Genomic DNA, 72,089 nt, shown 5'->3' on the forward strand with positions numbered 1-72,089 from the left:
TTTTCCCCATTCTAAGAAGGAGCGAAGTATCCACACTTTGGTCTTCCTTATTCTTGAGTTTCATGTGTTTTACAAATTGTATCTTGGGTATTCTAAGTTTCTGGGCTAATATCTGCTTATCAGTGAGTGCATATCCTGTGTGTTCTTCTGTGATTGGGTTACCTCACTCAGGATGATATCCTCCAGATCTATCCAATTGCCTAAAGATTTCGTGAATTCATTGTTTTTAATTGCTGATCATCACTTAAATTTTTTTCACTATGGTGCTATGATTTGGAAAATATTTTAGAGCAATAAGTGGACATTAAGCTCCCCTTTGCACCCGCTTTACAAGAGCATTTTTGTTGTTCTTGTTTTTAAAATATAAACATAACAGCTATTCTTGGTTGGCAACCAGACTACATCTGTAATTAACTAAAACCCAAGCAGCTGAGCACACCTGTGAGGGTTTTTTCTTTCTTTCTTTCTTTCTTTCTTTCTTTCTTTCTTTCTTTCTTTCTTTCTTTCTTTCTTTCTTTTCTTTCCTTCCTCCTTCCTTCCTTCCTTCCTTCCTTCCTTCCTTCCTTCCTTCCTTCCTTCCTTCCTTCCTTCCTTTCTTTCTTTCTTAAAACAAACTTTTCTTGCAGTGGGAAGATAGATCTTTAATCCAGATTTTTTTAAGGTGGGAAGTCACCTTTACTCTGGGCCCCCATCTTCTGCTGGCAGCCTACATAAAGGACATAGAAAAAGGAAGGTGGCTCTCTCTCTCGGCCTGCTTGCTTCTGCTTTTGCTGGCATGTCCATTCCTTCATTCCCATTACAGATTCCAGTGGATCCTGGAGACCAGATGAGAACCCGGCCTTGTGGACTGAACAGCTACTAGATTCTTCCATGTTCTGTTAGTAGACAACCACTGTTGGACAATCTGGACCACAGCTTGTAAGCTAGTCTGACAAATCCCTAAATATATAGAAAACATTATATTGTAAAGGTATATATATATTTTTTTCTCTAAGTTATATTTCTCCAGAGTCCTGCCTATAAAATATGGCATTAAAAAAAATAGTCCAAAAGAAATTTGAAGAACCAATGTAAAGGGTGATTTTTCAGTATTTCCCAGGACAGGTATAAAGATAGAACTAATTTACATAGCAGATGTTCAATTGCTCATAAATTTCTGAACCACTATAAAATGGTAGCAGATAAATTATAGTAGATATCCTGGGGAAAATGACACCCATTAAGCATAGGGTCCAAGAAGGCCTATTATCCTGGACATCAGCAATCACACCTTCATGATCCAGAGACAATTCTGAAGGTCCCACACACCCATGAAAGGAGTCTGCTCTGCCTTCAAGATGGTCACATGAATGTTAGCCATGCCTTCCTCTCTAAACCACTAGCAGCCAGCCACAGTTAGGGCCACACAAGTACAACAGAAGACTGTCCACATGAAAAATTTAATTCAAGGAAAAAATATTTTCCACAAATAATGAGAACAATAAATTTCACAAGAGAATTAGTAATATTAGATGCCTTTGACTACTTTCTCTAATCTAGAGGGAAAGCAAGAATAAGCCTTTTTAAAAGTATGTACTAAGAAGGTAATATGAAAGTTTTTCAAACTAATTTCCAATTCCTCCAAACAACTATGAGAATGAAGGCTTAAATAATTTCTCTAATAACAGTCCATTTTAAGTTTGTATCTAAATGCAAGAACAGAAAGCAAAACCATCATTATGACTTGTACTAATCAAAGGGTGTTTGACTGGGCCAGTGTGTAACAGAACGAAGAAACATAAAAATAACCTAGCACCAGTCACACCTTGTGCCTCTGAATTCTTTCAGCACAGGTAACACATTGTTGAATATCCTTTAAGAATGGATGGACCTGGAGGATATCATCCTTAATGAGGTAACCCAATAACAAAAGAAGTCATTAGATATGCACTCACTGATAAGTGGATATTAGCCTAGAAACATAGAACACCCAAGATACAATTTGCAAAACACAAGAAAATCAAGAAGAGGGAAGACCAACGTGTGGATACTTCATTCCTCCTTAGAATAGGGAACAAAATACCCATGAAAGGAGTTACAGAGACAAAGTTTGGAGCTAAGACGAAAGGATGGACTATCCAGAGACTACCCCACCCGGGATCCATCCCATAATCAGCCACCAAACCCAGACACTATTGCACAATGCCAGAAAGATTTTGCTGAAGGGACCCTGTTATAGCTGTCTCATATGAGGCTATGCCAGTGCCTGGCAAATACAGAAGTGGATGCTCATAGTCATTTATAAGATGGAACACGGGGCTCCCAATGGAGAAGCTAGATAAAGTACCCAAGGAGCTGAAGGGGTCTGCAACCCTATAGGTGGAACAACAATATGAACTAACCAGTACTCCCAGAGCTCGTATCTCTAGCTGCATATGTAGCAGAAGATGGCCTAGTTGGCCATCACAGGGAAGAGAGGCCCCTTGGTATTGCAAACTTTATATGCCCCAATACAGGGGAATGCTAGGGCCAAGAAGCAGGAGTGTGTGGGTAGGGGAGCAGGGCGGAGGGAGGGTATAGGGAACTTTCGGGATAGCATTTAAAATATATATAAAGAAAATATCTAATAAAAATAAATAAATAAATAAATAAATAAATAAATAAATAAATAAATAAATAAATGAAAGAATGGGTGCTTAGGGTTCCTCTTGGCAAGAGTTTACAATGGGATAGTAATGAGAACTTCTGAATGAAAACCATTTACATTCATTAAGGCACATCTGAAACCTCTAGGCATTCATGTTATAACTGCAATGTTAATTTCAATAATGAGATTCCTACATGCAGACTGTCCTGGAGTACAATCTGTTGGGTTGTGTTGGCTCCTCAGAACAGTGGGCGAGGTACTATTCACTGTCAGCCTAGAGATATCCCACACAAACCTGTTCCTGCAATAAAGTCAATGCTTAAAGAGGTACGTAAACAGGCATTGCTAGGCAACACTCACTCAACCATCTTCCTTTAATACTACTCCTGCCTTGAGTGATTCTAGCATGTCACATTTCATCCTAGCACATACTCATATGCACACGCGTGCCCACAGTGAAAGGAAAAGGAAAATATTCTATAAACAACTACTCCCCAAACCTCCTCTAACAAGGAATCTTACTCTAAATAGTCACTAAAGACCTGTGCATGTAAATATAATTAAGATGTTTTAAATGCTCTTCTTGTGTTACAAAACACAGATTTTAGAGGAGCCTGGAGAATAGTTTCACATTTTCTTGATTAAATGTATTACAAACTTTGACCTTAAAACAACTCTCCAAATATTCTTTGCTCATTTAACCACTTAAAATTTGGCATGTAGGTTTATTTATCAAAATGATTTTTCTAAGGAGTACCTCGGTGTATGTTTTTTCCTTCTCACCCCAACCTACCTTCATTCCTAGTAAATTATGAAAATCAGGAGGGCGTGGTACAATGCACCATGGCTATGACAGGTTTTTATTACACATTCATTTATTTATATATGTAACATCAAAAAACAAGTCTTAAAACTTTCTTAGTAACTCCTGAGTTGTAGGTCTTCATTCCTTAAAACTAAAAATTATAATTTCAAAACCTAAACAAAATAAAACTCTACAATTTAATTTTAGAACTGACAATAAGCCTCGATTTAGAGAAAGCAGATATTATTTTTTTCAAGTCATGATCATTTAAAATTTCCTATGAGAATGATCTGGAAAACACAGAACAATACAATAATCTTAATGTCAGAAACATCTCCACCATACAGAAATATAGAACTATTTATCACTTTATAGTATTTCAAAATATCTTCACATATATTTTCTCCTCTGAAATATGAAAGCAAAAAAAAAATATTAGAACTGCACCAAGCTAATCAAGCAATATAGCATCTATTTGTTGTGAAATGCAATTTTATCGACAGTTGATACTTTGTATCCTTGCCGCTTTGGGTACAACAAAGACCACATGAAAACACCTGTGGATGCTCAGCAATGCATCTAACTACTTGGCCATGCTGCACAGCATCTCCTGGAACAGCTTCTCAGTCAATTACTGTAAGCATATGATGGTTGGAGAAACACAAAACAGCTAAGTCAAATTTGGACCACTGCTTGATAGCGAACACACACATAAACACATCGTCTATAGATCTGATGTTAAAAAACTATTAAATGTACAAAGTGCTCTTAATAGAAAAAATTCGAGATGCTCAATTTTTATCAGCATGAGGAATGACTTACTTCAACTTGTTCTTCACTATTTTCTCTGCTATTTACAGATTAAATGTAGGAAACGTTGTCATGTTACGAGGACGCAGTTTAAATAACTGCTGCAAGAAAAAGGCCACTATTTTGGATGAAAGCCAGGGTGTACTCCTCTAGAGACTAAGTATTCTCAAATTAAATAGCATAACCTAACAACACCACTAATAAGGAATAATACTCTAGAATCTAAATTGTTAAGTGTTTTTATTTCTAAGGGTTCTGGCATACTGTAACTTCTAAGTAATTTGTATTGTATTAACTTTAGTATCTGGTAGCTTGGTTTTTAAGAAAAAATATTTTTAGTATCTGACTCCATGTCTATTTTAAAAAGTTATTTCTGTGTATGTATGCGCTTGAGTGTGTATGTATGTGCACCACATGCATGCAGGTCCCACTGCCCCCAGAAGCCAGAGCAGGGAGCCAGATCTCCTGGTAGTAGAGGCTATTGTGATCTCTCCATATAGGCACAGAGAGTTGAACCCTGGTCCTCTGGAAGAGCAACAAGAGCTCTTTATCACCGAGTCATCTCTCTAGTCTCCTAGTCCCATGTTTTTATACTAAATACCTTTAACATGGTCTGAATGTTTCATTGTGTGTTCAAAAGTAATATATTATTTAATTGCTCATATCCCTACAACTCATCCTGAGTTGGCAATCCTCTCTCATTCCTGAACCCTGTATAAATGTCTACTAAGATCTTTAGACTGTTGCTACAAATACCACATAAGAGAGCCCATGAACTCCTTGCATTAAACCGAATTTAAACCAAGATTACTACCTCAAAATCTTAACACCTCACAAATCGGTACAAGCTAAAGCTGGTGTATTATGTACCTAGAATGAGGAAGTGTTTCTTGTCTTACTTACAGGGATATGATTCACAAATAAGTATGTATCATATTTGTGCCACTATGGTGCACAAATAAAGTAGGGATAAATAACTGGGCTGTGTATATCGAACAATAAACAATAAAATCTTATTTCTAAAAACCTAACCTAAGAATAGTGGGAGTGTTTTGTAGGAATCACCACTGAAAGTTGTGGGCTGAAGAAGCCAAGAAGACGATTATATGTACTACGAAAAGGAAATAGGAAACGTTCCCTGGGGTGTGCGGGTGGGGTGGGGGAAAACATATGGGGCTTTTCTGAAAAGCTGAAGAGAGATTTTTTAAGTCAGTTCTTTGCTCAGTTAAAAAAAAAAGTAAAAATATTTTCTGTTCATCATTTTGTCTGTATGAATGTTCTGAAGTTGCTATCACAGTGTTTCTGATTGTCTTCTGATTTGTACTAATAATTAACAATAACACTGTAGAAAATAAAACTTTCAACCAATGCTATGCAAATCTAATATTTACTTAAAGTCGGTATATATAACTTCAAACTGTTCTCAATTTCAAATGGCAAATGGAAGATGAATGTACAATACTTGAAGATAAACATATACACACAATACATGAAGATAAATATACACATATAATACATGAAGATAAACATACACACACAATACTGGAAGATGAACATAGACACAGTGCATGAAGATGAGATGAACATACACATGATACATGAAGATGCATAGACATGTATAGACACCGTGGACTGGTGACATCAGCATAGGCCTCAGGGCATCACTACACTAATGGGTCAAAGGACAATTTGCTTGTTGACAATATAAAGAGTCATCTTTTCAAAATGACTAATTTTTTGTGATTTTTATAATATTCCTCAGTGATGTGCATCCATGATCAACTATCAATTTTGTATAGAACAGCCACCAAAAAACAAGTCTATTTTTGTTCCTTTTTTCACATACACACAAAAAAATCCTTTCTAAACAATACTGAGAATATTTTTATTATTATGAACATAAAAAAAATCCCGAAATCAGACTAGTAAAAATCCTGTCTGTTACACCTGGACACTGGTACAGGAGAGGATCCTAACATGTACTAGAACACTCGTGTGGAGGCTGAGAGAGATGGTGATGCCCAGGCAAGCAGAGTGGGGAAGACGAGGACAGCAGACCAATGGGAAGGAAGGACCAGCCAGAGCAGCCACCAAAGCTAAGAGCACAGAGGCGCTGTAATCAGGGAATCCAGACTAGTTTCTGGAAACATTTGGGCACACCTCACGCAGCATCCTTCACTAGTCTAAAAACCAGGTGCTGCCGCATCACCAGAGGTCTTGATGTCTGCAGGAATCTCTCACGAGAACGTGTTGAATACCAAATGCTATGGAACTGCATCTAGATAACTTGAAACTATTTTTAAAGTGACTGTTATATACAGAATTTGAAAACACATCCTAAATGTATTCTTTTATTGGATCTGGTCTTAAAACTTCTTATTTAATGTCCAATTCATTGTGATCCAAAATAAAAAGGCTTACAGCAAAAGTCACAGGTGGCCAACATTTTAAATGTGACCTCATTTCTGTTCTTCAGGACACATTAGAAAGCAGTTTTTTTTTTTTTTTTTTTTTTTTTTTTTTTTTTTTTTTTTTTACTTCTTTAACCAGAACTGGTTTGTGGGTTTGTGGCATTTTGCTGTGCCACTACCTCAGCATGACAACCGGCATTTTCAGGATTTTCAGAGTCTTTGCTCTGGTCTTCCCCTTCTCCATCTTTTTCAGAAGAAGTTGGACATTCCCCTTTTCCTGCGGTATCAGGAACTGTTTTCTCGGGTGGAGAATCAGATTGGTCAGCAGCACTGTCTTTCTCTGTGTTTCTTGGCTTGGGATCTCCACTGCCAGGCTCTGGGCTCGGCTTGTCCGCCTCCTCCCCAGGCTCTCTTGATGCCCCCTTTTTTTCTTCCACTGATTTGCTATTTACGTGACTAGCTCCTGGGGAAATTTTGGAGTCCTTGGATTTCTTGTGTGTAGAAGTTTGACCATTGGAGCCCGACGCGGGCAGAGTCGGGGTTTTCTGGGCTTTGCTTCGCTCTGGCAGTTCTTTCTTAGGTGGCCCCCAGATGAAATTCTCTGATGGTGTGTAATGTTTCTGGGCAAATCGCAGGAGCTTTCTCCTCTCTCTCCTGTCTCTAATTGTATAAACAAAGTACTCCAGAGCACTCTGCTTAATATTGGGAATAGTATTCTCCACTAGAGCCTCGTGAAGAATGAATTTTACCAGAGGAGATTTAAAACTCTCGTATCCAAGCTCGCCAAGGCTTTTAAGAATTCGCGTAATTCTTAAATAGTTGTGCTGAGACCTGAAAGAGAGCATTGAATAAAATGAGAGAAAAGAATCAGGAGAAGAAAAGTAGAAAAACCCTAACTATTGAGAAGGTGTTTACAGAAATGCAAAGTAAGAAAGTAAGTCTTATAGTGACTCTAACGAAATAAAAAATATAATGCATTTTGTTTAACGTATGTGAATCGAACAAGTGTGAAACTCAAATGTAAATACAAGCTCTCCTCTTTAAGAGACACATCAACATAAAGAACCACTGAGGTTGACTTTGTCCTTGCTGGTGCCAATTAATTGTCACTGAAGATTAGTGTTCTAATAGAGCAGCTTCGCACATACAGCCAAGCATCAGGCGATGCTGCCATAAGAAAAGTAGCGACCATGGTAGAAGATGAGAGAGTGAAGGAGCCATGAACGAAGCCTTTATTATGGTAATGTTATTAAAGCTCTGCTTTGTTATTAGTTATTGTTGTCTCTTACTACGCCTAACTTAAAAATCTCATCATGGAACAAAACAGAGGATGTGGAGGACTCTGTACATATGACTTCTGCCATCTACAGGGAACTTCAGAACTTGAGATATCAAAGAAGTATGCTTCTGATCACAGGTAACCAGGGCTAAACAGAGACGCACTAGCTAACAGAGATGCACTAGCTAAAAGCTGAACGGTATCATTAACAGCACCAAATGACCAGCAAAATCCAGAAAGCAGTGCTTGGTCCTGCCTACCTAGAAGAATTCTGACAAAGAAAACAAAACTACTTGACAGAGCCTGCCTTACCCTAGCGTTATTACTGTGGGGCTTTGAATAGGAGTGGTCCCCATAGATTCAAGTGTTTGAATGTCTGGCCATAGGGAGTGGCACTGTTAGGAAGTGTGGCCTTCTTGGAGGAAGTGTGTCACCTTGGGGGTTGGCTCTGGGGCTTTAAAGCTGGGCTCAATGTTGCTCTCTTTCTGCTGCCTGCTGATCCCGAGGTAGAACTCTCAGTGATCATTCTAGCACCGTGTCTGCCTAAATGCAGCCATGCTTCCCTCCATGATGATTGATAATGGACTAAACCTCTGGACCTAAGACAGACCTCCTTAAGTGCAATGAAAAAGTATGATGCCCATCTAAGCCTCAGTGTCTGCACCTGTAAAATGGGGGAACAAAGAGCTCTCACTGCCCCCGTTGCAAAACTCCAACAAAGGGAAACAAATGGAGGGTGTGAACAAACTCAGTAAATAGGGACGTTATTCAGAACTCTTCTGTGGGTGCCTGTGTTCACGTATGCAGTGGTGAGTGTGTGGCTGCAAGCGTATCCCCTGGGATTATAAGCACGTGTCAGCTATCACCCTCAGGTGTTAGCACCCCAGTTGTTACTCCTACTATCATCTACAACAACAGGATTTAGGACTGAGTAACAGCACCCCTGAATTCAGTTTAACCTAGTCTCTCCATCTTTGCCAGCCTTGCCTTATTAAAAGGCTTCCAATCTTACTTAGAACAACCTTGAGTCTAAACACACACTTCCCCCACATGGCACTTATACCTTTCTCTTTCAAAACCGAGGCCATGCTTGGACTAGCATTTTCCAAACTTAGTTACAATTCATAACTCATCTCCCTAGCCTTGTTCAGCTGAACACACACACACATCTGTCTGAACCCTTAGGGCCCTCTCCTCCATTACAGAACCATGCCTGAGGTCAGCAGGTCGGACATGTACTTACCCAGGATTGCTACACAACAGAGCTAGCACTTGCCTCTAACTTGCTAAATTCTGTTTTAGAGCAGACATTGAATTTTCTTGAAAGCACTGTATATATCTGCCTCGGCTTCCAAAAGTGCTTGAGTTTTTTATTAGAAGTAATTACTAAATCACCTGGGAATGTTGGAAAAATATGTCAAATTACTAGAGATATATAAGTACATAGTTTCTGGTCTTATATTTTAATAAACAAATACAGACAAAATAAAAAATTGGTGTTATTTGAGCTAAGCAACTACTGGAATAAAAGAAAAATTGTTATCTACATCCTTTTGGATATCTGTCCCAAAAGTATTATTTTAAAATCTATTTGTAATCCAAAGGGTAAAACCCAGCACATATGTCTCAGTTTTATGATTCTGTAATATTTGAATTTTTAAAAACTTATTTATGTGTGTACCTGTTTAGTTTATATGTGTCATGCGTGTACAAGAGCCAAAGAGGGTCAGAAGAGGGTGCCTGATCCACAGGAACTGGCCCTCCGGGGAAGCAGTAACTGCTCCTGACTGTTTGAAGACCACCTGACTCAGGTAATGTGAAGCCAGTATCCCACTAACAACCGTGATTTAGCCGTCACATGCATGTAGGGCTCTCATATTGAAAGAACGTCGTATCACAACTGACTTCATAAGAACAAGGAGTGGAGAAGACAGGGAGACTACTTAAAAGAAAAGGCGCACTACCGGATGCAGCAGATACCAGATCTGCAGCCAGAACCCCTCTAAGAGGAACAGGAAACTTAGCATTTGCATATACATTCATTGGTATTTACATATTCACAAGTTAAAGCATTTATGCAACCGAGGAAAAAAAGAAGTTAAAAAACCTGAGCAGCTGAGAAAAATAATGATTAGGATTCTAGGACAAAATTATCTATAAAACAAAGGAATTGGTTGTTTCAGGACAGCTTGAGATAAATGTCGAAATGAAAGGCAAAATGGCGGCTAGAGGAGTTAAATATGGCTGGAGCTGTACACAGCCCTGGCTTCCACACCAAGGAATGGAGGAAGGGGCTGCTATGGAAACAAAGAGGCGGTGCTAATTTTATCAGAAGACCAGATAGGTCAAAAGAAGGCACAGCAGGGACATAAAACTCAAAACTAGACTCAGTGAGGCTCAGGAGTCCTACCTCATCACAAATGTGACCTGGCCAGCATCTTAGCAGATTTGTGCATTTGTACTTTAATAGCTGAACACATTTCACCACTTTTATCCAGGTCACTTACTCATTCAATTTCACTTCAGTTTACTCTGATTAAACAGTTTTCCTCCACTGAGCTATAAACACAACCAAGTCCTGGCCAGCCTATTGCAAAAAGCTCAAGATGTCTCCCAGCTTTAATCACAGATGAGCAATGACATTAAGAATGGATCACAAAAGAATCCAAATGAAAATAGAGGAGATACGTCCATATCACGCCTTATCCTCTGCTCAAACCTAATCAATAAAAACTTGTGGTGATGAAAAAATCATACTATGTGTCTGCAATCCCAGAATTTGGAAGATGGTGCCAAAAAATGGTGGCAAATTTGGAGTCAACCTAGACTCAGAGATCTGGTCTCAAAGATAAATAAACAGGAAAGTCTTACAGAGGAGCCAGGTTTGGCTCCTAGTGCCCACACTAGGCAGTTCACAACTGCCTGAGGACACCAGTTCCAGGGGATCTGACACCCTCTTCTGACTTCTAGAGGCACACCTGTACATACGTGTGGCACACCCACAGACAAGCAGGCATCTACATGTAAAAAAAATTTTTTTTTAATTTTTAATTTTTTCCCCCTAGGAGAGTTCACCCAGAGCTGGGAAAGCAGAAAGCTATTGGATGAGAGGGAGAGAGCTTGCTAGTTTGGGACAGAGTGGGAAGGCTGTGAGTGCAGGCCATTCTTCATCAGAGGCTAAGAGACAACCTAATTAAATAAAGCCTCCAGAAAGGGCTCTGGTTTGGGCTATAAACAAAAAGACCTAACAATGATACCCCAGGGAGGCTTTAAGCCTTTGCTCACATTCTCTTCATGACTTACTACTTCAACAACAACGTACCAAACAAGCATGTCATTCCAAGCAAAAATAACAAAAGGATAGAGGTGGGCACCCAAAGGGTGAGGTGTGACCACTGTTTGCCAAAGCCTTACTTGCAGATAGCCTTCTTCAACAGTATGACAGAGAAACCATCCAGATATGGTTATCTGCATTAGATAGGCAGAGGCCTGTCTTGTGCTGACATTAGCTTACGTAGCAAACTTTCACCTGAGGTATAAGCCAGTGAGTCTCCAGTCAGGACCTAACGCTTTATGTCCATAGTTTCAAAGCTTCGGGTGAACCTCCTAATTTAACAGTGTTACTTACAACCAAGGAAATGGAGGCCTCAACACTAATATTTTACTCCTTTTACCAAAGTGAGGAGAATTCTGGAAAAAAATTTAAAGAGCTGATGCCAAAATTCTGATTGTTTTTGCCAAAGAGAAAGTGCTTGCGTTAGTTTTTTTTTTTTTTTTCTTAATACTTGCCCAGTTCAGCTAATTATAAGGTACTAAAAAAAGTTTCTTAAAATTGTTAGTTTTATAGTCCAGTATTCATAAGTCACTCTATAATTAAAAAGGAAAAAAAAAATCAGTGTGCATATGGAGAAAATATTTTTAAAACTAAACTTTGGTTATAAGTATTAATCATCATTACAGATATCCAAACAAAAAAGTACAGCCAAACTCATCCAGGAAAGCTGCTAAATTTTCCTTTATAGGTTTTGGAATTAATCAGAAATAGGTACTTGTCCTTTACCTAACTCATGAAGGCAAATGTGCTTTTTCCTCTATTTTAGCTAGAAGTATGGCCACATCAAATGAACCCATTTTTATACATCACAGAATGCATTTATGAATTTAACCGAAGAAGCTTGCACGCATGAAGATATTACAAATGATTTGTACTCCTATAGCCTAGGAGAGGGAACATATGAAAAACTATAAACTCCTTGAAATGTGGTATATATAAGGAGAGAAGCCACGTTGGGCCGGAGGCAGAGGATTCAAGAAGAGACCACTCTGGAGTAGAGCAGCCAGCTCTCTGTAGAATTTGTTCATTCTCATTCCTATGCTTTGTTTTAGAATGCACGAGATGGAATAAACACATTTCTGACTAGATTTTGATTCCTATTCCTAATGACTAGCCAGTCCTATGGCAAAAAAAGAAAAAGAAAAAGAAAAGCTAATCCTATGCCCAACAGCTGGCCAGTCCTATGTCCAATATCTGGTAATGTCAATTCATTATTTACAATTGGACAATGTCAAGTTGCTAGGCCCAATACCTAGAGCTTGTCCTGTGCCCTATGACTAGCTATTTCAATGCCCAACAGCTATGTATTCCTGTGTTCAAATGCTAGTTGTTCCTATGTCCAGTCCTATGCCCAATAGCTAGCCTATCCAGCACCCAACGACTAGCTATTTCCATGCCCAACAGCTAGACAGACCTATGCCAATGGCGAGCTATTGCTACTTTCCAGAGAATGGAGCTACAGGAAGAGGCCAATGGCTTACCACTCAGGCTTCACTTACTCATTAAGATGTTGAAATCTTTCTTGCCAGTTTCCGGCCCGAGCAACATTTCCAGTCTTATCAATCAGCTTTATTCCAAAAAACTCTAGCATCATTTTATAAGCCAAGAGGAATCTTCTGATTGCTTCCTTTGTTTTTTTGAATTCCTAATATAAAAGGGGGGCGAGAAGTCAATTGAAATGACTCGGTTGCTATCAGGACAATAAAATGATGATATTATTTGGCTGCCTTATGGAAAGTGAATTGAGATTGCATTACCTCGATTTCATATGTGGTTAATTCTTTAGCATAAAAGTTCAAGCCTTGTTCTCTCAGGGGGAAAAGCCTTGATTGTTAAAAAAAAAAAAAAAAAAAAAAAGAAATAACAATTTTCAGTTAACGTTGTCTTGAAAACCTAAGATTAAACAGGACAGGGCTCATGGCGGCGAGCGTGTTACTGACCATTGGATGTACGTGTGGTTGTGCTCCAGCTTCTCGTAGTCCCCTTTCCACTTATTTAGAACCTCTTCAATGTAAACACCTATGTGGCAAATATATTGAGAAAAATGGAACCATTCATTAAAAACATGGGGATGGCATTAAAACATGTGAGTTAACACGAGTCTTAAAAGTGTTCAGTTTAAAAGCAACACAAGAATGATCCTAAAAGTGGACTATCCTATGCCATACACCCAGTAATGTTAAAAGCCCAATTAAAATAAAGACAGCAGCACCACAGGTTACAGAAGTGCATACTGGGTGATGCACAGAGGGTGGCAAAGGATGGCCTAACGAGCGTTTTGTAAATAACACAAGACAACGTTTTGTGAGAATATACACAAGCACACATTTTTATACTGCTCACACCTGCAGGCTTGAGTGCTTCAATGGACTATTTTCCAAAGCCTAACATATTTGCTGTCTGCCTCTGTGCAGGGAAACTACTTCAAACAACATTACCATCTCCACATGACTAACAGGAAAACACTGCTCTTACATGGAATATTTGTGCAGAGTCTCACATTAGTAAATTAATAACAACGACAATTTGTTCAGTGTCACACACTAGTTACAAAGTCGTGTGGGAGTGGAACACAAGTCTTCGAAGTCTTCGTGCCTGCACAAAGCAGGCCCTTTGGCAATGGCTCACGCTCGCCAGTAAGAACGTAAGGAAATCCTCGTGACCCTCAAGTCTGCCACAGTCCTCATCTGGGGCCAGTTAGCTAATCTTACAGAAAGCAAACAAAATCATCAACAACAAAACAAAGAACAAAACCAAAAACACACCCACAACTCATCTCCTCCTTTCCTCAAAGACCAGCAGCCTGACCCCAAGGCCCCTCCCAGAAATCTGCAACACCATTTTTCCTTCAGTATTATTAACATGCTGGAGTCATTTTCCCGTGGTTATATCGTTTTTTTTTTTTGTTTTTTTTTTAATCAACGGTAAATACACTGTGCATTATACCCTCCAAACTTCTGAATACCAAAAAGTTCAAGTTACCTGCATTTGCCCATTTCAGCAACACTCCTCAGGACAAAATGTCAGGATTCCCCCCTTCTAAACACCACCTCCAAACTTTGAACTCTCTTCCAGCATTCCCACGACTCTCTCCTTCCCATGGTTGTGGCATTCTGAAACGTTTGTGTCTTAGGGGTTCCTACTGCTTTGACAGAGCCATGACCAAAAGCAACACTGGGAGGAAGGGACTTAATTCTCTCACATTTTCATATCACATTCCATCACTTAAAGGAAGGACGGCCAGAAACTCAGCGCAGGGAATGAAGCAAAGGCCATAGAGGAATACTGTTTACTAGCTTGCTCTGTCTACTATTTCATACCATCCAGGCCCACCAGCCCAGGGACAGCACTGCCCGTGGAGAGGTAACCCCCGAGCTCACGCGCGCGCGCACACACACACACACACACACACACACACACACACACACACACACACGTTAGTCATCACTCCAGAGAATGCCCCACAGGCCAATCTGGCAGGCATACTTTCTCAGCTCAGGCTCCCTCTTCCCGACCGACTCCAGCTTGTGTTGGTTGATATAAAGCTAGCCAGCACAGCTCACAATCTAGGACTTTCACCAGCTGACTCATGGCTCTGAATGTCACTCAACTTTCACTGAGAGCGAATGACAACAATCAGGACAATCGGGCCACCCCACACTGAACTCCTCAGGAGTGTATCTGGCTTCTGTTTGCCTACACACAGTTCAGATACCCACTGTGAGGCCCACCGGGCTGCCCCAGTGTTTGGCTTATCTGCCAGTTTGTAATCTGCGAGTTTTCACTATGGGCTTGGGAAGGCTCCTATTCTATGAGGGAGGTCGTACGATTGTGAACGAGGCACATTTATTTGGTCCGGTTTGAACTAGGATTGCTGTAGTTCCCCAACCCTTGATTTTGAAAAGTGACAGAAGAAATTCTAAAGACAAACACTGTATTTGCTCATCTTCTAAGTAATTATTTTTAGGTATGGCACAGCAAAAAGAACCGTGGACCCGAGAACAACTTAGGTCCACTCTAAAATTGATTCTGTGGCCCAGCAAGTCAGCCATTCAGGTTTCAAATCCCAGGAACCACATCTTCAAGATGAAAAAGCTGAATCTGACCCCCTCCAAGGTCTAACCAGTTAAAATTCAATAGCTCTACAAGACTTTCCTCCTTTCTGCTCATAAAAGTTAAAACTCCCTAAATGAAAGAAACTAAACTAAACCAGCAAACAGAAACCCTGCCCCTCCTAACTTGTCAATAACCACCAAGACACACAGATAGTGAGAAGATGCAACTAACCAATATCTATTTCTCCACAGCTCACTAAATGGATGGAAGCAGCCCTACCCGCCAGGGCTCCGGGGACACATCAGCCGGCACGGCAAGCCAAAACCAAGGTAACCATCCAGCAAATGCAGCAAGAAGGCGTGAAGCCCAGAAGAAGGAACGCACGCCCAGGTACATGTTATTGTTTAAAACCTGCATGTTAGCAAGGAGGCTTACTCACCATCCGGCTTAAATGGAATTTTGTTCTTATAAAAGCGAAGGTTGCTCAAGTCATTTTGATATCGGATATCTTTGAAGTTCTGCTAGAGGAAAAGATAAATTAATCTCTGGTGTATAGAAACACACACACACACACACACACACACACACACACACACACACACGGCACAAGGACCCTTCGGACATGTTTGTTTACCGGAAGAGTAAAATCAGAGAAACACATTGAAAAGGCACAGCAGTGTCTTACTGGGTACTGATGTCGGTACTTGTACAGATCCCTCGCGGCATAGAAGCTTCTCTTTGGTTTGGCATTTCCTTCCGTGGACTCGCCGCCCTAGGACACAAAGTGGAACTCCACTTACACAGAGAACCATACCGAGAAACTTCTGGAACAAACTTAAAATAGTCAACCTCCATAAAGATCCCTGAGCATTTCCAACCTGCCAAGATGAAGGAAATGATTCTGTCTCTTCCGTGATGCTTTCGAGCTGTGCTTGCTGGCATCAACCTGCCTTATTTGCACTAAAAACTTCTGTCCTAAGGTATATCACTAAATAAAAAGACTTTATCGTTCAGTGCCTGTGGAGGGCAAATGCTAAGCATCAGTAACGATGCAGAACAGTGCTCAGAACGAATTGAAAACATGTTCCACCAGCTGTTATACAATGGAGCCTGTGACAAAGCGTATTTCCTAGGGTGCCGTGAAAGGGTTAAGTTGGTAAATCAATTCTATGCAGAAGATTCTCATTAAATTTGCATCTCCTGGCTGCGCCTGAAAGTCAAGCAGTATTTATGAAAGAAAAGGAGGGCTTTAAACTAAATTAGCTTTCTAAACTATTTCAAAGCACCATAACAAACATACAAGGCATGAGTAATCATCTGCCCATTCAATGATCAGTGGGCTAGAAATCAGCAAACTTGACATAAGTACACAGAGCAAGACAGAGCTCTCGGGTGAAACAAACACTGAAGTACTTTCTATGTGATAGCTTGCTCATGCTGTTTACAAAGTGCCAGCAATGTGATGTCATTTTAAACGGAGAAGATGCAGGTCTAATAACCTCTAATTATCCAGACCATATGCTGTATGGCAAAATGCACTTGTCCAGTGACACACAGGACTGTACAACGGAACATGATAAAGAAGACCGCGGTGCTGAGATATGAATATTCAAGAAGTCTGCCCCCAACCCTTTGTCTCAACCCTTCCCACCCTGTCTGTGCTGACAGACTGGCATCATCTAAGCAGCTTTCACGCATTTCTGAAGTGGTGTGATTTCTCACTCTTACTACAAGTACAGAGATACTTTAACACCCAGCCCTCCGCTGTTTAACAGTCGTTACACTGTCATGTTACATAAGCAAGGAAAAGCTCCAATTCTGGTTCTTGCCACACTTTTCAAAATAGCTCTGCCTAGCAAGGTTCAGAATCTATTTAGCCTGAGCTACAACCACAAGCACTTGCAGAGAGCACGTTCCCATTTACCAAACACTTCCGTGCAACACGCCTGACTGACAGTTATTAGTGCCAGCATCTTGGGAACAAGGCTGCCGGAACTTAAGAGGAAGTGAACAAGGCTCAGAGCCCAGCAACAGTGTAAGAAGTCGCTGCTTCCCATGTCTGACTAATTGGGTCGGAACCAGTTTTGTCCCTGCTAGAAGTGATGGATATTTGAAAAATCCTGTCATGAAGATCAACGACCCAAGTCTCTGGATCCAGGAGAGTAGTGCGAGGCTTCGTTCTGCTCCTTAATATGTGTGAGGCCTTAAGCAAATCATTTAGCTGAATCTTAGTTTCATCATCTGTGAAACGAAGCTAATGACTCACGGCCTGCCTGTTCCCCAAGACTACCATGTAAATGACGGCATCCCTCAGCCCGCCAGAGTCTGCCCCATTCACTGCTGTACCCTGGCCGCTTTCACCTCCTCAGCAAGGAATCTGCTCCTTAATTCCCCTTCCCTGGATCATCAAAACTTGGCTCTTCCAAACCATTCCATGCAACCACCAAACACACTGTAGTCTCTCCAATCCTAAGCATAACGCCTCCCTTGACCCAGGTCTACCCTACTTGCAGGCTGTGTCTCTGCTTTCTTCTGAAGTGAATCTTCACCAAGGAACTGACACTCTGTCCAGGGCATTGCTTTAAAATGGGACTATTAGGAACTTTCCAAACCAATCCCCCATTTACTCAAATCATGTCTCAGCGGTCATCCCAGGGACTTCCCAGCAGCTGGGACCCTGTAAGGCCCTGAAGCAGTGTTAACACTTAGCTGTCAGAATACCACTCTCTCCTGACTTGCTTCCTGTACCATTGCTCCCCTTTTTCTCGTCTTAATCACAACCCGTATAGACAGCCTTATTCTCACCCCTCATGACTCTTTGATGACCTCTTATCTTGCATTGATTTTTTTTTTTTGAGTACAACTTATCCTAAATGCATGCCTATAGCTCCAGCTTAGACAGTATCTATGTATAGATACTAAATGCAAGCCTATAGCTCCAGCCTAGACGGAGCATCTATTTATAGAGACCATTAACTACTCGCCCATCCACTTGGGTGTCTAATAGGACGCAAAACTTAGCATAAGCCTTGACTTAACCTCTGAAACATCTTTCACCCCAGGTTTCCTCACCTCAGTTAGTGGTACCATCTTTTGTCTAACGTTTACAGAGATGGATGAGAGCAAAGACAGTGAGCGGGTGAAACCAGTCTGCAACCTCCTTTAAAGGGGGAACTGACCGGTCCGCATAGTGGGCAAATAGAGTAAGGAGTCAAAACAGCGTCACAACGATTATTTAAGAAGTCTGGTGGAACTTCCAGGAACAAAAATTAACAATTAAAGGATGCTCTATTCTTACTCAGGTTGCAGAGTATTTGTTGAAATGGTATGTTATTTTACAATTGACCTAGTTAATTGTATTAACAAGTTTTGTTTTTGTTTCTTTAATTCCAAACTTCTCAGTGGCTATTTGCTATTTACTTGGAAGACAAATGGGAGGATAAGACGCTGAAATGTGGCATGCGCTATTGTTTTGGGGTTGAGCACATAACACTAAGTGCAAAATACAAACGGGAACAGAAGACAAGGGCGGCCAAGATCTCATTAGCAGGGCCAAGGCCCTCACTTTGGCCACAGACATACTTTTCTCCTCGTATGCTTTGGGCAAGATTTCCTTTAAGGCTCACAGTTCTCCAAAATGGGGAATTAAAACGGACCGCACACCTGGAAATTGCATTCCATTCAATAACACGCTCAATTAACCTGGATGGGAAGGCTCGGACTTCCTGGAAAGGTGATGCTTCCCCTAAAGTCACATTGGATTTTGGGCTCCATTTTCCTTCAAGTTGTAAGAGGGAGGCCTAATACAGAACCACCAACCTTAAACGGTGCAGACTTCTTTAAAAATATACAGTTCCTCCTTTTAAAAGTTTCTGAAGCCACAAGAGGTTAAGGGACGCCATCTATCTCTCTTCTAACCTATCTACCTAATTGTATTGGTCAACTGACTTAAGCTTGGTTGGATCAACAAGTCTTCTGGGTGAACGTAAATGTTAAAGGAATACTCAAGTCGTTGAAAGGTTTCTCTTGGGGAAATGAACGGTGTTATTTTAAGTTTGCTCAGGAACCTTCTGTGATACTTTTAATGCCCGTTGGACCCTCGCTGGGAGGGGGAGGCTGCGGGCCGCTTCACAACTGCAGTTGTCTTGCTCTGAATAATATTTTAAATCTTTTTTTAAAAAATTAAAATTAAAAAAAAATCAATAACAGGCACTGGCCGGGTCCTCCTCACAATCTTCTATTTTTAGTTTAGTTCCTCCCACCCCACCTTCGCATCACCCAGCTGCGCTGCAGAGGCAAAGAGAACACCGAGTGGGGTCGGGGTCTGCCTTGGGGAGACTTCCCTGCGAGGTTCACAGCAAGGCCCCCTGGGCTAGCAGCTAGCCACCTGGGCACCGCAGGCTCCCTTAGGTCGGGTGCCCGGGCCAAGCACGCCGAGCATCCCGCCCTGCATCCCCGGGGGCAGTCCCCTCCCGGGCGCCGGGAGCACGACCTCGCCGGGCCCACCGTGGGTCCCGGGGCCGCGTACCTGCTCCGCGCCCGCCGCCTCGGCGTGGTCCTCGGGCACGGGGCTGGCGCGGGGCCGCCCTCCGGCTCTCTCGGGAGGTTGCTTGGGCTGCTCCGGCTCGTCGTGCTGCTGGCCCTCGCCACCGCCTGCCGGCCCCGGCTGCTCGGGCTCGGGCTCCGAATCGGTCTGCCAGGTGGAGTCGCAGTCCTCCACGGTGGTGGGCTCGCGGAAGCTGACCCCGCCGAGCAGGTTGCCCATTGAAGAGGCGGCGGCGGGCGCGGGCTGCGGTAGCGCGCTAGGGCCCGGGCATGGCCGCGCTCCGCTCGCTCGGGGCGCAGGCGGCTGCTCGCCCGGCCCGCGCCGCACAGCTCAGCGCGGCCGCCGGCGCTCCGGCGCACAGGCGGGGAGGAGCCGGGCCCCCCGGAGCCGCCGCCGCACGCGTCCCAGCCAGCCCATCCCGCCGCCGCCCCGCCCTGCCCCGCCCCGCCCCAGCGAAGCCAACCCACTCCCGAGCGCGCGGCACCAGCTCCACCGGGACGCGCCCCCCTCCACGGTCCCCGGGAGTGGCCAGGGGTCAGCTGCCCCGCCCCCTGTGGACCGGGATCCGCCCCCTTGGGGCTCCTCCCAGCCAAGCGAGAAGCCTGATCCCGCCCAGGTCAGAGAGTGGAAGGAGGTGTCTCCATCAGCAGACCGGTCCTGCCCACACCCCCGCCCCCACTGGCTGCTCCAAGAGGAAGACAAATTAGCCACAGCAGAAGACAAAAGCTAATCTTGACAGTGCACCCTCTAAACAGGAAATCCAAGCTTCGGGAACAGTACTTAAGGCCACCTAGAATCCCTGCGGTCTATAAAATAAAAGTCAGAGCTCTCTGTCCCCTCATCTTAAAAGCAAACTTCTCTCGAAACAAAGGAGCAAGAAGAATTAGGCCAGCACATTTATTTCATCAGTGAGTAGTCCACATTTGTGCTCTGGGCAGAAAAACGTCGGCATTTATACAATGAACAGGCTGGTTCTAAGTGGAGTGCTGAAGACTATGGTTCTAAGGACCAGAGGCAAACCTGCTGTAAGAATACTTCTAGGCAAAATAACAACCAAAGCATCTGAAAATGGCAGAGCGTGAAACCAACTCCAGGAGCTAGTGGCCCGATGCCTGCACCTGAGTCTTGATGGGATTTTTTCTGCCGTGGGACATTGCCTGGGATCATGGGTTAGTTTTATTAGATGCATCAATTGTACTCAGAACTAGTAATTAAATAGATTGCAAATCCAGGTAGATGGGTATTGCTTAAGGAAGATTTGGCTAGAAGATGCCTCTCCACAGATAAATCAGTGGTTGTTTCTTTCCAAACTTCACAGTAGGGTGTGACTCTACTAGCAGTTTCTGGCTTTGGACAGGTCACGTAACTTCTTGAGACCCCGGTAGTCTCCTCATCTTCAAAATGAAGCCAGGTTTTTCTCTCTGGAATGGCATCTAGCTTCACCTTTAATGACCTTATGACTATCAGGGGCCACACAAAAAGAACGTTCTGGTCAGATATTCATTCATAAAAACTGATGATATTAGGATGAAGTCCTTGTCAGATCCAAACAAAATTAGAACTTGACAGTATTATTGGGGGAGGGGTGTTCATACCTGTCTGAGGTAGGGAGTTTCTTGGTTGATAAGATGTTTGTTTTAATAGGCCAGCTTGCTTTGCGCACCTCTCCCACAACAGGGGGTCGGGAAGGGGATAGGATTATCTGTAACATTAAGACTGCAGCAGTCCATACGAATGCTCACGCAGAGAATTTGCCTAGCAATCCTACAAACTATACAAGGGAACCCACCTCAAGACCTTCTTCCCCCCTCCTCCAAAACCCAAAGTCTTGATATTCAAGACGTTTTTGTAAGTTTATCTCTTTTTAAATTTAGAGTCGAATCCTTCCTCAAACCCTGTTGACTATATCTGTGGTTAATTCTTGTTCGTCTCCTCTCTCCCAGGGCTCTGCTCATCCCAAATAAATGTCACTGCAGAGAACCTCTGATCATGGTTTATGTTGACAATGACTTAGTGAGAAAAAAAAAAAAAAAGTATGGGGCAGCTGTAGAACAAATCAATCTGACACTGTTAAAATTCAGGGATTCCATTTGTCTTCCATCAGAACCGGACTAGAATACACTGCAAAGTGAACATTTAGTCCAAGATCGGAGCTGAAAGCCTAGTGGTAATGTGCCCAGGTGCTCTACCTGTTTCCCACCTGTATTGTAGAATAAGTCCATTGCAATGTCTTTGCTGTCCTGTAATTAGGAGTCTATTTTCCCTGCTCCCAGAATGTCGTAGTTGCATGGAGTTCTTTGTCTAGGGTTGAGGCCCCATGAGACTTCCCCCTTTTCGTGTTAGCATGTCTATCGGTGCCATCCCTGTTCAGCTCATGTTCATGAGTCTTCCTGGGTGTAGCTTCCCTGACAGGTCTAGAAGAGGAAATCGCAAAGCAAACTCCTGTTTCTCTGGCTCTTTCAGGGTTTCCCCTACCTCTTCCACTATATGCAACAATAATTTTTTTAAAAACATAGTTTGTGAACTTGATTTTTAAAAATAAATAGAAGGGAGTAGGGTACATGGGAAGGGTTGGAGGGAGGAAAGGGAAGGATAAAAATAATATAATCATATTTTAATTTCAAAATTTAAAAAAAAGAGAGAAAGAGAAAGATAGAGTTTTAACCCTCACTCTTGAATTGGTTATAATCTACCTTAAAAAATAGAACCTGGAATAAGATATATTTTAAGATTTTCAAAGTTAAGCCAAAGGGAACTTTGCATTTTCAGTATATTAGTTTGGGTTATTCCCTCTGATAGCTCTGGGCTGACATGTAAATTCAACTCCTATGATAGTGCCTCGCCGAAAAGGCCACTGGATGTGGACCCTGGCCAGGTCTGCCGACTAACCCCTGCCTCTCAGTATCTCCTATGAAATGTGAATGGCTTCATGTTGACTTCATCCACCAGATAAATCTCATTCAGTAAGATTCATTGATCCTACTTGGAACAAAATAAACACCCAATAGAGCACTGCTCAAATTTCTGAGTCGTAAAATTTGATAAAATGACTACTGTTTTTAGGTCACTAAATTCTGAAGTGCTCTGTTATACAGTGGGGAGCGTGCATGCAAGCATACATATATTTACATATATAATCATAAGTAACTGCTACAGTTAAGCTCCTACATTTTCTTATACCTTTTGATCTTTTTATTAGTTTTTTAATAGGGTTATAGATCATCTGCCAAGGTGTGAAATGTGTTTATTGGTGAATGTAGTTTTAGGTGAGAAATTATAAAAGCATAGTATAGAAAAACTCTTAGAGTAAGTTTAAAGCAATAATATGCCTACATTGTATTCAACATATGTTTTTAATAGTTAATTCTGAATATCTCTTAGGCCCTGTAATAAAGGAATTACCCTTAATGAAGAATGTTTTAAAAACTTCCTACCTTTGAGAGCATACAACATTCTTGAATTAACAGTTAAGTGTGTTTCTAGAAATGCATCCTTTTGCTGGATATGGTAGCATATAAGGGTTAGTACTATTGTAAGGATGCACTGTGACCAAAAAGGCAACTCAGGGAGGAAAAGGTTCACTTCATCTTTCAAATGTCAGGTCATGATCCTCCTCTTAGGGAAGTCAGAGCAGGAATGGAAACACAGCAGGAATAGAGTCAGGGAGGAATGCTGCTTACTGGCTTGTTCCCTATGGCTTGCTCAGCCTGCTTTCTTATAGTACCAGGGCCATCAGCCCAGGGGTGTCCCCAACTACAATGTGAAAGGCCATCCCACATCAATCACTAATTAAGAAAATGCCCTAGGCTTACCTTCAAGAGGAATTTTCATTGAAGCTCTTTCCTCTCAGATGACTTTCAATTGTATCTAGTCAATATAAAACTAGTCAGCATAGCCCCTGTGGTGCTGGCTACTCAGAAGACTACAGTAGGGGGGTTAATTTAGCCCTGGAGTTCAAAATTAACCCAAGAAACAGGGGGAAATTGACTGAAAACAAAATAAATTTCAATACTTAACCCATAACCAGGAATCACCTTTAGTGTATGTTAGGTCTAGTCATTATTCTTCTAAAACATCTTTCAAGAGTATCAAATTGAACACTGTCCTGGTTCGAGTGGGTTTGGCCGCATAGACTGGTATTTGAATGCTTGGCCCACTATTAGGAAGTGTGTCTTTGTTGGAGTAGGCATGGCCTCGTTGGAGGAACTGTATCACTGTGGGGGTGGCTCCACCAAGGGTGGAAGCCAAACTTCTGGCTGACTTAGGATCAGGATGTAGAACTCTTTCTTCAGCACCATGTCTACCTGGATGCTTCCATGTTTCCCATTGTGCTGATACTGTGTGACTGAACCTCTGGAAACCCAAACTAAGACAAGCACTACTGCAATTTGTATGAGGAATGAAGAGAAAAGTACCCTCCGAATAAATAATAATGAAACATGGTTCCTGCCTCCCTGCATTCAGATTCTTCCCAATTCACACAGGTACTACTGCACCTCCCCAGGGTAATTCTGCTTTCAATTTTGTTTGGGGAGCATTGAAATGTCTTAAAGAGTAATGGACATTTCAGAAACTAAACCTTTCGGGTAGATTCCCAAATACATCAGATATAACTTGATTTTTATGGTGAGTTGTGTTTTAAGAATATTAATGAAGAAGCTCTATTGTTGACTATGTCCTTTGGGAATCTTCCAAATAAAACCAGAGGTCAGCTAAGGCCCAGTTTACCTAACCCCACAGCAGCAGCCCATAGAATCCTAGAGGTGGAAAGAAAAAAGATGCCTCAAAGACACAGTTGAGCGCTGTAGCAGTCCCTTCACAGTAGAAGTCTCTGCTAATGCTTGCAGGGTCACTGTACCCTTGGGAAGAAGATGCTCTTTGCCCCATGGGACCAGAGTCCAAGTCCAGACTCCAGGACAGACCTTCACCAAGGACACACCTTATACAACCTCTCCTGGAGTCTTTGGCCAAACGGGAGCTCCCTGGAGATTTTCATTGATCTCCCCTTTCTAAATAAGGGATTTGTAAATGTGTTTTATTTTATGAAGATAAAATTCGGGGTGGCTTTGTACTAGCACCCAGTACTAGCTCTCCTGCATGGGCCACACCACTATTACCACCACAATACCTCCTTCAGAATCTGCTCTCTACTGAATGCTGCACTTGGAAAGACTTCATCCCGCCTGTTATTATTATCCTTATAAGATTTCATTTCCAGTGTATTTTCTATCCATTAACTCTTTCTTAATATTCTTCTTACCACTGCCCCCAGTCTTCAATTCAAGCAATTTTTCTAGAACAGAGCCAAAGCTCTCAACATTGTTTTAAAATGAGATTTAAAAGAACATATATCTTTTTTCAACTTAAATCGAGTTTTATATAATGAAGAGATTTCTGTATTTTTAATAATTAATAGACGATGCCAAACATTGTGCTATCAAGTCTTGGTAACAAAATGAATTAAATTCTCTCACTGGCAGTCAAACTGCTGCCAAGACTCTAATCCATCCCTGGGGGACTTTAAATATTACCACATCCAATCTATCAAAATGACAAAATATGATAACTGTGTGATTCTAGTTTGTTTTCATTGGTTTGCAACAATTAATTTGTTTAACCAGCTTTCACCAGGGGAGGGATGGCCATTGTGCAAGCCAGGGCTACAGACTTCCAGTTTTAGAGAACATTAGGGAAGATAGCAATTGAATAAACCTGATAATAGCCATGCAAAGTTTAAGTACAATAGAGACAAGACAAGGTGACAGGAGTGTGGTGTTAGGAGGTTTCTCTGAGGGAGGTGACATGCAAGTGCAGAAATGAAGGCTCAGAGGAGTAAAAACAGAACAAGGAGCAATGAGAAGAGACTTTCTGGCCAAGATGCTGGTGTGAATAAAGACAGCAAAAGCAAGACTGGTTCCAGCACAGACCAACTTGAGCTGGCCAGAGCTGGCCAGGGCAGCTGCATTCTGAGCAACCAGCTTAAAGATGTTGTTTTCCTTCCTTCAAAAACTACTAGGTAGCCTCTTTCATCAAGAACAACCCTATTTTGATGACTTCTGTAAGGCTTATGTTGTTTATCACTCTGTGATAAAGTACTGAAGAGTGACCTTCCATCGGCAAGTTGTTTGAGGCACTTGCAGTACAGACAGATGCAGCAGAGCCCAACTTAACTGTTTGGTAGCATCCGAGAAACCCTGATTCTAGCATGCATCGTGTTTCCCTTAAATATGAAAAACCGTATATCTGAAATTTTCCACAATGAGGTAGATGTCTAAGAGGGAAAACTTAACACTGCTAAAATACAGGTTTATTTCCAAGAACTGTTTTTCAATTCAAAGGCTAAGTCTACAGTCACATCAGACCATGAGTATTTTCACAGCACCAAGTCCTTTGTATCTACCAATCACACCAAAGTTCTCAATAAGGCCAATATTAAAGGTGCATAGTGTGTATGTGTTGCATTGGGGCATCGTAAGTTACTGGACATATTGATAGTAAAAGTAAGCGGAAACTAATATAGAGCCAGGTAAGAAATTGTCATTTGCATAACTAAACAAAGGAAGTGAGCCTGTGAACGAAGAGCAGACCAGCCTACAGAGTTAAAAATAGCACTTGTTCAAAACTATAGTTTATATTTCTCCTTTGCATTATTCAGCTGCACATTGTTGTTTTAAAATGAACACCATAAATCTCACGAAACAAGAATGCTTGATTTCAAAGTTGAATTCATGAATTAAAAGGATATGTATCATATCATCTTTTTCAAAAATTATTCCACTATTTTCCCTTACATAATTCTTGGTCCTTTAAATTTTTCTAATCACTTAAAAGCATAGCAGTAACTGAACCATATATATATATATATGTAAACACATCCTGGAATTTTCCCCAGATCCAAGGAACATTTGCTATAAAAATCAGCAGCTGAGTGCAGGAATAATCTTTTGTGCACCGTGTAAAATCATCACGTGTCAATAAAGAGCAAGGCAGGAGAGAATGTGAGACTTCCGGGAGGAGACAGGATCTCTTGGAAAGAGTCGGGTGCTGAAGGATTCTCCACTGACTGGCAGAGGACATCAGGCATGTGAAACTGAGAGGTAACTAGTCATGTGGCAGCCATAGACTAGTATAAACAGGTTAACTGAGTTACTGAGTTGCAAGCTAGACGGGGGAATGAGCCTAGCTTAAAGCCTAGGCATTGATTCATGAATAACCAGCCTCTGTGGCTTTCCTTAGGACCTGGGGCAGACATAGAGAAGCCTAACTGCTTAGAGCCAAGGAGCATGTGTGTTGTGTGAGTGTGCTCCAGGCAGGCTTCCTGGGAGTCCCTGCCCTCCTCCTGGTCTTTTGAAATGATTGTAAAGCAGTGTGTTCCCTCCAGGCAACTCTGAGTACAGATACTGCTCTGAGAACACATCAGAAGCAATAGTTCTGCTGTCTTAGAGCCCTGAGACCCAGCTCAGGGATTCAGTGAGGCCAAAGGACAAGCACGAATTAGTTTATCTGGACTTGCTGGCAGCTTCAGTACACTCACATTTCTGCCTAAGGAACAACCCAACTAGCTTAATGTTAAACTGACCCAAACTCTTGCCTGGCCTTCATTGGGATGGGTGTGGCTGCTTGGGGACCTAAAGAGTAACTCTGCACAGGTGGCCAGCCACTGAATCAAGATGGAACTGAGCTGTGGGAACGTGAAAGGCAAGAAGTAAAACTCACTCTTGGATGACAATGTGTTTGCTTATTTATTTGTTTGTTTGTTTGTTTGGGGGAGTTGAGACTGAATGCTTACCTTCCTAATACTGCATGTCTGAGCTTTGTCCAGGTTCAAAACTGTTTCCCCTAAGGCTAAAGTCTCTGTGCGCTGTTTTCTAGCAAGCTCTAATGTCCTCACTTCCTGACATTCAATATCTTGCCACACTAACTGGGAGCTCTGTATGATCAATAAAGCATGGTGGGACCGTGACATATGACATAGGAGACAAGGTTCTAAAGGCACTGTGGATTCCACCCAGGTGTCCTGAGCTGCTCACTCTAAGGGACATTAGATAGCCTGCTTTGAGAACATTCAGGCAAGCCTGTGGAGAGAGATAGAGGCCCCAGGCCAAAGGGATGTAGTTTCCTTGGAAATCAATTCTCTAACCCAAGGCAAAGCTTGAGATTTCACCACTTCAGCCAACACCTCGCCGCCTTTATCCTCATACAAGGCCCACGTGCACTTCAAGAGAAAAGTGACAGAAAGAACTGGAGTTAGCACAGGGCACACCAAGACCAAGTTCTCAGCACAAAGGGAGAGGGGTAAGGGATATTTGCTCTGGAGGGACGAAGAACCACCTCTGGATAGAGAGGAGGCAGATGTGGCCCATAAGCAAATAGTTTATAAAAAGGTAAAAGGGGAAACCCTATGTTAGGATGAGGTATTTCATTTCGATTGCACATATTAATTAAGTAAGCCAAATGGGGCTTTTGATTGCAGGACTTCAGTACTTTGATAGCTAGAAATTGTTTATCAGCCTGGGGAGGGGGACGTGAGCAAATAAGGGGAAAAACCTTGGTGGCTAGGGCAAGGCCTGTCACCACCATGTTGCCATGCTAGGACCTGCTGGAGCCCCTTCAGTGGCCAGCTTAGCCCTTCCTCAACTCATAAACAGCAGGACAGGGAAAGAGAATATAAGTGATTTTTATCTGAAGCTGCTGTGCTTGGGGAGTGATTCATCACAAAGTCTGCAGAGTAACAGGGACATCATGGAGTCAATGTCACCAAGGTCAATCACTGGTCACACTTCTACTGATCACCTGTGACAGGAGCCACACCCCCTCTTCCCATTTGCCATCCCCACTTTTGTGGGAACATCCACGAGTTAATGCAGACAAAAATAAAGTATGATTCTTTGGAAAAAGATTGTCGAAGCACAAGAACAAGAGAAAGCTTTTCTTTATTAATGAAAAAAGGTTATTGGCTCTCGCAGTAAGACTGTATTTCATATTTCCTAGGAAGTAGTCATTGTGCTGTGCGACAAATGCTGGTCAAAACCACAAAGAACAGGATAGCTTTCCACCTATCCTGAAACGTGAAGGAGATAACACGGTGGAGGGAAGTTAAAACGAGGCCATCAGATCTGGCATACTGTGACCTTAGACCAGTTTCTGCAGAATGGTAAAAATAGATAATAAAGTGGAATAGGAAGAGGGTAGGGAGACTACCGGGGTTAGAACACACACACATATTTTCAAGAATGGTATCGGTCAGGAGAAAAGAGAAGGTCAAGGGCTTGCTTCCTTTCCCTTCTATCTGCCAGTTTCATCTCTGGCAGTCTGCTTCCCATCTCCTCCGGCCTAGATCCAGGCAATACAGCAAAGCCGACTGGCGGCAGAGTCAGGGTTCCAGTGGACCCCAAAGGGTGAACATTTCCTAAAAACCATTGCTCTAGGAAGCTTGTCACTGCTTTTTGACATTAAAGTGAGTTTTATAAAAGAATGGAATGGCTGTCACAAATGCAACAGTGGCGCGGGTCATCAGTGTAGAAAATGAGGGTTGCCAGTAACTGCGACGGTGTTACGGCTTCTTAGGCATCAGTCTATGTAAGCATAGAAGAGTTTCTTGAAAGCCCAGCTGGTTTCTTCTACTGATCACTGTGGCACTCCCCAAAGCAAGCTCACTGACATCAACTGCGCAGGCTCAGAACCGTGAAGGACCAGTGTGTGGAGTTTACCTGGCCTGAGAGTACTCAATCACCTTACCAGTCCAGCAGGGAAGCCCTCAAGAGACCAGCTCGTGAAACCTCATTCCACTTCTTAATTTACACGAGAACCCTGACAAGCCTGCTGCCCCAACTCAGGGTCTACCCCACTCAACTTGGTGAGCATAGAATCAGAAAAGGGAGGAGGGGGGCACTATGGGATTTATGTCTTCAGGGTCTTCAGCTCTCCAAATCTACAACCTTCTTTTGTAAAGATTTGGGAGAACTGCAAAGTACCTTCCCCAACCCCTCCACCCCCCGGGAAATGTTCTGATGTTACATACCACACATACAAACATACTTTGAACTCTAGCTTTTCTGCCCGTCAGTGACTTGACTGCTTGAATGGATTGTCATGGGTTCCAGCCAAGTAGCATAGCAGTAGGAAGATCCACTCCTGGAGACGCCCTGCTCTGCCTCCTGCTGAATTATGGGATGTTTGCTACAGGGTAGTTGGAAGGAAGAGAGAGAACAGGGGTGTTGTTGAAACTGTGTTAGAAACGTTGACTCCAGTCTTTGTTGCAACTTGTGCTTTCAATCTGAATCTATTCAACGCTGAATCAAAACTTGGTATTCATAGAAACCTGGATTCCCAGCTTTTGAATGTGTAATATGGTTGGTCCAAGTACTGCTTCTAATAAACATTAACAAATGACAATGGAATTTGTATTTTCCTCCCCAGAGCTACTTAGCATGGGTGCCCTCACCCGACACACTCTAACCCACTGCTTCTCAATCTTCGTAATGCTGAGACCCTTTAATACAGTCCTTCATGTCGTGGTGACCCCCAACTCTTCTGTCACTACTTCATAACTGTAATTTTGCTACTGTTAGGAATTGTAAATATCTGATATGCAGGATGTTTGATATACCACCCCAGGAGGCCCCTCAAGTCGAAATCAATTGCTTTAACCTATCAGTGCCTGCTCTGAGCAGACTTGTCCCCCTGAAGACTAACTAACTGCATGTTAGGCACAGATCTTTCAGCATGAAACCAGAAGCACAATCCATAAAATTTCTGCAAAGTCATAATATTTCATGAAAACGTAAAACTTTTTTCCATAAGCAACACAACTGAGAAAAAAACGAAAGAGAAGACTACACTTCAGGAGAAAGTATTTTAAAAATCACATATTCAAAGGGGCTTATATCTGGAATATTTGAAAAATTTCTAAAACTCAACAATAAACAGCATCTTAAAATTAAAATGACAAATGATTTTAATAGGGACTCCACTAGAAAAAAATACATTCACAATTAAAAGTCAAGTCAAGTAAGTACAAAAAAAAGATGCTTTAAATCATTAGTTATTTGTGGAAATGAAAATCACACCTATAGTGACATAGCAGTATATACCTGTGAGAATGGGGTCAAAAACCAGGCAGTGTCAGGTGCTCACATTGCTAGGGAGATCTAAAATGGTTAATACATTCTTAAACCTAGGTATAGGCTCATAAAGCCGGCATCTATTACTTCCACCAAACCTTACTGCTGAATAGTGTGACTACAAAGACAGCTCACTGAGTGCTTATCGCTGTCGGCCTTTCAATTCACTGAATAATCCATTTGAGAACAAACTTGTCTCCATTTTTCTTTTATATTGTGTAAAAATAGAGGTTCACAGACCTTAACAACAGCACAATTACCAATTTTACAGCATTGCATCTTTGGCTTTTTTTTTTTCTTTTTTGCAATTGTAAAAATGTGCAAAGGGGTAGTTTTGTTTTGCATTTTAAAAGTGCAACAAAATTTAATACTTCCTTAAGGGACAATGACACAAGCTTTGTGTTGGGCCATTTTCTGAAGAAGGCTAAAAATATAAATAATAAATTAGAAGAGAAAGCAGAGACTGCTGATGTTAAACACACACCCACTTTTAAAGAATATTAGTACGAAGAAAAACAAAAAAGCCAGGAGCTTGCTTTCCTTCCTTGTTTCCTACCAGGTCTCATCGACCTTGGACTAATTCTGCCCTTCCCTTGAGTTGGTATATCAGTAGTGTGATGGTTTGTATATTCTTGGACCAGGGAGTGGCACCATTTGAAGGTGTGGCCTTGTTGGAATAGGTGTGACCTGGTTGGAGTAGGTGTGTCACTGTGGGTGTGGGCATAAGATCCTCACCCTAGTTGCCTGGAAGTCAGTCTTCCACTAGCAGCCTTTGGATGAAGACATAGAACTCTCAGCTCCTCCTGTGCCATGCCTGCTTGGATGCTGCCATGCTCCCACCTTGATGATAATGGACTGAACCTCTCAACCTGTAAGCCAGCCCCAATTAAATGTTGTTTTTATAAGACTTGCCTTGGTCCTGGTGTCTGTTCACAGCAGTAAAACCCTAACTAAAACAGAAGTTGGTACCGGGGACTGGGGTGTTGCTGTGATAGGCCTGACCATGCTTTTATTTGAAAGAATGTGGATTTTGGGACTTTGGATTTGGAAAGCAGTGGAATGCTTTAAGTGGGGCTTAATGGGTCATCCTAGTAGGAATATGGAAGACTTTGTTGCTGGGAGTGATTTGAACTGTGTTGACCTGGCCCAAGAAATTTCAAAGGAGAAGAATTTCAGAATGTGGCATAAAGACTGTTTTTGTGGTATTTTGGTGAAGAATGTGGCTACTTTTTGCCCTTGTCTGTAAAGTCTGCCTGAGGCTAAGGTGAAGAGACTCAGATTAATTGCATTGACAAAGGAAGTTTCAAAAAAAGCTCAGCAGACACTTTGTTCTCTGGTTAAGTCTTATGAAGAGAAGTTTGAACAAGCACAGCAAGCTTAGAAAGGAAAAATATAAAATATATGGTTCGAATATTAAAGTGGTACCAGGAAGTGAAACGGAGCAAAATCCTGTGTTCTAGGAGATAACAGATTAAGGGAGGGGACCTTGGTGCAAGATCCTACCCAGCTAAATTTAGATCCAGGCATGGTGGTACACACCTTTAATCCCAGGGGATAGGCATGCTGATCTCTGTGTTCAAGGTCAATCTACAGAGCAAGATCCAGGATACCCAAGTTTAGGCAGTGAAGGATTTGGAAAATCCAGTTTTTGGATTTGGAAAGCCAGTGACAATGTACAAGCAGGTCATGTTCTAGTTCCTGCAAGCAGCAGAACTCGGCAGCTTCAGCCATGTAGCTCTGACTCTAGAGTTATGAATGGAAGGAACTATTGGGACAATTGATACTGGTTAGCTGGAGCTAAGAAACTAGCAATGACTAAGAAGAGATCAGCATCACTGAGGTGAAATCTTCTGGAAATTTTTTTCTGGGAGCACAAAGAAGCTGTGTTCCAGAGATAGCCAAGGTTGTACCTCATGCTGCAGCTGGACCTGGTAATGTGTAAGAGTCAACCAGGTGGTACTGGTTTTGAAGGCATGAAGGTGTCATGAAGAACACCTGAGGCTTGACACAGTGAGAGGTCATGGAAGGCCATTAGTGAAGGTATAGCCTCAGCTGTAGTTGATGGCCCAGGACTGAAGGGGTCATGCAAAGAATTTGAGGCTTGGAATCCATGAAGAGAGCCTATGAGAGGCTATTGGTGAAGCCTCGTTGGAGTGGAACACCCCAGTGTATTGTAGATGTCAGTACCATGGGATGATCACCAAGAACAGCAGCTGTAGTGGAGTGGATCAACCTGAGCTTAGAGTGCTACAGAGGGCAGAGCTGGAGAAGTGATGCCAGACCTTACGAGGAGCCCAAAATATCAAGTGGAATCCCAAACACTGAAACAAGAAGGTGTAACATTGAAATTGCCTTGGAGACTCAAAGATGTTAAAGATGCCAGAGCCATGGGATACATGCTGAGGAAAGCTGCCAACAGGGAGTGGAATCAGCTCAGGAGAAAGCAGTTTGTTGCCGTCAACAAAGATGAAGAAGGAGTGGAGATCTGAAGACCACTTTGGCATCAGTCATGAAGATGCAGAGTTTCCGGTCTTTCTTTGAGGATTACAGTTAAGTGATTGGATGAATCTCAGAAGAGACTTTTAACATTGTTGAAACTGCTATAGACTATGAGGACTTTGAAAATTGGAGTAAATGCATTTTGCATTATGCTATGTTTAAGTATGCCCTCTCATAGACTCATGTGTTTGAACAAGTCTATGAGGGCAAGGGAGTGGAATGTGATGGTTTGTATATTCTTGGGCCAGGGAGTGGCACCATTTGGAGGTGTGACCTGGTTGGAGTAGGTGTGTCACTGTGGGTGTGGGCATAAGATCCTCACCCTAGTTGCCTGGAAGTCAGTCTTCCACTAGCAGCCTTTGGATAGAAATGTAGAACTCTCAGCTCTGCTTGTGCCATGCCTGCCTGGATACTGCCATGCTCCCACCTTGATGATAATGGACTGAACCTCTGAACCTGTAAGCCAGCCTCAATTAAATGTTGTTTTTATAAGACTTACCTTGGCCATGGTGTCTGTTCACAGCAGTAAAACCCTAACTAAGACAATTAGGAAGCACAAAGTGTGACATGGCTCAATCTGATCATAGATACATCAGCCACACCTGCCAAATAAAGTCAATGTATTGTTTTTATTTGAGAATAAATAAGAAAATACCCTGTCATTTTCTCTTTCTTCCCAGAAATTGCATGAATTCCAAGTTATGGCCAGCCTTTCCATTCACAGAATACTACATTTGTGAATAATTTTTCTCCATATTTTGGTATTTATAAAAAATATAAAAATTTAATTGTAGTAATCTAAATAAAATAATTCTCAATAAAGTGTTTTCAAGGTTCTATTTTAATAAGTAAAAATGTCACTTCCAGCTGTTTAGAGTAGAGACCAATCAGTCTTCAGTGTCTATGTTGCAAATACAGAGGAAAGTTTCACGAGTATTTGCTCATGATTAACATGAAACGTACTCAGGTTGAAAACAAACCCGAATTAATTCATTAGAAAAAGTTGTTCCAAACATATTAACAATACTTGTGAAAACATTTGTATCCCAGACTACTTACCCACATAAATGCTCTGGCTGTTATTCTGGGTTGGACAGAGGCAGAAACAAAAACAACTGGTTTGCAAGGTCCTATATATAGTTCCTTTTCAGGGAAGTCCTCGGGCTCTTGTCTTGGCACCCACCACTCTTTTGCACTGCCAATTTATCCTTTATTATGATCACACCCTTGGATGAGATAGAGACAGAGGAAGACAGTGTGATCCTCAGACCAAGTTTTGAAAGCAGTTCACTTGGCCAGAAGCTCCTATTGCCACTGCACTATTTTTAACTTCCACTTACCCCAAACTACCAACGACAGGTATCTGTGTGCTTCCTCTTCATTACGTGTTTCCTCCAGTGCTGTCTGAATTCCACTTCTCTATCGCCCTCCTGAAACTGCTCCAAGTCATTGAATGAGCTTCAGTGTTTCTATAACATGTCAGTCTTCTTGCTAAATATATCACTTCCATGACTGAATTTGCCTTTGTGCCTGGTGCCCGCCATTTTCAGAAAGTCACACAGCCATTTCCCCATCTCCCCAATCCCCCAACTCCCTTAAGGGGTTCATCTTATTGTGGTATCAATTTGAAAATACCAGATCTCTTCCATGATGGCTGCCATTTGGTACCTTCACCTTCATCCTCTAAGGAGGTTCTACAATTAACAAGAACATCTGGAGATGGATCTTTTTATTTTCATACTTCAGAAGATGTGCTACATTCAGTACTTTCTCTAGCAAATCAAAGACAGGTTTTTCAAGTGAAAATTAGGGCTGTAACTCTTCTGAGAAAATGCCCAGCACTGGTGTGGTATGGTGGTGGTATGGTGGTGTGTGTGTGTGTGTGTGTGTGTGTGTGTGTGTGTATGTGTGCATGTGCCTGTGCATGTGTGCACTTGCACTGTATGTACAGGCTTTGATGGCGACATTTCACTTGCACAGGCTTCGTTAGTGCTTTGCAGTGGATACACACTGCCAATTGAGACAATAGTCACATTGCACATAGTATACATCATCACTGAATGCATTCTAACATGACAACCATAGTCCACTTATTAAGTACATGTGTTTGCATTTCTGACTTTAAGACCACCTTACTTCCTATACCTTTCTCCAATGTCCCTGCCATCTCAGAGTCTCAGTATGACTCTTTTTTTTTTAAATGTATGTTGGCCCTCAGGTGAAGTGCTGAGATCCATGATGCCTGGACCATAATTTGGTCAAACTGGCTATCTTAGGCTACCCATGATCTTTCTCCCTACTGAAGTCATGGACACCCTCAACCCCCTTCTCATTCTCTTAGTTCTTTTCTTTAAAACCTTGTAACTGCCCTAAATGAGTTCTAATTTGTTCCTTATAGAGAAAAATCTTCAGAGTTGGGTTTCATTTAAGGTAGGAGTACTTTTCCTATGTTCTTTATGTGAAATGCCGCACGCTACTTTATAGCTTTGACATACAAAATTCAGCTACTCACTTCCTGGGCTTTCCTAGTAGTACTTCCACGGTCTCTCAGGTTTCCCATATGGTTCAGCCCCCTCTATTTCTTCTTGTCTTCATCAGATAACACAGTCAGCTCCTTCCTTAATACATATCAATGTAAAATATTTTCTTATTTCCTACCCGACGCTTGCATTGTTTCCATTTTAAAATGGGAGATTGGTTTTTCTGACATGCCTTTATCACTCACTCTGACCTTTCAACACCTGGGAATGCCAAGTGCTTGCATTGCTCAGAAAAATCTAAATATAAAGTTCATCCTGGAACCAGGGGTTAGTTTATTAGTAAGCTAGACATGCACTTTACCAATGTGTCCGCAGTTGTATTTAACCTTTTTACGTTGGAGATATGAAATGTCTCCCTCCAAAAGTTGGTGTATTAAAAGCTCGTATCTCTCTTGAGGTGCCAAGGGATCATGAGGGTGCTCATTGCATTAATGGAGACCCCGAAACTTTCCCTCCTTTAAAGTTCTTTCTCTCAAGTGTTTGGTAATGGTGACGAAAAGCTGACAACCAGAAAGGCAGAGAAATAAAATCATAATACATGTCAGTGAACAGGGCAGCTTCCTTTGCACTTTCCAGTCCTCAAAGTCCACCAATAGAAGAGACTAAGAAGGTGAAGACATTCACCCAACCAATACTGCTCAGGAATAAAGGAGAGCATACTACTGACACAGTAATAACAAGGGTGGGACTCAAAAGCAGTGTACTGACTGAAGGAGGTCAGTCTTAAAATGCCTCAGCCTCCACGGCACCTACATCCTCTTCCAGGAAAGGAAAGTGAAAGCAAGAGAGAACAGAGCACATTTGGGGCTTAGGAAAGGTAGGGGAGGGTAACCAGCAAGAAACCATGCTACTAAGGCAGGCCTGGTGAAAATGAAACTCATGTATCCTGGTTATAACAGTGCTTACATGAATCTGTGGATTTTATACAAAAAAGGGTACATTATATTAACTCAAGAAAAATATGGTGTGTGGTTGTTTTTTTTTTTGTTTTTTTGTTTTTGTTTTTTTTTTTGGTCTGCTTGTTTCATTTTTTTTTTTTTTTTTTAAAGACAGGGTCTTTCTATGTAGCCCAGGCAGTCCCTAAACCTGCAGCTATTCTGCCTTGGTGTACCTAGACCTGATATCAGAGGCATGAGCCACCATGCCTAGCTGAAAAAAAAAAATGAATAGAGATAAAAACAATAGAGATCAGACCAGAGACATCTTTATAGTTAGATTGCTTGTACTGTTTTGGTAACCAAAGCAACCATGAAATTAGTATGTGTGAACATATTTAATAAAACGTTATACAAGTTATGGGCAGTGGTGGCACATACCTTTAATCCTAGCCCTTGGGAGGCAGAGGCAAGTGGAGCTGTGAGTTTGAGGCCATACTGGTTAACAGAGTGATTTCCAGGACAACTAGGGCTACACAGAAAAATCCTGTCTTGAAAAAACAAAACAAAACAAAACCAACCAACCAACCAACCTGTTGGTATCAGGAAGTAGACCCTGATGGTGAAAGTCTGCTACACCCCAAAATTGGTGACACCCTAACAGCAGGAAGCAGTTTAAGAGACAAGATACCTCTATTCCCTTTTCACCATCGGCTTCCCCCTCCCCACTTTTTTTCACCTCTTTATGATAAGAAAAAAGGGAGGAATGTTGGTATCAGCAGCATCACTCACAATGGACAGGGACCCAAGCATGTATAGCCAGGGCAATCAATTGCCATACATTCCCAGAATCAACTTGGTTCACCTCCCACCTTCACCTGAGAATGGTTACATCAATAAAAGGCAAACCCTTCTCACCTCTGCTCTCTCTCTGTTTCCCCTTTGTTTTTGTCGCCACCTCTGCCCTCTTCCCCCACAATAAACTTCCCACGTGGTACTGTATTGGCCTGGTGTTGTCTGTCCAGAAATGAGTCACGCTTCTCACACAACATAACCAACTAAATAAGCAAATTAAAGGTGATATTGTCTACTTTAAAAAGAGAATTTTCTTTGCAAAAATAGCATATGACTGGGTGTTTGGTAAGCTATACAAAGCTCAGTATAGTTAGATAAACATTTTTGTGTGTCTACTAATAAACAACAAATTATATTTATAATATGAGTCAAAGAAAACTTTTAGGTAATAAAACAATGCTATTTACCATGGCTGTATTATAATATCTGTAAGTTAATGATTAATAATGACATTTATCACATTAATTGGCTTAAAATACAATGCTAATGATACCTGAGGACATATCATGGCGGAGAAAGGTCAGCAGAGGGTTTCCATGGATCTGCTAGCAAGACTTCACAACACTGATATTTGAATGCATTGCAAATACTCAGGCACTAACTTCTAATTCACCCTTGAGTCTCAAACTATTAGATATTGGGACTTTCCATGAAAAATCAATATGCCTCTTATATTTATATGTCCAAATTGCCTTGTTCTCTATAGGGTTTTTATTTTATTGAATGAATCTACTGCAACAAAACCAAACTTATGCACAATTGCTTGGATCTGTAACTTATCTTGTAGACATCCACAGCAAAGGTTTTGTGGCCAGCTGAATGACTGTTAGAAAGGGATTGGATACTGAGGCCTCTGACCTAATCAATAGATTAATCTTTTCCAGGACTTATAATACCACTAAAACTTAATGTCAATATAGTGGCTAACATGCTTTAAGCCAATGAAACTTCACACAATATTCCTGTACTAAATTAGAAAGAAACCTGTTTCTTCAGGATAGCCCTTAAACCTACAACCAACTCTGTCAGCTATATCTAACTTTGACAGTCAGCTATTAAAAGCGCAAGAGGATGCCAAAATATGGCAGGGGTGAGCTGAATGTGTGTGTGTGTGTGTGTGTGTGTGTGTGTGTGTGTGTGTGTGTGTGTGATTAAATTATTTTATTACTACAAAACAACAAAATTCTAATGAGATTTTGAGAGAATATCGACGTTTGCCAAATCTATAAATTAAGGAGTGAGAGGCACCTACAGCATAAGAAAGATGAACTTAGCCAGACACAGCCCTGATAGAAAGGACTTGGGTAGAAGAGTCAATGGATTACTAGAAGTTGAATGTGAGATGACTGGCAAACACATAGCCCTGGGAAACTTAAGGTGTAGGGAAGTGCACAGGAGTAGGCGTGCACAGAAAGACCTCAGTAACCACCTCTACCGAAGGGAAATCCTGAACCAGGACCTTTCTTCTCCATCTATCATTTGGAACAAAAACCCACATCTATATGGGTGTCTCAGGCTTTCATCACTGTGAACAGACACCATGATCAAGGCAACTCTTATAAAGGGCAACATTTAACTGGGACTGGCTTATAGTTTCATAGGTGTAGTGCATTATCATCATGGCAGAAAGCATGGCAGCATGCAGGAAGATAATAAATAAATAAATAAATAAATAAATAAATAATAAATAAAATTTAAAAAGATTGAATACCAGTCAATGGTAATTAACCAAACTGAAAAACAAAGAGGAGAAAAGATTGAAACCCTTTTAGGTGTTTTTACCCAAAAGATCTCAGACCATGCTGATAGAAAATCCTACACGTGAATGTCTATCCTATCTCTATTCAGCATACAGCCCAGGTGTTTTTCAATTGAGAGCAGATAAAACCCCGGTGTAGTCAACCAATCGAATACTAGTAACCATTAAAAAAATGAGTGAGTGCTACTTGCAACTGCACTAGTGAATTCCAAATATACTTTGCTGAATGATTGCACCCAGACTCAAAGGCAATGGTATTGGTCTATTTATACAAAGTTGAAAAGAAGCAGACAACTGTTTAGACATAGTGGGAGTGGCTCTCTGCAAAAGTGCAAAACACAAAGTACATTGAGATGACAGGACCATTCTGTGCCATGACTGTGATGGTAGGTACAGAACTCTAAGCTTTTGTCAAATCCTGAAGAATGAAAGACTATGAAGGGTTCCGGTTTGTGCCAGCCCCATACCACCTTGGGCACAAACGGACGGTCCCACGGTCCCCAGAGGGCTCTCCACTCAGTAGGCGCCCTAGCACACCCAGGATCTTAGGATCACTGAGGAGAGTCAGCCTCCAGAGAGGCCTCTGACTCCGGGATTCAGGTGAGAGCACCATCTTGTACCCTGGGTCTCTCAGAGACCAATCCACGCAGGAGAGCACGTGGGCCACAGAAGCAACAGAGTTTCATGGTCAGGATCCCTTCGGGCCTTCATCTTCAGACAGGAGGCAGATCTGAGCTCCAGACCTCTGTGCACCTTCCCTGCAACAGGAGAGCTTGCCTGCAGAGAGTGTTCTGATCACTGGGACTCAGGAGAGAGTTGGACTCCCAGGAGTGCTGACAGAGGCTAATAGAATCACAGGAGTAACAAGCTCCAGCCAGAGACAGCTAGAACATCTGACACCAGAGATTACCATATGGCAAAAGGCAAACATAAGAATCTTACTAACAGAAACCAAGACCACTCAGCAGCATCAGAACCCAGTATGCCCACCACAGTGAGTCCTGGATACCCCAACACAGCTGAAAAACAAGATTCGGAATTAAAATCATATCTCATGATGCTGGAAGAGGATTTTAAGAAGGGCATTAATAAATCACTCAAAGAAATACAGGAGAACACTGTTAAAAAGGCAGAAGACATTAAAGAGAAAGCACAAAAATCCCTTAAAGAATTACAGCAAAACTCAACCAAACAGGTGATGGAATTTTAAAAAAACATCCAAGATCTAAAAATGGAAGTAGAAACAATAAAGAAAACCCAAAGGGAGACAACTCTGGAGATAGAAATCCTAGGAAAGAAATCAGGAAACAGATGCAAGCATCAGCAACAGAATACAAGAGATGGAAGAGAGAATCACAGGTTCAGAAGATTCCATAGAAAACATGGACACAACAATCAAAGAAAATGCAAACTGCAAAAAAGATCCTAATTCAAAACATCCCGGAAATCCAGGACACAATGAGAAGACCAAACCTAAGGATAATAGGTATAGATGAAAATGAATATTTTCAACTTAAAGGACCAGTAAATATCTTCAACAAAATTATAGAAGAAAACTTCCCTAACCAAAAGAAAGAGATGCCCATGAACATACAAGAAGCTTACAGAACTCCAAATAAACTGGACCAGAAAAGAAATTCCTCCCGACACATAATAATCAAAACAATTAAGTGCACTAAGTAAAGATAGAATATTAAAAGCATTAAGGGAAAAAGGTCAAGTAACATATAAAGGCAGACCTATTAGAATAACACCAGACTTCTCACCAGAGACTATGAAAGCCAGAAGATTCCGACAGATGTTATACAGACCCTAAGAGAACACAAATGCCATCCAAGGCTACTACACCCAGCAAAATTCTCAATTACCATAGATGGAGAAACCAAAGTATTCCATGACAAAACCAAATTCACACAATATCTTTCCATGAATCTAGCCCTTCAAAGGATAATAAAGAGAAAATTCCAACACAAGAAGGAAAACTAAGCTTGAGGAAAAGCAAGAAAGTAATCCTTCAACAAACCTAAAAGACAGCCACAAGAACAGAATTCCAACTCTAACAACAAAAATAACAGGAAGCAACAATTACTTTTCCTTAATATCTATTAATATCAGTGGATTCAATTCCCCAATAAAAAGACATAGACTAACAGACTAGCTACACAAACAGGACCCAACATTTTGCTGCATATAGGAAACAACCCACCTCAGGGACAAAGACAGACACTACCTCAGATAAAAGCCTGGAAAACAATTTTCCAAGCAAATGGCCTGAAGAAACAAGCTGGAGTAGCCATTCTAATATCTAATAAAATCGACTTCCATCCCAAAGTTATCAAAAAAGTCAAGGAGGGGCACTTCATACTCATCAAAGGTAAAATCCTCCAAGATGAACTCTCAATTCTGAATATCTATGCTCCAAATGCAAGGGCAGCCACATTCATTAAAGAAACTATAGTAAAGCTCAAAGAACACACTGCACCTCACACAATAATAGTGGGAGACTTCAACACACCACTTTCATCAATGGACAGACTGTGGAAACAGAAACTAAACAGAGACACAGTGAAACTAACAGAAGTTATGAACCAAATGGATTTAACAGATATCTACAGAACATTTTATCCTAAAAAAAAAAAAGGATATACCTTCTTCTCCGCACCTCATTGTACCTTCTCCAAAATTGACCATATAATTGGTCACAAAACAGGCCTCAACAGATACAAAAATATTGAAATTATCCTATGCATCCTATCAGATCACCATGAACTAAGGCTGATCTTCAATAACAACATAAATAATGGAAAGCCAACATTCACGTGGAAACTGAACAACACTCTTCTCAATGATAACTTGGTCAAGGAAGAAATGAAGAGATGAAAGACTTTTTAGAGATTAATGAAAATGAAGCTAAGCATTCCTAAGAGGAAAACTCATAGCTCTGAGTGCCTCCAAAAAGAAACTAGAGAGAGCATATACTAGCTGCTTGACAGCACACCTAAAAGCTCTAGAACAAAAGGAAGCAAATTCACCTAAGAGGAGTAGAGGGCAGGAAATAATCAAATTTAGGGCTGAAAACAACCAAGTGGAAATAAAAGTAACTTTACAAAGAATCAACCAAACCAGGAGTTGGTTCTTTGAGAAAATCAAAGAAAAACAAGATAGATAAACCCCTAGCCAGACTAAGTAGAAGGCACATGGACAGTATCCTAATTAACAAAATCAGAAATGAAAAAGGAGACATAACAATAGCACCCGAGAACATCCAAAACATCATCAGATCCTACTACAAAAGCCTATACTCAATAAAATTGAAAAATGTGTTTGAAATGGACAATTTCCTAGACAGATACCAGGTACCAAGGTTACATTAGGATCAGATTAACAATCTAAACAGTCCCATATCCCCTAAAGAAATAGAAGCAGTCATTAATAGTCTCCCAGCCAAAAAAAGCCCAGGACCAGATGAGTTTAGTGCAGAGTTCTATCAGACCTTCAAAGAAGATCTAATTCCAGTTCTTCTCAAACTATTCCACAAAATAGAAACACAAGGTACTCTACCCAATTCATTCTATGAAGCCACAATTACTCTGCTACCTAAACCACAGAAAGACCCAACAAAGATAGAGAACTTCAGACCAATTTCCCTTATGAATATCGATGCAAAAATACTCAATAAAATTCTCACTAACTGAATCTAAGAACACATCAAAATAATCATCCATCCTGATCAAGTACGTTTCATTCCAGGGATGCAGGGATGGTTTAATATACGGAAATCCACCAACATAATCCACTATATAAACAGACTCAAAGGCAAAAACCACATGATCATCATCTTGTTAGATGCTGAAAAAACATTTGACAAAATCCAACACCCATTCATGATAAAAGTCTTGGAATGATTAGGAAATCAAGGCCCATACCTAAACATAATAAAAGCAATATACAGCAAACCAGTAGCCAACATCAAACTAAATGGAGAGAAACTTGAAGTAATCCCACTAAAATCAGGGACTAGACAAGGCTGCGCACTTTCTCCCTACCTATTCAATATAGTACTTGAAGCCCTATCCAGAGCAATTAGACAGCAAAAGGAGACCAACGAGATAACAAATTGGAAAAGAAGTCAAAATATCACTATTTGCAGATGACATGATAGCATATTAAGTGATCCTAAAAATTCCACCAGAGAACTAAACCTGATAAACAGCTTCAATGAAGTAGCTGGATATAAAATTAACTCAAACAAATCAATGGCCTTTCTCTACACAAAGGATAAATATGCTGAGAAAAATTAGGGACACAACACCCTTCACAATAAGCACAAGTAATATAAAATACCTTGGTGTGACTCTAAGTAAGGAAGTGAAAGATCTTTATGATAAGAACTTCAACTCTCTGAAGAAAGAAATTGAAGAAGATCTCAGAAGATGGAAAGATCTCCCATTCTCATGGATTGGCAGGATTAATATAGTAAAAATGGCTATCCTGCCAAAAGCCAATCTACATATTCAAGCAATCCTCATCCAAATTCCAAATCAATTCTTCACTGAGTTAGAAAGGTCAATTTGCAAATTCATCTGGAATAATGAAAAAACCTAGGAGAGCAAAAACTATTCTCAACAATAAAAGAACCTCTGGTGGAATTACCATACCTGACCTCAAGCTGTACTACAGAGCAATTGTGGTAAAAAAAAAAAAAAAAAAACCTGCATGGTACTGGTACAGGGACAGACAGGTAGATCAAAGGAATAGAACTGAAGACCCAGAAATGAATCCACACACCTATGGTCACTTGATCTTTGACAAGGGAGCTAAAACCATCCAGTGGAAAAATGACAGCATTTTCAACAAATGGTGCTGGCGCAACTGGCTGTTATCATGTAGAAGAATGTGAATTGATCCATTCTTATCTTTTTGTACAAAGCTCAAGTCTCAGTGGATCAAAGACCTTCACATAAAACCAGAGACACTGAAATTAATAGAGGAGAGTATGGGGAAAAGCCTTGAGGATTTGGGCACAGGGGTAAAATTCCTAAACAGAACAGCAATGGCTTGTGCTGTAAGATCAAGAATTGACAAATGGGACCTCATAAAATTGCAAAGCTTCTGTAAGGCAAAAGACACTGTCAATAAGAAAAAAGGCCACCAACAGATTGGGAAAGGATTTTTACCAATCCTAAATCTGATAGGGGACTAATATCCAATATATACAAAGAGCTCAAGAAGCTGTACTCCAGAAATTCAAATAACCTTATTAAAAAATGACTGAGAAGCACCTGAAAAAATGTTCAACATCCTTAATCATGAGGGAAATGCAAATCAAAACAACCCTGAGATTCCACCTCACACCAGTCAGAATGGCTAAGATCAAAAATTCAGGTGATAGCAGATGCTAGCTAGGATGTGGTGAAAGAGGAACACTCCTCCATTGCTGGTGGGATTGCAAACTGGTACAACCACTCTGGAAATCAGTCTGGCGGTTCCTCAGAAAATTGGACATAGTACTACCGGAGCATCTAGCAATACCACTCCTGCTCATATACCCAGAAAATGTTCCAAGTTGAAGTAAGGATATATGCTCCACTATGTTTATAGCAGCCTTATTTATAATACCCAGAAGCTGGAAAGAACCCAGATGTCCCTCAACAGAGGATACAGAAAATGTGGTACGTTTACATAATGGAGTACCACTCAGCTATTAAAAACAATAAATTTATGAAAGTCTTAGGCAAATGGATGGATCTGGAGGATATCATCCTGAGTGATGTAACCCAAGCACAAACGAACTCACATAATATGCAGTCACTAGTAAGTGGTCTTTAGCCCAGAAACTTAGAATGCCCAAGATACAGTTCGCAAAACACAAGAAAATGAAGAAGAAGGAAGACCAAAGTGTGGATACTTTATTCCCCCTTAGAATGGGGAACAAAACACAATGGAGGGATTTACAGAGACAAAGTTTAGAGCTGAGATGGAAGGAAGGACCATCCAGAGACTGCCCCAACCAGGGATCTATCCCATAAACAGCCACCAAACCCAGACACTATTGCATACACCAGTAGATTTTGCTAAAAGGACCCTGATATAGCTGTCTCATGTGAGGCTATGCCAGTGCCTGGCAAATACAGAAGTGGATGCTCACAGTCATCTATTGGATGGAACACTGGGCCCCCAATGGAGGAACTAGAGAAAGTACCCAAGGAGCTGAAGGGGTCTACAACCCTATAGGAGGAACAACAATATGAACTAACCAGTACCTTGCAGAGTTCCTGTCTCTAGCTGCATATGTAGCAGAGGATGGCCTAGTCAGCTATTACTGGGAGGAGAGGCCCTTGGTCTTGGGAAGATTATATGCCCCAGTACAGGGGAATGCCAGGGCCAGGAAGAGGCAGCGGGAGGGTTATGGGAGCAGGGCGGGGGGAGGGGGTATAGGGGACTTTTGGGATAGCATTTCAAATGTAAATGAAGAAAATATCTAATAAAAAAATAGAAAGACTATGAGGAGTGGATTTTACTCCTTGTCAGCTAAATGAAAGCACACAAGTGGTGGCACTGCCGGGTAGACTACAAACTAGGACAAATGTTACCTACTATTACAAACAAATTATTTATTATAACTCTTTACTACATATTACTTAATTATACAGATAAATTCTTAGCTGTGTGTTTCCTACAGAAGTGTGAGTTATCAATTCTGAACTATCTTGGGTACAGTAGGATTGTACAAATGAAGAAATATCTTGTAATCCATTAGGGCCAAGTTTTTAGTTGTCAAAGAACAAATCAATCAGTAGTGAAATGGAATTAGATTGGAACTCTGAACTCAAGGAATAATATAGAGACTAATATAGATAGAAAAGCAAATGTATGTGTGTATGGGGCTAATATACATGAATATTTAGATATGGGATTTTTTTAAAAAAATCTATGCACCCCCAATGCCAACTCTTTTGACTTATAATTCTTTCCTAACATCATCAGGTCTGTGTCAGAGACCTTCTGAATAGAAGATCCTTTAAAATATTGTATGCCTTACATCTTTGACAACACCCTTCATGAACTCTTATGTGAATGAGAAACTGAATAATCATACTGAGAAGAATTTAATGTTAAAACACAACACATGAATTGAACACGCAGGAATCAACGTACCTGTGAGGCTGTCAATTCTCTGTATAGCAGGCTCCAGGAGCTCTTACAGGATCTAAGCTAGTCTTTATGACTTAGTCCTGGATCTTCAACATTTTTCCTTCTCTGTCTTATTCAGTGTTGTGTAGTCGCCGTTGCTATGAAAACTTATTAATATGATCTCTACATGTATTGGGTTTTTCTCAGAGAAATCTGGGCATCTTTCTGATTGATTGTTCCATTTCTCCAAATCAGTCTCTCATATATCAGCTAGGCATGGGCCAACTCATTCAGTTCTCCCTACTTAACTTATACCTGCCCATCACTCCTGCACACACCCACACCCACATCCTCTCTGCAAGCTTCTGAATGGTTCTGACAGCATCAACCTGTTTTACACTTCTTATTTCACCATCCAGTAGGTACTCCATGATTGTTCTAAAGATGTATCCGGTGTCAGTTTGAGCTATTTAAAATTCTGCAGTGGATTCCACTTTTTGGGCTGTGACCCAAACTTTTCCTCAAAGTTCTGCACATAACACATAGCTACACTCCCACTCATGAACATACTGGCTGCTCCTCAAACTCAACAGCCTCTCTCTTGGTGGCTTTTGCAATCATGGCTTACTAAGAACCTTTCAAACTATGCGTGCTGAGTGATTATGTTCTTGTGAATCTGTCATGTGTTTACACCTTTGTAAAAGGCAGCACCCCTCCAAAACTATTAAAAAAGAGATTCAAGATATTTAGCTTCATGTTTAACAGATATAAAATGTGGTCTTATGGAGTTGCTTTACAGGTTACTAATGTTTACTCTCGATGGAAGTAATTAAGATCCAGGAACAGTTTGCTGATGGAGTCTGATCCACAGACTGCTGAGGACTCTGGGCATAGTTGATGCCATCTGCTTGGCTAGGAGTCAATCTTCCTCAAAGGGTATGTCCTGACCATTTTTCCTCATTAGGGTGCTCAATTAAACTCTATCACTTTACTCTCTTTAAGTGAACCCACCCAAACACACCTATACACAAACACACACATACACACACAAACACACACACACACATACACACAAACACATACATACAAACACATATAAACACACAAACACACATGCTTATATACATACAAACACATACACACAAACACACAAAAACATATACAAAACACACATACACACACAAACAAAAACACACACACAAACACACACACATACATACAAACACACAAATGTGTACACACACACACAAACACACACACATACATACAAACACACAAATGTGTACACACACACACACACACACACACACACACATACATACACACACATACACACTTTATTCTGTCTCTGCAACCTAAACTCCAGGTCTCAGAAACCACGGCCACTGTGTTCACTACAGCATACAGCTGCAAAGTCAAATACAGTTTGGAATGGATGCATTTTGGGTCTTTACATACTAACCTAAAGTGTGAAATTCCCAGGAGGATGTGTAAAGTGTACAGGTCCCAAAACTTGTTGTTCCTTGGACTTGATTTTCAGATGTGTGCTATGGGAAATAGAATAGGAAATCCTGATTTAAAGAAGGATCCAGAAAATTCAAAGCTGGAAAACTATCTTTGCCAGGTTATAAGTGATATAGGACACTGATGTCTGACTTTAACAGTCATTTCCAGGATAGGGGAAAAGATGGAGAATTGGCATTGAGTCAGAGCTTTAGCTGACTGTGCATATGTGACACTCACTTGTCTCCACTCTTCTCCCCACCCCGCCCCCACACACACTCCCCACCTCCAGCTCAGCTTTCTTTCTGTCCTTTCATGCTCTAGGGTGGAAACACAGAATACTGAAGTCCCCATATTTCCCAGCCAAATGACTTCTGAGTAAGGAATCTTCCACAAAGAGGCAACCATGGGATACTGGAAAGATAGAAATCGAGAGACCTTGTCCTTTTTTGCTTTTTAAAATTCTAAGTCTGACAGCAGTGAGTAGCCCCAGGATTAAGGCACTACCTGTGTTTGTGACACAGTTGAGAGTCCCATCAATAGGTCAGTCACCCGCACCCTCCCGGCCTTCACTGTCTTCCTCGGGTAGGCAATGTTTTGCAATGCTGGGGACAAAGCCCAGGGCTTTGTCCATCCTAGGCTAGTGTTCAATCACTAGTGTATACTTCCAACCCTCAAGGCCTTCACTGTTGCAACAACTCTGCCAACAAAATTGGCAGTGGTGCAGTTTCTGCCTATAGTGTCCCTGGATGAGTGACTTCCTAGGTCTCTACTGTGTGCATCCAGCCACGGCCTAGGAGGGACTTCCTGTAGTTGGTTCTACTTTCCATGCCTTGTGCTCCTTTAGGCTTTCCAACACTTCCATGTTTATTGATTGGATGATTGTGTGTGCACATCTACCATGACATGCTTGTGACCATCTGAGGTGCAATAGCCAGAGATGATTCTCTTTTCCCACCACATGGGTTCCAAGATGGAACTCAGGATGTCAGACCTATGTCCATTGATTAATCTTGTTGGTTTTATAACACTTTTAAAAAGTCAATACTTTGTGTGCAAATCCCTCAGTGTGAGGTTCCTGGTGTGGTTTCTATTTTCTGATTTATATGGAATCAAGATAGAAAAGGGTAGTTTATTCAAATAAAGAAAGTCTTGCCTATGTGATACAAATAGTAAATATTAAGAGAAATTCTCAGAGTCTAGTGGAATAAATGACTCATAGATGAGAACATGAGCCCAAGAGTCAGTTTTCTGTCACCTATGACAGGACTCTGTGTGCCACTTCATCATTCCAAACCTGGCCATCTTTACTTCCTTTCTCTCATGATTGCTTCCAGTCCAAAAGGAGCACAAAACTCTGCATGGACTATAGGACAAAGTCTTTTATGATTCCTCTCAACTCACCCAAAGCCATCCCAAGCATCATGTAAGTAAAGGGCTGTGTTTTCTCTGAAATGCACTTTCAGGATTGTGATGCTTTGTATATGTTTAGCTCAGGGAGTGGTACTCTTAGAAGGTGTGGCCCTGGTGGAGTATGTGTGGCCTTGTTCGAGTAGGTATGTCACTGTAGGTATGACTTTAAGACCCTCATCCTAGCTGCCTGGAAGCCAGTATTCTGCTAGCAGCCTCCAGATAAAGATGTAGAATTCTCAGCTCCTCCTGTACCATGTCTGCTTGGATGCTGCCATGTTCACACCTTGATGATAATGAACTGAACCTCTGAACCTGTAAGCTGGACCCAATTAAACATTGTCCTTAGAAGAGTTGCCTTGGGCATAGTGTCTGTTCACATCAGTAAAACCCTAACTGAGACAAGGATGTACTCCCTAGTTGCTGACAGGATTGTCGCCACAGATCTGTCTATAGAAAACTCCAGTCAGTCATTACTCTACATTCAGCTATTAAGATCACTTTTCCAGCTTCTGGCTATCACAAATAAGGCCACCAAAACAACCCAGACATCCCATGGCAGAAGAATAGATACAGAAAATGTTCATTTATACAAGGGACTACTACTCAGCTACTAAGAATGATATCCTGAGTTTTGCAGGTAAATGGATGGAACTAGAAAATATCCTGGGTGAGGTAACTCAGATCCAAAAGGACATGCATAGTATGTACTCACTAATAAGTGGATATTAGCCAAAAAATAGATAGATAGATAGATAGATAGATAGATAGATAGATAGATAGATAGATAGAAAGATAGTACAGAATACCCAAGATACAGTCCACAGAACTCAAAATGGTCAACAAGCTGAAGTACCCAAGTGAGGGTGCCTCAGTCCTACTTGGGAGGGATAAGAAAGCAATCACAAGTGGGGAGGGAGGGAGGGACCTGGGAAGGAAAGTAGATGGTAGTTGGAGGGGAGAGGGGGACCTGATCTGGTATTGGGACTGAAACCCTGAGGGCTAGCACAAAGAATGGAAACAGGCAACCTTGGGAGATAGGAGGTTGGGGGGACCCGAGGTAAGAGACTCTCAGGACTCAAAGGGAGGGACATTAGATGAAATGCCTGACAGTAGAGAGAGGGAACTTATAGAGCCCACTTCCAGCAGGAAGTTATGGCATCAAATGGGGGGTGCATCCCATAGTCACAACTCTGACCCATAATTTTTCCTGTCTGGAAGAATTGCAGGGATGGAAATGGAGAGGAGACTGAGGAAAAGAAGGTCCAGTGATAGACCTAAAGTGGGATCCAGCTCAAAGGGAGGTCCCAAGGTCTGATATTATACTGACACTATAGAGCACTCAAAAATGAACCTAGTATGACCGCACTTCGGAAGACCCATCAAGCAGTTGAAAGAGTCAGAGGCAGATAATTGCACTCAACCAATGGACAGAAGCAGCTGACCCCTGTTGTTGAACTAGGGAACACTGAAAGAAGCTGAGGAGAAGGGCGATCCTATAGGAGAACCAGCAGTCTCAACCTGAATTCCTGAGATCTCTCAAACACTGGACTACCAAACAGGCAGCATACACCAGCTGATATAAGGCCCCCAACATACATACAGCAGAGGACTTCTAGATGATGCACCTAACCCTCAAGAGACTGGAGGCCCCAGGGAGTAGAGGTTAGGTGGCGTTGGGGTGGGGGGACATCAATGTGGAGACAGGGTGGTGGAGGGGAAATATTGGATGTGGAGCAGTAGGAAGGTGGATGGGGGCAGAGTGAGGGAAAAATATGGAGTGTACAATAAATAAATAAATTAATTAAAAAGATTGCTTTTGTGAGTCACCAGGCAGGGGGAAAACAAGCTCACCCGATGATGTGTGGGAGACAGTGATATACAAATAAGAGAATGTCTTTGAGTAAAGCAAATGCTCTCATAGAGGTTTAAATTAAAGCAACAAGGAAGCAATTCTCTGAGGACTTCACAAACAAGCAAGGTGCCCAGGGAAACACGGGAATCACAGAGCTGAGTGGGACCTCCAGGAGTCTCATCAGCATTATGTGCTAACAATGAGACAAAGGAATATCTTATAATAAGAAACCAATGTATTTCAAAACTTAAAACATATAGATATGGAATAGAGGAAGAAAACACTGCACATTTTGTATAACAGGCATACAATATCTATTACATACTTACACCCACACAATGCACACACACATACACACACACACACAGCACACACACACACACACACACACACACACACACAAACACATGATATCAAGGTTGGAGACATATCTCAGTGGGTAAAGCCCTTGTCAAGAACCTTGACATCCTGAGTTTGATCCCTGAGAGGCACATGGTGGAGAAGAGAGTCGACTCTGTCAAGCCTCTGTCCTCTGCATGCATTCCACCCACATAAATAAATACATGTAAATAAAAGATTAAAAAAAATCAAGACTGCATGAAGATTCTCAATTCTCAAGTCAGAATCAAAAGGAATAGTCTCATTAAACTGTCATAATAATGACATCGTGAGCTCAACTAAAACGCTATTGAAAAGAAGGCATTCTGTTGAAAGATTAAAAGTGATGTTTGAAGAAACAATCTGGACTGAATATACTATCTTTTACATTTCTAGATATTCCCCATTTGAAAGAACATTGAGAAATAATGATAGTTTATGGATGTAAATAAAATGAGATGTGGTTCAATATTGCATAATAAATAAAATGCAGGAATGTATTCTAAACTCATTTAATTTCTACTTGTCCGCTGATTATTGATAAAATAGAAATGGCATAGAGATTTTTGGATATCGTATGTGGAATAATTTATGAATTTTCAAAGTGTACCAATAAATTCTGCATATTTAAGCCATGAATTCTAACCAGCATCAGGAAAGTTTATACACATTCAAACAATCTTTAGATAAGTTGTACCTGAAACATCTCATTTTCTTTGATTAGCACTATATAAAAATATAAAGACGAATTGGATAAAGAACTAAGAAAATCAGCTTAACATTAAGAAATGTGATTCGTGAGAAGTATTATAGGTATAAAATATGTGCGGACTTGTGAAAAGAGAAGGGGGGGGGGGTGATGGTAGGCTACACATATTTGAAAAGTACAAGTATCTACCAGGAGGAGGGGCACAAGCACACTCTAAAGATCCATAGCTACAGTGTGTGGGAAGAAGCTAGACAACCCAACTGAAAGTACCTAAAGCTTCCTACCCTTGGATAATGGAGACATAATTTACATGCCATGACAAAAGGTGTCCCTGAAGAGACACATAAGAATAATATTATACCTACCAGGAAGGTTGTACTTATGTATTAAAAGATATAAAAGTACACATACACACATGCATGTATGTGTAACAACACTTAATGAAGAGTCCATGTATTTGAAAGAGAGACAGAGAGATATAAGGGCGAATTGGAGGAAGAAAAGGATAGAATTGCATTATAATCTCAAAATAAAAAACAGTTTTTCAAAAGATAAACAAAGGCATCTTTGGAGTTCCTCAATCAATGCTATGCCTCTTTCCCTTATTTAGATCTTTAAAAAATACATTTTTTTTTTCGTTTTTTCGAGACAGGGTTTCTCTGTGTAGCCCTGGCTGTCCAGGAACTCACTCTGTAGACCAGGCTGGCCTCAAACTCAGAAATCCGCCTGCCTCTGCCTCCCATGTGCTGGGATTAAAGGCATGCGCCAACACTGCCTGGCTAAAATACAATATTTTAATGAAGAAAAATGAATAATGATCTCTTCTTCGATATGAGTTGACTTTCTTATTCTAAGAATCTTGGGGGCTTGTCCTATTATTTGTCACAAAAAGACAATCAAAATTCACAAATACTCTCTAACTCACCATTCATCTTTCTACCAGCCCTGCTTACTAGCAGTGAACAAAATCCATTAATTGGAATTGTGCCCAGACATTACTAGAAGATCGTAACTCATTGATTAAGAGTAATGAGAATTAGGTACCTAATTGAGATAAAGACTAATGCGGGCTGCTTTACACTGAAAAGAGCCAGATTTCATTTGCACTTGACACTAATTACTGCCTTTTTCTTGAATTGCTCCCTCCACTATAAGAGATCTGAATTTCTAGCTGGTATAACAACCTTCTTGATTGAGTTCCTGTTCTGTATCTCAGACTTTGATGCTTTCTCAAACTCGATGGACTCCAAGTCAAATTCGTTTGACATAAGTAAATAAGTAAGTAAGTGAGTAAACAAACAAACAAACAAATAAGATTTGTTGGAGTGGAAAGATGGCTCAGTGGTTAAGAACATGGACTGCTCTTCCAGAGGTGATGAGTTCAAGTCCCAGCAACTACATGGTGGCTCACAACCATCTGTAATGAGATTGGATGCCCTCTTCTGGGGTCTCTGAAGACAGCTACAGTATATATAAATGTGTGTGTGTGTGTGTGTGTGTGTGTGTGTGTGTGTGTGTGTGTATAATTAAAAAAAAACATTTGTTGTCCATTATTTTGTAAATGCCAGGCATGAAGCTGAGGAGCTAGAGATGAAACTGTGGTTTTCTTTTTTGTTTGTTGTTTTTGTTTTTGTTTTTGTTGTTGTTGTTTTTCAAGACAGGGTTTCTCTTTGTAGTTCTGGCTGTCCTGGAACTCACTCTGTAGACCAGGCTGGCCTCCAACTCAGAAATCCACCTGCCTCTGCTTCTGCCTCTGCCTCCGGAGTGCTGGGATTAAAGGTGTGTGCCACCATGCCCGGCGAAATTGTGGTCTTCAAGGTAATGCTAAAGAAATGAGCTCCCAGACCCTGTCTCCCTACCACTAGTCATTTCTTTCCTTTTAAACTACCTAATCTGTCATACCTGTATATAAGGTATGGGTTTCCAACAGTGTGGTTTATTGAGACAGTGCTGCACAAGATTCACTGAGACACTATTCTCAGAATAAAAGGGCCAAGGTCAACAAGGCAGGGGATGGAACTAAGGCCTGGGTCCTTGTTGAAGCCCACCTGCAGCACAGTCTCAAGGCAGGCCTGCAGCATAAATGATTCCTTTTAGTTGTTCCTAGGCGGACATAGGAAGGAGTAACTTCTGTAGCTCCATGCCAACTAACCATGCATAGATGGCTGTATCCCTGCAAAGTGCTATTGTAAAGTACTCACATTTCTACTGTCCTGTCTTTCCATAGACAAAAAGAGGGCCTCCGTGATCTACTATCAGCCTACTTACAAAGCAGCTCAAGAAACTGCACACCAGCTGATAAGGACATGGTCGGCAAAACATCATCACTATCTTGAGGGTCAGAATGACTATGTGTCAAGCCATGCCTGACTTTTCATTCAGCCTTGTTTGGTTTTTTATGTGGGAATCTCATTGGAGCAACAGTTACCCCAGGCTGGCCTTGAACATTCAATCCTTCTGCCTCAGCTTCCTGAATGCTGAGAGGACAGGCCTGTGTCACCATGCCCACCCTGCTTTGCTATTTCTTCCTTGTATTTTCCTTAGCCTTTTGCTTCTCCTTTAATCCCAACTGCCATATAGCATAGCTCAAGTGTTACTAGAATTGACTGACATTTACCCCACAATTCCATTCTCATAATCAGCCTGAGAGCTTCCATATGCAAGCAATAGTCCCTCCAATGGTCAAAGGCACTGTTGGTAACTCATACATTACCATTGTTTTGATGTGTTCTCCAGAGACCCATGTGGATCTTGACACCTTACCAGTGGTGCCAATGAAAAATGATGAAACCTTCAAAAGACTGGGTTTAGTCGGGCAGGGGAGTGTTTCTGGATACTTAGCATATGCTCTTAAAGAGGAGAGTGGGAGCCTGGCTCTTTCATGACTTTCTATCTGCTTACTAGCTTTAATAAAATAAGCAGTTTGCTTTAGGATTTGACAGCCTGGACAAAGGCCAAAAGCCATGAGGCCAACCCACCTCGGACTGAAACTTCCAAAACCACAAGGAAAGCCAACCTTCTCCCTTTGTGGGTCAAATTATCTCACACATTTATGGTGGTGGTGGAAAGCTAACACAGACACACTGGAAAAGCCTTTCTTGGCCTAAAAGAGACAATCTCTAATTGGGCTCCCAAAGCTGCAGATGTTCTAATAGCATAAAAGAAGACAGGCTTCCAAGTCTGCGTGGGACTTATAAATTTTGTATGTGGTGAATGACACTGCTTTTTTAAAAAGTTCTCTCTGAGGGTCTATGAAAAACATATTTTTATATCAAATATACTCACCACTGCCACTTCTGAAAGGTCTGGCCAAAAAGAAATGACATTTAAATAAAAACGTTGGTTAAAAGTGAAAATAATAATAATAATAAATCAGATGCAGTTAAAGAACATCGAGGTCTAGAGAGAAAGGAAATAGGCTCGACTGTATTAGGTTTATCACCTCTAATGTTTATATCAAAGTTCAGGGCACAAACAATCCTAATCAATACTCCAATTAACAAAAGAGCAAACAAAAGTGTGTAGATATATCTCTCACTATAGTTCAGAATGCAAGGGAGCAAAGACAGTGAATACCCGGGCCATGATCCCAGGAACCATGGAGCCCAGAGTGGAAACTGCCATGGAGACCTCTGAGACCTGTGTCAGCCAGCATCAGGCATGGTCTCCTTCTTCTCTCAGTTCCTCTTTTAGCACAAAACACTAGTGCAAATGCATTGGTAGATAGTGTTTCTGCACTTGCTCTAAGCAGCAGCAGGAAACCAAGAGGCCTGTGTAGTCAATTTGACTACATCTAGAATTAACTAAAACATAAATGGCTAGGCTCACCTGTTAGGGTTTTTTTTTTCCCCATAATTAAATCACTTGAACTGGGAAGAACCACTTTTACTTGGAATCCTTTGAGGTGGGAAGATCCACCTTTAATAGGGAACATACTTTCTGATTACAGTCTATATGAAGGACATGGAAGAAGGAAGCTTGCTGTCTCTGCCTGATGCTCTCACTAGCAAGCCCCTTCCTTTACTGGCATTAGAGCCTACTTCTTCAGAATTCCAGTGTATACTGAAGGCAAGCTGAGACGTTGAGACTCATGAACTGAACAACTACTGGATTCTTGGTATCTTCCATTGGCAGACAGCCATGGTTGGATTAGCAGGACTATAACCTATAAGACATTCTAGTAAATCCCTTTTCTGTGCAATTGTTCTATATATGTTCAGTTCCTCTAAAGAATCTTTTTTTTCCCATTTTTATTAGGTATTTAGCTCATTTACATTTCCAATGCTATATCAAAAGTCCCCCATACCCACCCACCCCCACTCCCCTACCCACCCACTCCCCCTTTTTGGCCCTGGCGTTCCCCTGTACTGGGGCATATAAAGTTTGCATGTCCAATGGGCCTCTCTTTCCAGTGATGGCCGACTAGGCCATCTTTTGATACATATGCAGCTAGAGTCAAGAGCTCCAGGGTATTGGTTAGTTCATAATGTTGTTCCACCTATAGGGTTGCAGATCCCTTTAGCTCCTTGGCTACTTTCTCTAGCTCCTCCATTGGGAGCCCTGTGATCCATCCATTAGCTGACTGTGAGCATCCACTTCTGTGTTTGCTAGGCCCCGGCATAGTCTCACAAGAGACAGCTACATCTGGGTCCTTTCGATAAAATCTTGCTAGTGTATGCAATGGTGTCAGCGTTTGGATGCTGATTATGGGGTGGATCCCTGGATATGGCAGTCTCTACATGGTCCATCCTTTCATCTCAGCTCCAAACTTTGTCTCTGTAACTCCTTCCATGGGTGTTTTGTTCCCAATTCTAAGGAGGGGCATAGTGTCCACACTTCAGTCTTCATTCTTCTTGAGTTTCATGTGTTTAGCAAATTGTATCTTAGCAAATTGTATCCTCTAAAGAATCTTAATACAAGGCCAGAATTGGTCTCTGGCAGCAAAGAGACTTTGGTTCAGTCTACTCATGGATGGTAGAAAAATGCCAAACTCTTTCAGGGGTACCCTGTATCCCCCAAACACACCATAAGGATAACTTTTTCATTTCATGTCACAAAATTCAAGGCCACCAGGTTGAAGCAGCTCTTGGTCTTTTTGCAAACTGAGCAGTTTGGACCATAATTCACCATCACCTGACAAGATTCTTTCCAAGTTTGAGCCTTCATTCAAACTCCACCCAGGACTGTGAAAAGGACCAGCGTTTCCAAATGCCAGTCCATGAAATTTTAGAAAAACAGAACCTAGTTCTTATGATGTCCAGTGGGCTGCTTTCAAGAGTCTCATGCCTTCTCCAGAACATTCCATGTTCTCATGACTCTTTCATCTTCATGGAGGCTGTCCCAAAGCACTTTGGAAATGTTTATATATCTGGCTGGTGCTAATCAAGAGGTCTGTGTACCAACGAGGCTCTTTTGTTTAGTCTTTGTCTAGTCTTCAATGAGTTTGGGTAGGAACATGCTGAAGTTTGAGCCTCAGCTTTATCAGACAGAATGGGGAGCTCAACTCTAGCCCGAGTTGATAAAACACCGTGCAAATATAATTTATGGTGTGCTAGTTATTTGGATTGCACTACATAACACTCCTTTTCCCTGCTGCTTTGCATTTGAAAGAATTGCTCATTACATAATTGAAATACTTTTTTACCATTTGCAAAATTGACTTTTGATTAATACACCTTTTGCTAATTGACCTTCCAGTTTGTTCTTTCCTTCGGGTTTCTAGAATATGCCTGTCCCTTGCCTTCTTTGCCTACCTTGCCAAAATCCAATCATGGATGAATTCTGTTTGATTTCTCTCTTGCCAGTGCACTGGTTATGTGCACTTGGGAATGTGCAGGGGTGGACAGGATTCACCCAATAAGCTCAGCTCTAGTCCATGCACTTGGTCTGTTTCAGAGGACCTGCTTCTTTCACAGAGGAATCAGCTTTGAGATATGAACTTTTCCAATTCCAGACAGGGGTTCATCTAATTCAGTGTCCCTCAACCTTCCTGATGCTGTGACCCTTTAATATAGTTCCTCATGTTGTGGTGACCTCTAACTATAAAATTATTTTCATTGCTACTTTCATAACTCTAATCTTGCTACTGTTATGAATTATAATGTAAATATCTGTGTTTTCCAATAGCCTAGGTGAACCCTGTGAAAGGGTTGTTTGACCCCAAAATGAGTCACCACTTACAAGTTGATAACTGCTGATTTAGCTCATCATCCAGGCTTGGTGCAGCTAGTGTGTTCTCCCCTTGTCCTTTCCTAAGCTGACCTATGTATTTTGTTCCATCTTTCCTGTGCCTTCTTTGTGTCCTTACTACCTTCCTGTCCTCTTAAATCCCATTGTGACTCTGCCCCAAGTACCCCCTCTTTCCTTTGCATTGGGTTCTAGGCCGAGACATTCTATCAGTTTCTATGGTTTAATTTACCTTCTAGAGCCTGGTGGCTTTTAAAATAACTTTATGTTTAGGTTTGTAAACGTGAGACATGTACAGCAAACAAATTAGAGTCCTGAAATTTATGAAAAACCTGCTGTGCTCTATCGGCCAACTCTTCCCTAGCCAGAGCCTCACACACTGGAGGCACCTTTTTAACTACCACAGTTTTTGTGCTGCTGGGCTCTGTGATCTTTGTTTCTACTCCGGCTTCAGTGATCCTCGTGCTTCAGAGGATGCCCACAGCCTTCTCAGTGCCACCCCTCCCCTCCTGCATTTTCCAGGATTTACCATTGGTATTATGCCTATATAAGCAGGGTAACAAAAACAAAACTCTAATTTTTTCCCCCAAACTTGAAAGTGATTTCTTAACTGCCCACTTCTTAGGCTAAGGCTGTGAGCCTTCTGTAATCTTTCTTTCCTACCTACTTTTCCCCATTACATTCAGACATCACCGTTACTGTTAGCATCCTTCCAGAATGTATCACATTCACACTGAAGGAAAGCAACAGATGGTAAAATTATTATTATTGCTATTATTATTATTATTATTATTATTATTATTATTATTAAATATAATCAATATTTTTCTGTTGGGCTAAGTAGTGGACAGAAATACCCCTTCCTCTTCGAACTTCATGAGCCCTGTGGTGCCATCGGACAATTCCCAACATCCAAGTCAAGTGGATGTCCCTCTGTTTTGTTTAGTCTTGATTTTGTTTCATTCTGTTTTGTTTGAGATGAGATCTCTCTTTGTTGTCCAGGCTGACCTGAAAGACATTCCTGGTTGGTTTGAAATGGTGATATTCTGCCTCTACCTCGCAAGTTCTGGGGTTGTGTTATCTTCTGTTTTTGTGTTATTGTACACATCATTTAAAATTATACAGCCTTATCATCTCATGCTCTTTAAATAATGGCATTTTGTGCATATTTTGCCAAGGGTTTCTAGGAATATCCAAACTTTTCCTCCTTTGGCTCATTCCTATTTTTTCTTTTTTATTAATTATTTTATTCGTTTACATTTCAAATGTTATTCCCCATTCCCAGTTACCCCTCCACAACCTCCTCATTCCCTTCACCTCTATGAAGGTGCTCCTCCACCCACTCCTGCCTTACCTCTCTAACATCCCCCTACGCTGGAGCACAGAGCCTCCACAGGACCAAGGGTCTCCCCTCCCATTGATGTCAGATAAGGCCATCCTCTGCTCCATGTGAATCTGGAGCTATGGATCCCTCCATGTATACTCTTTGGTTGACTTTACTAGTTAGTACCAAGAAACCCTTGCCGAGTTCAGAGGCATCTCTGTTCCTGGATGCCCTTCATTCTGCTCATCTTCTTTTCAGCTCTGCATCTCCTCTTCTGCATGCCTTTGTCTTACAGCTTCCCTTCCTTGTCCTTCCAGCTTGGTGCCGCTGGCCCTGACTCCTTTTCTTCAGCTGTGTACTGGTTCCACTGTCATATACTCTTAGGTAACTTTTGTTGAAAGGGTATGGTTTGGCTGATTATAAACTTTGGAGCTGCTGGTCCCTTGTCATCTAGCCTGTACTGTCTGTACCTTTTTTTCCTTTGTACATGTTCCCTTCTTCTTCCTTTTAAATTTATTTTATATTCTTCTATCATGCTATTCTGTCAGTTTCTGGAGAGAACAGCACAGAGGGAAACTGGCATTTACATTTCCACTTTATTCTTCTGCAGTGCTGCTATTTGTCTGCTTATGTTTTCTATTGTTTTATGTCTTTACCTGTAGACATCAGACTCCAGATTCTTCAGCCTTTGAACATGAACTCACAGAAGCAACTCTCCAAGGAGCCTCCAGACCTCTAGCCTTAGGCAGAGATGTATCAGTTGTCTCTTGTGATACTGGATGGACAGCTATAGGATTCTGTAGATCGCCAGTCTGCAAGTCTGCAAATAGCTATCATGGAGGTGGGTAACCTCTTTTATGTTAGCCAGCCTCATATGTGTGTGTGTGTACATATACATATGTGTGTATGTATGTGTATATACATGCATATGTGTATATGTAGAGTTTTGGTGTTATAGATATAGTAGTGGTTATAGTTTTTTAGTTATAGTCATAGCCATACATACACACTATTGATTTTGTTCTTGACAATCAGGACTAACATAAGTTTATGACTTTTACTTTTTAATTTTTCTTCTCTTATGCTGGCTAAGAGGATGAAATCCAGAGCTACAGTTTGAATACTAGCATGAGTCTGTGACACAGGAAAACTACCCATGACCTACTTTGATGGATTCAAGACACAGTGTACCCAACCTACTTTGTTGGATTCAAAACACAGTGTACCCAAACTACCCACAACTTAAGGCAATGTAGAAAATGGCAGAAACAGCATGGGGATTCTAGGATCTTCTTGTCCCTTTTTTCTGAAGTGGGTCATAAAATCTCATTGTCCATTTATGTTTTCTCTGTACCCTTCTCTTTTTTGGAGTTGCCTATATTCTCTCTCTCTCTCTCTCCCTCTCTCTCTCTCTCTCGTGTGTGTGCACATGTATTTATATGTGTGCACATGTATCTGAAGGCCAGAGGTGAAGTCATCATCAAAAGTCTTCTTCACCAGGCTGGACTGAAGGGAGAGAATCTTAGCTGGGACTGGTGGATGTAGGCAGGATGCCCTTGGTTTTAAGTGAGTGGGTAAAGAACACACATATTCAGGAGCAGCTTTGGAGAGCTGATTCAGTTTATTGGCGAAGGGGCAAGCAGAGGCTACTTAAACCTTTGGTGGTGAGTGTACTATGCGAGATATCGGGGTGAGTGTACACCATTGACCATTGGCTAGGGCCAGGGTGCTGAGGATGCCTCATTTGCATGAGGAGCAATTCCAGGTGCTGTTGGACATGGCCTCATAAGGGGAAAGGAAGTTTAACTGTCTACATGACCTCTTCTGTAGGAGCCAAGGGTTGGGGTCACAGGGCTACATGCACCAGGACATGCAGGCCCAGAGCAAGTGGATTGTGATCCTGCTCTTGCTGGTCTCAGGAGATGTCTAGGGTTTTGTTGGAAGGGACCCTATTTGAATGTTAACTGCCTTGTCAGCCATAAGTGCTTGCTTACTAAGTCTTGGCCTTAGTGGAAAAAAAAGTACTAGCTTAGTTGAGATTTCTGTGGGAAAAGTTGAGCCCTCTGTGGGAAAGTACTACCCCCAGTTAAGAGCAAATAGCTATAGATCTTGTGGACAGGTACCAAGCAACCCATTCTGTTCTGTTTCTCCTGCTGAACTTTTTTATCTAGCCAATATCCTGCTTTTGGGAACAGGTGCGTTCCCCCAGAAACAAAGCGATTCTGCATCATCCCCCTCCCCATACCCTGCTTCTATTGGGTATAAAACCTGCCTGGGAAAAATAAAATTTGTCAGCTTGATCAATCAGACTTGCTGTCCATTCTTTGTGTTTCTTGTCCTTCATTCTGTCCACAGGTGGTTCCTCGGACACTGTTCCACTGTCCAGCAGGTCAGGGCAAACTGGTGCCTGAACAGGGACCACAGGGGATCACAGGAGAGAAGGCTGCTCATCACTAGAGGGTAGGCTTACACACTCATCTTGAGAAGCGCCAGAGAGCAGCTTCTGTTCAACTCTACGCCATGGACCAACCTGAGTCTGTCTGGGAGGAAAAAAAAAAAAAAAATCAAGCGGCGCAGATCTTAGGAGAAATGCGGTAAGACACGGGGGCAAGCATTTTCAAAGCAGTCACTTTTTGTGATAGGACTCAGAGTCACTCAAAACAGGAGGAACTAGGGTTAAGAAAAAAGGATTTTAACTGGGCAGTGGTGGAGCACGCCTTTAATCCCAGCATTTGGGAGGCAGAGGAAGGCTGATTTCTGAGTTCAAGGCCAACCTGGTCTACTAAGAACCACCCCTGAATGGCCAGATCTCCAGCATTTAGTGTCCGAGGGAGAGTGATTTCTCAAGGAATCTGCCTCTTCCTCTCCTCCACCGCTGTCACTGGAAAAGCTGCTTCTTAAAGAATCTGTCTCAGCTGCATATGTAGCAGAAGATGGCCTAGTCAGCCATCAGTGGAAAGAGAGGCCCATTGGTCGTGCAAAGTTTATATGCCTCAGTACAGGGGAACGCCAGGGCCAAGAGGTGGGAGTGGGTGGGTGGGGGAGTGGGTGGGGGAGCGTGTGGGGGACTTTTGGAATAGCATTGGAAATGTAAAAGAAATAAATACCTAATTAAAAAAAAAGAATCTGTCTCCCGTCCTCTTTCTGATAACCTAGAAATTCATACACCACCTTTGTCTCCTTTAAGAGAGGAACCTTTGCCTGCTCTGCCTTCTGTGGCTGATGGCGTCACAGATTTCCCCCCTTTACCACCCTTTAAGGATCTTTCTTTGCCCTCACCTGGTGGGGGGGGGGGGTTAGGGTGGCAGACCCTTGAGCTTCCCTCATTGATCTTGGTGGTGAGCTGCCACCTACTGATGGGGTGATTCTCAGGGAGGGAGAGGCTCATTGTGGGACAGGGCACTGTTGCGATCCACCCAGGATGGCCACCATTGCCCTGGCCTGGGCTCCTCCCCTAAGGGGCTCTGTCACTTTCCAGTCTTTCTTTCCACCACCACATAATGGGACTTTAGATGCAGTGCTTAGGTGCAGGGTTTAGACATGCCTTGACGCTACTCTTGCCTGCACCAGACCTGCTTCCCCAGTCTCATGGCCCCCTGGCACCACACCCATCCAGCTAGGCTGCTGGCCATAAACTATACTTATCTCTACCTCCTCAGCTTTGAGACACAAAGGCATGCCACCAAACCCTGCTTTTTTATGTGGCTTCTGGGTGTCAAATTCAGGTCACGTTGCTTGGATAGCAGCTCCTGCTTCAATGACTGAGACATCTGCCACTCACTTTGGTTATCTCTTTTACAGTTTTGTTTTGATGTTTTTGTTAATTGGGGTGTGTGTGTGTGTGATGGTGGAATTGGAACTCAAAGCCTCTTGTGTAGTAAACATGTGAGGTACACTGAGCAGGGTACCTCAGACCACTTTCGGTCATGTTCTTGTCTGTTACAAAGAAACATAGATATATTCTGTGCCTTTTCCTTTAACTTAAAATGACCTTTTAACTTCGAATGGGTTTCTTTCCCCTTTTTTATTTAAACATCTATTTGTTATTTTGAATTTCCAAGCATGTGTGTGTACCTGCATGCTTTGATGTATTCCACATGTATACAGGTGTACAGGGAGGTCAGAAGAAGGTGTTCGATCCTCCAGAACTGGACTTACTGAAAACTGGAGGTTTCTGTGAGCCACCTGATGTAGGTGCTGAGAACTAAACTTGGGTCTTCAAGAGCAGTAAGTGCTTTGAACTGCTAAGTCCATTTGTCTTTTCCTTCTTTCTTTTTCTTTTTTCTCCTTCCTTCCTTCCTTCCTTCCTCCCTCCCTCCTTCCCTTCCCTTCCCTTCCCTTCCCTCCCCTCCCCTCCCCTCCTTTCCCTTCCCCTCCCCTCCTTTCCCCTCCTCTTCCCTTTCCTTCCTTCCTTCCCTCCCCTTCCCTATCCTTTCCTTCCTTCCTTTCTCCCTTCCTTCCTTCCTCCCTCCCTCCTTTCTTTTCTCTTTTCTTTCTTTCTTTCTTTCTTTCTTTCTTTCTTTCTTTCTTTCTTTCTCTCTTTCTTATAAATTTTGCTTTGGAGCCAGTGGCACCCATTTTCTACTAGTAACCTGAAAGTACGAAAATGATGTCCCATTTGATAGTCTGAGACTGAATGGTTAATATGGAGACAGTAACCTCAGGTCAAAGGTCTTTGTATCAAAGGTTCCTGCCAAACAAAGTCCTGGTCTTTCTTCAGAATAGGCCTAACTCTGGCACAGCTTTGACTCAGCTGAGAACAGTCAAAGGGTCCTAGAACCAGAAGGAGTGCCTGGTGCATCAATGCTGCTGGGGGGTGGGGGGTGACCACTCATGGAGTCTGAAGTGCAGAGCGGATCTGTCTCCACCTCACCAGGGAAAAAACGGGAACTCAACTCCTTCTGGGTTTGGCACTATCTGATAAGTTATCTCTTTGCTGATGAAATGAACTAATTAAACCAAGATCAGATTATATTAAATGCATGTTTATTGGGAAACTTCTTTCAGGCAAGTTCATTGGCTGTAAGAACTGAAGCCAGGGAAGTCATCGGTGGGGGTTGGGGGGAGGAGAAAAGAGAGAGAAAGGGCAAAGGGCACAAGCACAGAGAGAGAAGAGAAGGAGAAGGAGAAGGAGAAGGAGAAGGAGAAGGAGAAGGAGAAGGAGAAGGAGAAGGAGAAGGAGAAGGAGAAGGGAGGAAAAGGAAGGAGAGGGGGAGAGAGAGGGAGGGAAGGAGGGAGAAGGAGGAGGAGGAGGAGGAGGAGGTTATATAGCAGTGAATTAATTAACCTGCTTTGACTCTGAGCTGGTCACATGCTTGCTGCATCTGCTCAAGAACTCTCTTGATTTGCGAAGTAAAGACATATACATGGCAGCTAATTTTGCTATGCCTTGACTAGTTCAGTAGCAGGGCATTTCTAACCCTCCCTGAGGTTTAGTACACACTTCCCTGAGGGAAGTACACACCTGAGGTTTAGTACACTAGGGGAAGTGCATCCTTCTCTCTGGTATTCCTAGCTCAACATCTTCATTTTTAATGTTTCTTACTGGATATTTTCTTTATTTACATTTTAAATGTTATCCCCTTTTCTGCCCTGCCCTAGAAACCCCCTATCCCATCCCCTCCCCCTGCATATATAAGGGTGTTCCCTCTCCCACCCACCCACCTACTCCTTCCTCCCTGCCCTGGCATTCCCTTACTTGGGGCATTGAGCCTTCACAGGACCAAGGGGCTCTTCTCCCATTGATGCTTGACAAAGCCATCCTCTGCTATATATGTGGCCAGAGCCCTGGCTCCCACCATGTGTACTCTTTAGTTTGTGGTTTAACCCCTGGGAGCTCTGGGGGTGGGGGGGTCTGGTTGATTGATATTGTTATTCTTCCTATGGGGTTGCAAACCCCTTCAGCCCCTTCAGTCCTTTATCTAACTCCTCCATTGGGGACCCCGTGCTGAGTTCAATGGTTGAATGCAAGCATCCACCTCAGTATTTGTCAGGCTCTGGCAGGGCCTCTTAGGAGACAGCTATACCAGACCCCTGTCAGCAAGCACTTCTTGACATCCACAATAGTGTCTGGGTTTGGTGACTGTGTATGGGATGGATCACCAGGTGGGGCACTCTCTGTATGGCTTTTCCTTCAGTCTCTGCTCCACACTTTGTCTCTGTATTTCCTCTCATGAGTATTTTCCCCCTTCTAAGAAGGACTGAAGCATCCATACTTTGTTCTTCCTTTTTTTGAGCTTCATGTAGTCTGTGAATTGTATCTTGGGTATTCCAAGCTTCTGTGCTAACATCCACATACCAGTGAGTGCATACCATGTGTACTCTTTTGTGACTGGGTTACCTCACTCAGGATGATATTTTCTGTTCCATCCATTTGCCTAAGAATTTCATGAAGTTTAATAGCTGACTAGTACTCCATTGTGTAAATGTACCAATGTACCAATATTACCAAATGTATACAGGTACCAATAGTAATCTCAAATTTTGTATAAATATAAGAAATTTATATCAATGAAAACCTTAAATCTGCTTCAATCTATAAATTCTGCACCAATGTAAAATTATAGCTTCAATCTGTATCAATTATGAAGATTTCTACTGCCTCCCCATCCCCCTGACTCCACATGGATGTCCCTATCCTCCACCCCACCTGACCTCTAAACTCCCTGGGGCCTCCAGTCTCCAGAGGGTTAAGTGCATCATCTCTGAATGAACAGAGAGCTGAAAGTCCTCTACTGTATGTGTGTTGGGGGCCTCATATCAGCTGGTGTGTGCTGTGTGTTTGGTGGTTCAGTGTATGAGAGATATGATAGATCCAGATTAAAATGGAGAGTAGGTTTGGGGAATAAAATATGGAGTGTAAATAAATAAATGAATAAATGAATGAATGAATAAATAAATAAATAAGATTTCTACCAATGTAAGATTGTGGTTATATGTTTTGTTTAAAAATAAATTTAACCTTTGAGTAGAGGAAGGCTGACTTGAGTTAATCCAGCCACTTTGCTGAAGTTCTTTATCATCTGTAGAAGTTCTAGTGTGCATTTTTTGGGTCACTTGTGTATACTATCATATCATCCCCAAACAGTGATATCTTGACTTCCTCCTTTCCAATTTGTATCCCCTTGACCTCCTTTTGCTGTCTAATTGCTCTGGATAGAATGTCAAGTACTGTATTGAATAGGTAGGGAGAGAGTGGGCAGCCTTGTCTTGTCCCTGATTTTAGTGGGAGCACTTCAAGTTTTTCTTCATTAAGATTGATGTTGGCTATTGGCTGCTGTATTTTGCTTGCATTATATTTATGTATGTATACAGGTATGGACTTTGAATTCCTGATCTCTCCAATACTTTTAGCATGAAGGGGTGTTATATTTTGTCAAAGGCTTTTTCAGCATCCAATGAGAGGACCATGTGGGTTTTTTTCTTTGAATTTGTTTATATAGTGGAATACATTGATGAATTTCCTTATATTGAGCCATCCCTGTATCCCTGGAATGAAGCCTACTTGATCATGGTGAATGATCATTTTGATGTGTTCTTAGATTCGATTTGTGAGAATTTTACTGAGTAATTTTGCATCGATATTCATGAGGAAACTAGTCTGAAGTTGTCTTTCCTTGTTGGGTCTTTGTGTGGTTTAGGTGTCAGTGTAACTGCGGCTTCATAGAATGAGTTAGGTAGTGCTCCTTCTGTTTCTATTTTATGAAATAATTTGAGAAGTATTGGTGTTAGGTCTTCTTTGAAGGTCTGATAGAATTCTGCACTAAAGCCATCTAGTCCTGGGCTTTGTTGTTGTTGTTGTTGGGAGACTTAACAACTGCTTCTATTTCCTTAGGGGCTGTGGGACTGTTTAAATGGTTTATCTGATTCTGATTTAACTTTGGTACCTTGTATCTGTCTGAAAATCATTCATTTCATCTAGATTTTCCAGTTTTGTTGAGTATAGGCTTTTGTAGTAGGATCTGATGATTTTTTAAAAATTTCCTCTGTTTCTGTTGTTATGTCTCCCTTTCATTTCTTATTTTGTTAATTTGGATACTGCTTCTGTGCCCTCTGGTTAGTCTGGCTTAAGATTTATCTATCTTGTTGATTTTTCTCAAAGAGCCAGCTCCTGGTTTGGTTGATTCTTTGTATAGTTTCCTTTGTTTCTACTTGCTTGATTTCAGCCCTGAGTTTGATTATTTCCTCCTGTCTATTCCTCTTGGGTGAATTTGCTTCTTTTTGCCTTAGAGCTTTCAGGTGTGCTGTCAAGCTGCTGGTGTATGCCCTCTTCAATTTCTCTATGAAAGCACTCAGGGCTATGAGTTTTCCTCTTAGCACTGCTTTCATTGTGTCCCATATGTTTGGGTATGTTATGCCTTCATTCTCATTACATTCTAAAAAGTCTTCAATTTCTTTTTGTATTTCCTCCCTGACCAAGTTATCATTGAGTAGATAATTGTTCAGCTTCCGTGTGTACGTGGGCTTTCTCTTGTTGTTGTTGAAGGCCAGCCTTAGTCCATGGTGATTTGGTAGGATGGATGAGAAAATTTCAATCTTTTTGTATTGGTTGAGGCTTGTTTTGTGTCAGATTATATGGTCAATTTTGTAGAAAGTACCATGAGGCTCTGAGAAGAAGGTGTATTCTTTTGTTTTAGGGTGAAATGCTCTGTAGATATCTGTTACGTCCATTTGGTTCATAACTTCCATTAGTTTCACTGTGTCTCTGTTTAGTTTCTATTTCCAGGTCTGCTTTGGTGTGTAAAATATGCATCTCAGTCCCTTGTCTTAGGGGTCAAAAACTGAAACCAATACTTCCCTCATTCTTTCTATCCTCCCTCCTTTCTTTTCTTTTGTTTTCCTCTCCTCTCCTCTCCTCTCCTCTTCTTTTCTTTTCTTCTTTCTCCTCTCTCCCTGCCTTCCTTCCTTTCTTTCTCTCCCTTTCTCTCTCTCTCTTTCTTTCTTTCTTTCTTTCTTTCTTTCTTTCTTTCTTCCTTCCTTCCTTCCTTCTTTCCTTCCTTTCTTCCTCCCTTCCTCCCTCCCTCCCTCTCTTTCTTTCTTTCTTTCTTTCTTTCTTTCTTTCTTTCTTTCTTTCTTTCTTTCTTTCTTTCTTCTCTTCCTTTCTTTCCTTCTTTCTTTTCATCTTTCCTTTCTATCTTTTGTTTCTTTTTCATTCCTTTTCATTCCTCCTTTCCTTCTTCCTTATGGTCCACTCCTTCCCCTTCTATTTAGTAAAACAGAGATTGATTTGCATAGACTTTTCCTCTTTCCTCTAGGGTCAGAAACTGTATGAACTTATTAAATTTCCTCTCACAGGCATATCTTTCTGTTGCTTTCTCATTTTGTAAGGAGTTTCAGAGATTGTAAACACCCAAAACCCTAGACTTCCTTTTTTTTTTCTCTCTCTCCTAGAAGGAATTTTTTATATCTGTAATTCCCTTTCTGGTAACCTGTTCACTCCACCTCTTTATGTTCTTTATGTTTCTAGGTGACCAAAGACTGTGTGCCACATTTTCTCTGCATTGTACTCTTGGATAAGTGTTTACTCATCTTCATTAAGTTTTTTCTATCTTTTCCTCACTTAAAAGTGTTCAATGCATCAAGAAAAAAAATAGCCCTTCTACAGAAAAAGAGGGCATTTGAGATGGAGCAGCACTTGGCCAGACTTTTTGCCAAAGCAGCTGCTGAACTATTAGCATTTCAAGCTTCATGAAACAATTGATGTACCAGGGCTTCCTCAACTTGTGGCTCTACTACACATTGAACAGAGTCAGTGCTGGAAGGAAAAAGAATCTCCAAGGTAAGGTTATGTGGTTTTCCTCCATCGTTAGTGTGTGCAACTGTGCCAGTTTCTACAAGCACATTAGTGAACACTGAGAGAGAAAGACATTTGCCATACTGGGCATACCTCTCATACCCTAAGAGAGCCTGAGGATATTCTTCTACTCCTGAGGCTGAAGATGTGGGAAGTGCCGGCTGGCAGTATTAAACTGGCAAAAACCCTTGTGAAAAGACAAAGGATACAGCTGACATAATGGGCTCAAATGGAAAATTTGCTTTTTTGTGTGTGCTAAAGGTTGTATCAACAAGTATTCCTGGAAAATAGCTATCTCTGCAGAGAGCATTTGACTGATTAAGACTGAAGTGATGTGTTGAGATTGGAATGTTTCAGGTCTAGAGGCTAATGTCTAATCTCCAGGCGAGCTTTAGCCACCTATACAGCCGTTCTTTGCCCACCTCTGTTTTGGAACTACCACCCTGTGACTAATAAAATAAAATGGAATCTATTAATTTATCAGATCTTGGCTTCTACCAATCCCAATGCTAAGAATGTTGTCAGATAGTGTCTGAGACCTATAGAAAAGCTTCCTGTATTTTGCTGGAACCACCTGGCAAATATATCCATTTATGTATTTTAAACTTGACTTGATTTATGACATTCTTTGTTCTGTAAAATGATAAAACTTCATGAAGCTGTTACCATGTTGGAGCATAGAATTTGGAGTAACATATATCTGTGTTCTCAGACCATGTTCACCCGAATTTGGCTCCAGAATAAATTATCTTTTAATCTTTTGATGGTGAGAACTGTGGGTTGTCTATTTGTTTAGTCTGTGTTTATGTGTGTGCGCGTGTGTTTTGTTTTTCTATCAATAATTGTAATAGTTCTTAGGGAATCTTTTGATTTTTGTTGAAAAGGACAATAATTTTTTAAATTGTTTTCTCCCTGAGATAACAGTCTATATTTGACCACCTGCTGATTGTGAAACTGGAAAGAGAAAAATGAGGAACAAGAGAAGAAATGTTCTCAAAGCAACATTGGTTCTAGCCAAAAAGTAAGTAAGAACTTCCTGTCCCAGTGTTTGGAGAGCTCACGAGCTCTGCATGTTTCTCAATGGACATCAGATTTCACAACCTCGCCGGACATCACTGACTCCTTCCCCTTCACTTGAATGTGGACTTCCCTTGTAGAGTTAAACCAAGTTAGTTTCCTTCAGACCATTTTATAATCAAGAATATCTACTAAAGTTTCCCATACAGATCACTGAGTGAGAAGTCAGGATGATTAGATTTGAAGTCCAACTTTCCTTGTTATTGTCTGACTTCAGAAAACAGTGTTTATTTAAGCTCCCATTTCCCAAAGAACAGGTCTTCCTAGAGGGCAGAAAGAGTATTTCCTGTCCTTGAAGGTATTCTTCTGGACACTTGCAAACTACTTCTTAAGACTCCTATGGAGGGGCTAAAGAGATGGCTCAACAGTCAGAAGAGTGCTGACTGCTCTTCCAGAGGACCCAGGTTCAATTCCTAGTAGCCATATGGCAGTTCATCACTGTCTATAACTCCAATATCTGACACCCTCAAATAGACATACATGTAGGAAAATCACCAGTGCTCTTAAAATAAACATACATAAATTAAAAATAAAATAACTATCAAATTAAAAAGAAAAGACTCTTGTGGAATTTCTGTATAATGAACTTGGTGACTCCTAAAAAGCTCTCCAAACCTGAAACACAAAGTCTTCTCTGTTTTAGTTTAGTTTTGTTGTTGTTTATTATTTTGGTTTGTTTGTTTGTTTTTTAGAGGAAGGGAAAACAGAGAGTGAAAGAAGAACCTAAAATATTTATCTAACCTTATATAGTTTTCAGCTCCTGGCTCTGCAAATTGCTCTGAGCTTTCTAAATTTGTGCTTCTCCTATCTTGACTGATACCAAATCAGATGTTAGCATTCTGTCTAAGCTGCACCCCACAGTTACCTGGCAACAGCTAGGTATGGCTGACTCACTATAAAAGGGGGTGCTTGTCCCCTCCTTGCTCTCTCGCTCTCTTGCTCTCTTGCTTTCTCTTGCTCTTGTTTTCCCTGCCTCCCCTCTCTCCCTATTCCCTTCCCTCTCTCTCTCTACATGCTCATTGCTGACCTCCTCTTCTCTCTCTCTCTCTCTCTCTCTCTCTCTCTCTCCTGTCTTGATAGATGATGATTTTTTTCTACTGCCATTGAGTTATGGTCTGCTCTATTTAGATATAATCAATTGATATAGCCCTTAACCTTGTCAGAAGTCTGATAATTATTAATACATTTAAGTTTGTGACAGA

The 72,089-nt window shown here is 41.5% G+C and overlaps 1 protein-coding gene and 1 long non-coding RNA gene across 5 annotated transcripts; both read right to left on the reverse strand.

The window, feature by feature from the left end:
- Positions 1 to 3,458: 3,458 nt before the first annotated feature.
- Positions 3,459 to 20,236, reverse strand: Ogfrl1 (opioid growth factor receptor-like 1). Of its 3 annotated transcripts, none has more exons than NM_001081079.1 (7): positions 19,850 to 20,210; positions 16,007 to 16,093; positions 15,761 to 15,839; positions 13,206 to 13,284; positions 13,023 to 13,089; positions 12,765 to 12,910; positions 3,459 to 7,483 (listed from the first exon to the last, which is right to left on the reverse strand). In NM_001081079.1, the coding sequence occupies exons 1-7, from the start codon at positions 20,084 to 20,086 to the stop codon at positions 6,784 to 6,786; spliced, it is 1,395 nt and encodes a 464-aa protein (NP_001074548.1). In that variant the 5' UTR covers positions 20,087 to 20,210; the 3' UTR covers positions 3,459 to 6,783. The 3 variants fall into 3 exon arrangements, with proteins under 3 accessions (NP_001074548.1, NP_001366011.1, NP_001366012.1); NM_001379082.1 differs by having other exon boundaries at positions 3,471 to 7,483; positions 15,761 to 15,842; positions 19,850 to 20,236; NM_001379083.1 differs by lacking the exons at positions 12,765 to 12,910; positions 13,023 to 13,089 and having other exon boundaries at positions 3,471 to 7,483; positions 19,850 to 20,236.
- Positions 20,237 to 28,781: 8,545 nt separating this feature from the next.
- Positions 28,782 to 36,994, reverse strand: Gm19673. Of its 2 annotated transcripts, XR_373277.4 has the most exons (3): positions 34,830 to 36,994; positions 34,549 to 34,715; positions 28,782 to 30,046 (listed from the first exon to the last, which is right to left on the reverse strand). It is a non-coding gene; the product is annotated as a predicted gene, 19673 (long non-coding RNA). The 2 variants fall into 2 exon arrangements; XR_003947759.1 differs by having other exon boundaries at positions 34,549 to 36,994.
- Positions 36,995 to 72,089: the final 35,095 nt, after the last annotated feature.

Source organism: Mus musculus, chromosome 1, assembly GCF_000001635.26.
Source record: "Mus musculus strain C57BL/6J chromosome 1, GRCm38.p6 C57BL/6J".
Taxonomy (NCBI): Eukaryota; Metazoa; Chordata; class Mammalia; order Rodentia; family Muridae; genus Mus; species Mus musculus.

Bases quoted from the DNA above. Each gene is read 5' to 3' on its own strand.
- Ogfrl1 (NM_001379082.1), bottom strand. From the start codon at position 20,086: ATGGGCAACCTGCTCGGCGGGGTCAGCTTCCGCGAGCCCACCACCGTG. The intron at 15,843-16,006 runs GTAAGACACTGC...CTTTTCCTCTAG, and splicing joins AGTACCGACATCAGTACCCA to CAGAACTTCAAAGATATCCG. The intron at 13,090-13,205 runs GTCAGTAACACG...TTAACAATCAAG, and splicing joins AACCACACGTACATCCAATG to GCTTTTCCCCCTGAGAGAAC.